The sequence below is a fragment of the Cebidichthys violaceus genome, unplaced genomic scaffold (genome assembly GCF_023349555.1).
Source record: "Cebidichthys violaceus isolate CVI_PGR_0920_01 unplaced genomic scaffold, fCebVio1.0.p SCAF_21, whole genome shotgun sequence".
Lineage (NCBI taxonomy): Eukaryota > Metazoa > Chordata > Actinopteri > Perciformes > Stichaeidae > Cebidichthys > Cebidichthys violaceus.
Genome location: NW_027176384.1, coordinates 6,186,343 through 6,258,431, shown reverse-complemented (window position 1 = coordinate 6,258,431; position 72,089 = coordinate 6,186,343). Strand labels below are relative to the sequence as shown.

At 44.6% G+C, this 72,089-nt stretch overlaps 3 protein-coding genes across 3 annotated transcripts; 1 reads left to right on the top strand and 2 right to left on the bottom strand.

Moving 5' to 3' along the window:
- The first annotated feature begins 28,090 nt into the window (after positions 1–28,090).
- On the top strand, positions 28,091–31,068 carry nopchap1 (NOP protein chaperone 1). The gene is made up of 4 exons (XM_068716754.1): positions 28,091–28,194; positions 28,962–29,036; positions 29,652–29,785; positions 29,908–31,068. The coding sequence occupies exons 1-4, from the start codon at positions 28,134–28,136 to the stop codon at positions 30,094–30,096; spliced, it is 459 nt and encodes a 152-aa protein (XP_068572855.1). The 5' UTR covers positions 28,091–28,133; the 3' UTR covers positions 30,097–31,068.
- Positions 31,069–36,760: 5,692 nt separating this feature from the next.
- On the bottom strand, positions 36,761–59,089 carry aldh1l2 (aldehyde dehydrogenase 1 family, member L2). Its single transcript, XM_068717063.1, has 23 exons — positions 58,840–59,089; positions 57,564–57,708; positions 55,213–55,447; positions 51,049–51,214; positions 50,788–50,889; positions 49,475–49,564; positions 48,641–48,775; positions 48,325–48,450; positions 48,096–48,187; positions 47,069–47,216; positions 46,804–46,923; positions 46,559–46,686; positions 45,474–45,624; positions 45,328–45,398; positions 45,136–45,241; positions 44,907–44,994; positions 43,211–43,304; positions 43,022–43,121; positions 42,289–42,387; positions 41,642–41,807; positions 41,046–41,151; positions 40,766–40,965; positions 36,761–39,367 (listed from the first exon to the last, which is right to left on the bottom strand). Exons 1-23 carry the CDS (start codon positions 58,885–58,887, stop codon positions 39,312–39,314), a joined length of 2,772 nt encoding a protein of 923 aa, XP_068573164.1. The 5' UTR covers positions 58,888–59,089; the 3' UTR covers positions 36,761–39,311.
- Positions 59,090–60,784: 1,695 nt separating this feature from the next.
- samm50l (sorting and assembly machinery component 50 homolog, like) lies at positions 60,785–71,388 on the bottom strand. Its single transcript, XM_068717062.1, has 15 exons — positions 71,230–71,388; positions 70,222–70,335; positions 69,908–70,009; positions 69,713–69,800; positions 68,896–69,002; positions 67,922–68,052; positions 67,738–67,825; positions 67,185–67,313; positions 66,906–66,977; positions 66,332–66,418; positions 66,079–66,149; positions 63,588–63,655; positions 62,441–62,587; positions 62,133–62,274; positions 60,785–61,518 (listed from the first exon to the last, which is right to left on the bottom strand). Exons 1-15 carry the CDS (start codon positions 71,248–71,250, stop codon positions 61,473–61,475), a joined length of 1,413 nt encoding a protein of 470 aa, XP_068573163.1. The 5' UTR covers positions 71,251–71,388; the 3' UTR covers positions 60,785–61,472.
- Between the last annotated feature and the right edge of the window lie 701 nt (positions 71,389–72,089).

The window sequence follows — 72,089 nt, the reverse complement described above, 5'->3', positions numbered from 1 at the left end:
CGTGCGGTCACCAACGCGGGTGCGACAAGTAATACAGCCACCATCGAGGGATCTACGTGACGTGTGGTTGATTCAGCATTTTTATATTAATGTTTTATGTTTAAATATCTTTTATTGTTACTATAAAGACACCTGTACGCCTTGGAAGAAGGTCTCTCTTGTGTTCATCTTCACAAGAAATACTTTCTAACAAAAATATTTCTTTGTACTGTTTCTTGCCCAATAGAGAGTTATGTCATAACAGCATTTTTAATTTATTCTTTTATGTTTAAATATCTCTTGTTGTCACTGTAAAGACATCTGTAAGCTTTGAAAGAAGGTCTCTCTTGTGTTCATCTTCCCAAGAAATACTTTCTAACAAAAATTATTTTGAGGAGTTGTTCTTGCTCTTGTTCTTGACGTGCGGTCACCAACGCGGGTGCGACAAGTGATACAGTCACCATCGAGGGATCTACGTGACATGCGGTCACCAACACGGGTGCGACAAGTGATACAGTCACCATCGAGGGATCTACGTGACGTGCGGTCACCAACGCGGGTGCGACAAGTGATACAGTCACCATCGAGGGATCTACGTTACGTGCGGTCACCAACGCGGGTGCGACAAGTGATACAGCCACCATCGAGGGATCTACGTGACGTGCGGTCACCAACGCGGGTGCGACAAGTGATACAGTCACCATCGAGGGATCTACGTGACGTGTGGTCGATTCAGCATTTTTATATTAATGTTTTATGTTTAAATATATTTTATTGTTACTATAAAGACACCTGTACGCCTTGGAAGAAGGTCTCTCTTGTGTTCATCTTCCCAAGAAATACTTTCTAACAAAACTTATTTTGTGGAGTTGTTCTTGCTCTTGTTCTTGACGTGCGGTCACCAACGCGGGTGCAACAAGTGATACAGTCACCATCGAGGGATCTACGTGACGTGCGGTCACCAATGCGGTTGCGACAAGTGATACAGTCACCATCGAGGATTCTACGTGACGTGCGGTCACCAATGCGGGTGCGATAAGTGATACAGCCACCATCGAGGGATCTACGTGACGTGTGGTCACCAACGCGGGTGCGACAAGTGATACAGTCACCATCGAGGGATCTACGTGACGTGGGATCACCAACGCGGATGCGACAAGTGATACAGTCACCATCGAGGGATCTACGTGACGTGCGGTCACCAACGCGGGTGCGACAAGTGATACAGTCACCATCGAGGGATCTACGTGACGTGCGGTCACCAACGCGGGTGCGACAAGTGATACAGTCACCATCGAGAGATCTACGTGACGTGCGGTCACCAACGCGGGTGCAACAAGTTATACCGTCACCATCGAGGGATTTACGTGACGTGCGGTCGATTCAGCATTTTTATATTAATGTCTTATATTTAAATATCTGTTATTGTTACTGTAAAGACACCTGTACGCCTTGGAAGCAGGTCTCTCTTGTGTTTATCTTCCCAAGAAATACTTTCTAACAAAAATTATTTTGTGGAGTTGTTCTTGCTCTTGTTCTTGACGTGCGGTCACCAACGCGGGTGCAACAAGTGATACAGTCACCATCGAGGGATCTACGTGACGTGCGGTCACCAATGCGGTTGCGACAAGTGATACAGTCACCATCGAGGATTCTACGTGACGTGCGGTCACCAATGCGGGTGCGACAAGTGATACAGCCACCATCGAGGGATCTACGTGACGTGCGGTCACCAACGCGGGTGCGATAAGTGATACAGTCACCATCGAGGGATCTACGTGACGTGCGGTCACCAGCGCGGGTGCGACAAGTGATACAGTCACCATCGAGGGATCTACGTGACGTGCGGTCACCAACGCGGGTGCGACAAGTGATACAGTCACCATCGAGGGATCTACGTGACGTGTGGTCGATTCAGCATTTTTATATTAATGTTTTATGTTTAAATATATTTTATTGTTACTATAAAGACACCTGTACGCCTTGGAAGAAGGTCTCTCTTGTGTTCATCTTCCCAAGAAATACTTTCTAACAAAACTTATTTTGTGGAGTTGTTCTTGCTCTTGTTCTTGGCGTGCGGTCACCAACGCGGGTGCGACAAGTGATACAGTCACCATCGAGGGATCTACGTGACGTGCGGTCACCAACGCGGGTGCGACAAGTGACACAGTCACCATCGAGGGATCTACGTGACGTGAGGTCGCCAACCCGGTTGCCACGAGTTATTCCGTCACCATCGAGGGATTTACGTGACGTGCGGTCGATTTAGCATTTTTATATTAATGTTTTATATTTAAATATATGTTATTCTTACTGTAAAGACACCTGTACTCCTTGGAAGAAGGTCTCTCTTGTGTTCACCTTCACAAGAAATACTTTCTAACAAAAATATTTCTTTGTACTGTTTCTTGCCCAATAGAGAGTTATGTCATAACAGCATTTTTAATTTATTCTTTTATGTTTAAATATCTCTTGTTGTCACTGTAAAGACATCTGTAAGCTTTGAAAGAAGGTCTTTCTTGTGTTCATCTTCCCAAGAAATATGTTGTAAAAAAATTATTTTGTGGAGTTGTTCTTGCTCTTGTTCTTGGCGTGCGGTCACCAACGCGGGTGCGACAAGTGATGAAGTCACCATCGAGGGATCTACGTGACGTGCGGTCACCAGCGCGGGTGCGACAAGTGATACAGTCACCATCGAGGGATCTACGTGACGTGCGGTCACCAACGCGGGTGCGACAAGTGATACAGTCACCATCGAGGGATCTACGTGACGTGTGGTCGATTCAGCATTTTTATATTAATGTTTTATGTTTAAATATATTTTATTGTTACTATAAAGACACCTGTACGCCTTGGAAGAAGGTCTCTCTTGTGTTCATCTTCCCAAGAAATACTTTCTAACAAAACTTATTTTGTGGAGTTGTTCTTGCTCTTGTTCTTGACGTGCGGTCACCAACGCGGGTGCAACAAGTGATACAGTCACCATCGAGGGATCTACGTGATGTGCGGTCACCAATGCGGGTGCGACAAGTGATACAGTCACCATCGAGGGATCTACGTGACGTACGGTCACCAACGCGGGTGCGACAAGTGATACAGTCACCATCGAGGGATCTACGTAACGTGGGATCACCAACGCGGATGCGACAAGTGATACAGTCACCATCGAGGGATCTACGTGACGTGCGGTCACCAACGCGGGTGCGACAAGTGATACAGTCACCATCGAGGGATCTACGTGACGTGTGGTCGATTCAGCATTTTTATATTAATGTTTTATGTTTAAATATATTTTATTGTTACTATAAAGACACCTGTACGCCTTGGAAGAAGGTCTCTCTTGTGTTCATCTTCCCAAGAAATACTTTCTAACAAAACTTATTTTGTGGAGTTGTTCTTGCTCTTGTTCTTGACGTGCGGTCACCAACGCGGGTGCAACAAGTGATACAGTCACCATCGAGGGATCTACGTGACGTGCGGTCACCAATGCGGTTGCGACAAGTGATACAGTCACCATCGAGGATTCTACGTGACGTGCGGTCACCAATGCGGGTGCGACAAGTGATACAGCCACCATCGAGGGATCTACGTGACGTGCGGTCACCAACGCGGGTGCGATAAGTGATACAGTCACCATCGAGGGATCTACGTGACGTGCGGTCACCAATGCGGTTGCGACAAGTGATACAGTCACCATCGAGGATTCTACGTGACGTGCGGTCACCAATGCGGGTGCGACAAGTGATACAGCCACCATCGAGGGATCTACGTGACGTGCGGTCACCAACGCGGGTGCGATAAGTGATACAGTCACCATCGAGGGATCTACGTGACGTGCGCTCATTAACGCGGGTGCGACAAGTGATACAGTCACCATCGAGGGATCTACGTGACGTGCGGTCACCAACGCGGGTGCGACAAGTGATACAGTCACCATCGAGGGCTCTACGTGACGCGCGGCCACCAACGCGGGTGCGACAAGTGATACAGTCACCGTCGAGGGATCTACGTTACGTGCGGTCACCAACGCGGGTGCGACAAGTGATACAGTCACCATCGAGGGATCTACGTGACGTACGGTCACCAACGCGGGTGCGACAAGTGATACAGTCACCATCGAGGGATCTACGTGACGTGGGATCACCAACGCGGATGCGACAAGTGATACAGTCACCATCGAGGGATCTACGTGACGTGCGGTCACCAACGCGGGTGCGACAAGTGATACAGTCACCATCGAGGGATCTACGTGACGTGCGGTCACCAACGCGGGTGCGACAAGTGATACAGTCACCATCGAGAGATCTACGTGACGTGCGGTCACCAACGCGGGTGCGACAAGTGATACAGTCACCATCGAGGGATCTACGTGACGTGGGGTCACCAACGCGGGTGCGACAAGTTATACCGTCACCATCGAGTGATTTACGTGACGTGCGGTCGATTCAGCATTTTTATATTAATATTTTATATTTAAATATATGTTATTGTTACTGTAAAGACACGTGTACGCCTTGGAATAAGGTCTCTCTTGTGTTAATCTTCACAAGAAATACTTTCTAACAAAAATATTTCTTTGTACTGTTTCTTGCCCAATAGAGAGTTATGTCATAACAGCATTTTTAATTTATTCTTTTATGTTTAAATATCTCTTGTTGTCACTGTAAAGACACCTGTAAGCTTTAAAAGAAGGTCTCTCTTGTGCTCATCTTCCCAAGAAATACTTTGTAAAAAAATTATTTTGTGGAGTTGTTCTTGCTCTTGTTCTTGGCGTGCGGTCACCAGCGCGGGTGCGACAAGTGATACAGTCACCATCGAGGGATCTACGTGACGTGCAATCACCAACGCGGGTGCGACAAGTGATACAGTCACCATCGAGGGATATACGTGACGTGCGGTCACCAACACGGGTGCAACAAGTTATACCGTCACCTTCGAGGGATTTACGTGACGTGCGGTCGATTCAGCATTTTTATATTAATGTCTTATATTTAAATATCTGTTATTGTTACTGTAAAGACACCTGTAAGCTTTAAAAGAAGGTCTCTCTTGTGCTCATCTTCCCAAGAAATACTTTGTAAAAAAATTATTTTGTGGAGTTGTTCTTGCTCTTGTTCTTGGCGTGCGGTCACCAGCGCGGGTGCGACAAGTGATACAGTCACCATCGAGGGATCTACGTGACGTGCAGTCACCAACGCGGTTGCGACAAGTGATACAGTCACCATCGAGCGATCTACGTGACGTGCGGTCACCAACGCGGGTGCGACAAGTGATACAGTCACCATCGAGGGATATACGTGACGTGCGGTCACCAACACGGGTGCAACAAGTTATACCGTCACCATCGAGGGATTTACGTGACGTGCGGTCGATTCAGCATTTTTATATTAATGTCTTATATTTAAATATCTGTTATTGTTACTGTAAAGACACCTGTACGCCTTGGAAGCAGGTCTCTCTTGTGTTTATCTTCCCAAGAAATACTTTCTAACAAAAATTATTTTGTGGAGTTGTTCTTGCTCTTGTTCTTGACGTGCGGTCACCAACGCGGGTGCGACAAATGATACAGTCACCATTGAGGGATCTACGTGACGTGCGGTCACCAACGCGGGTGCGACAAGTGATACAGTCACCATCGAGGAATCTACATGACGTGCGGTCACCATCGCGGGTGCGACAAGTGATACAGTCACCATCGAGGGATCTACGTGACGTGCGGTCACCAACGCGGGTGCGACAAGTGATACAGTCACCATCGAGGGATCTACGTGACGTGCGGTCACCAACGCGGGTGCGACAAGTGATACAGTCACCATCAAGGGATCTACGTGACTTGCGGTCACCAACGCGGGTGCAACAAGTTATACCGTCACCATCGAGTGATTTACGTGACGTGCGGTCGATTCAGCATTTTTATATTAATATTTTATATTTAAATATATGTTATTGTTACTGTAAAGACAGGTGTACGCCTTGGAATAAGGTCTCTCTTGTGTTAATCTTCACAAGAAATACTTTCTAACAAAAATATTTCTTTGTACTGTTTCTTGCCCAATAGAGAGTTATGTCATAACAGCATTTTTAATTTATTCTTTTATGTTTAAATATCTCTTGTTGTCACTGTAAAGACACCTGTAAGCTTTAAAAGAAGGTCTCTCTTGTGCTCATCTTCCCAAGAAATACTTTGTAAAAAAATTATTTTCTGGAGTTGTTCTTGCTCTTGTTCTTGGCGTGCGGTCACCAGCGCGGGTGCGACAAGTGATACAGTCACCATCGAGGGATCTACGTGACGTGCAGTCACCAACGCGGTTGCGACAAGTGATACAGTCACCATCGAGCGATCTACGTGACGTGCGGTCACCAACGCGGGTGCGACAAGTGATACAGTCACCATCGAGGGATATACGTGACGTGCGGTCACCAACACGGGTGCAACAAGTTATACCGTCACCATCGAAGGATTTACGTGACGTGCGGTCGATTCAGCATTTTTATATTAATGTCTTATATTTAAATATCTGTTATTGTTACTGTAAAGACACCTGTAAGCTTTAAAAGAAGGTCTCTCTTGTGCTCATCTTCCCAAGAAATACTTTGTAAAAAAATTATTTTGTGGAGTTGTTCTTGCTCTTGTTCTTGACGTGCGGTCACCAACGCGGGTGCGACAAATGATACAGTCACCATTGAGGGATCTACGTGACGTGCGGTCACCAACGCGGGTGCGACAAGTGATACAGTCACCATCGAGGAATCTACATGACGTGCGGTCACCATCGCGGGTGCGACAAGTGATACAGTCACCATCGAGGGATCTACGTGACGTGCGGTCACCAACGCGGGTGCGACAAGTGATACAGTCACCATCGAGGGATCTACGTGACGTGGGGTCACCAACGCGGATACGACAAGTGATACAGTCACCATCAAAGGATCCACGTGACGTGCGGTCACCAACGCGGGTGCAACAAGTTATACCGTCACCATCGAGCGATTTACGTGACGTGCGGTCGATTCAGCATTTTTATATTAATGTTTTATATTTAAATATCTGTTACTGTTACTGTAAAGACACTAGTACGCCTTGGAATAAGGTCTCTCTTGTGTTAATCTTCACAAGAAATACTTTCTAACAAAAATATTTCTTTGTACTGTTTCTTGCCCAATAGAGAGTTATGTCATAACAGCATTTTTAATTTATGCTTTTATGTTTAAATATCTGTTGTTTTCACTATAAAGACACCTGTAAACCTTGGAAGAAGGTCTCTCTTGTGTTCATCTTCCCAAGAAATACTTTCTAACAAAAATTATTTTGTGGAGTTGTTCTTGTTCTTGTTCTTTACGTGCGGTCACCAACGCGGGTGCGACAAGTGATACAGTCACCATCGAGGGATCTACGTGACGTGCGGTCACCAACGCGGGTGCGACAAGTGATACAGTCACCATCGAGGGATCTACGTGACGTGCGGTCGCCAACGCGGTTGCCACGAGTTATTCCGTCACCATCGAGGGATTTACGTGACGTGCGGTCGATTTAGCATTTTTATATTAATGTTTTATATTTAAATATATGTTATTCTTACTGTAAAGACACCTGTACTCCTTGGAAGAAGGTCTCTCTTGTGTTCACCTTCACAAGAAATACTTTCTAACAAAAATATTTCTTTGTACTGTTTCTTGCCCAATAGAGAGTTATGTCATAACAGCATTTTTAATTTATTCTTTTATGTTTAAATATCTCTTGTTGTCACTGTAAAGACATCTGTAAGCTTTGAAAGAAGGTCTTTCTTGTGTTCATCTTCCCAAGAAATACGTTGTAAAAAAATTATTTTGTGGAGTTGTTCTTGCTCTTGTTCTTGGCGTGCGGTCACCAACGCGGGTGCGACAAGTGATAAAGTCACCATCGAGGGATCTACGTGACGTGCGGTCACCAGCGCGGGTGCGACAAGTGATACAGTCACCATCGAGGGATCTACGTGACGTGCGGTCACCAACGCGGGTGCGACAAGTGATACAGTCACCATCGAGGGATCTACGTGACGTGTGGTCGATTCAGCATTTTTATATTAATGTTTTATGTTTAAATATATTTTATTGTTACTATAAAGACACCTGTACGCCTTGGAAGAAGGTCTCTCTTGTGTTCATCTTCCCAAGAAATACTTTCTAACAAAACTTATTTTGTGGAGTTGTTCTTGCTCTTGTTCTTGGCGTGCGGTCACCAACGCGGGTGCGACAAGTGATACAGTCACCATCGAGGGATCTACGTGACGTGCGGTCACCAACGCGGGTGCGACAAGTGACACAGTCACCATCGAGGGATCTACGTGACGTGAGGTCGCCAACGCGGTTGCCACGAGTTATTCCGTCACCATCGAGGGATTTACGTGACGTGCGGTCGATTTAGCATTTTTATATTAATGTTTTATATTTAAATATATGTTATTCTTACTGTAAAGACACCTGTACTCCTTGGAAGAAGGTCTGTCTTGTGTTCACCTTCACAAGAAATACTTTCTAACAAAAATATTTCTTTGTACTGTTTCTTGCCCAATAGAGAGTTATGTCATAACAGCATTTTTAATTTATTCTTTTATGTTTAAATATCTCTTGTTGTCACTGTAAAGACATCTGTAAGCTTTGAAAGAAGGTCTTTCTTGTGTTCATCTTCCCAAGAAATATGTTGTAAAAAAATTATTTTGTGGAGTTGTTCTTGCTCTTGTTCTTGGCGTGCGGTCACCAACGCGGGTGCGACAAGTGATAAAGTCACCATCGAGGGATCTACGTGACGTGCGGTCACCAGCGCGGGTGCGACAAGTGATACAGTCACCATCGAGGGATCTACGTGACGTGCGGTCACCAACGCGGGTGCGACAAGTGATACAGTCACCATCGAGGGATCTACGTGACGTGTGGTCGATTCAGCATTTTTATATTAATGTTTTATGTTTAAATATATTTTATTGTTACCATAAAGACACCTGTACGCCTTGGAAGAAGGTCTCTCTTGTGTTCATCTTCCCAAGAAATACTTTCTAACAAAACTTATTTTGTGGAGTTGTTCTTGCTCTTGTTCTTGACGTGCGGTCACCAACGCGGGTGCAACAAGTGATACAGTCACCATCGAGGGATCTACGTGACGTGCGGTCACCAATGCGGGTGCGACAAGTGATACAGTCACCATCGAGGGATCTACGTGACGTACGGTCACCAACGCGGGTGCGACAAGTGATACAGTCACCATCGAGGGATCTACGTAAAGTGGGATCACCAACGCGGATGCGACAAGTGATACAGTCACCATCGAGGGATCTACGTGACGTGCGGTCACCAACGCAGGTGCGACAAGTGATACAGTCACCATCGAGGGATCTACGTGACGTGTGGTCGATTCAGCATTTTTATATTAATGTTTTATGTTTAAATATATTTTATTGTTACTATAAAGACACCTGTACGCCTTGGAAGAAGGTCTCTCTTGTGTTCATCTTCCCAAGAAATACTTTCTAACAAAACTTATTTTGTGGAGTTGTTCTTGCTCTTGTTCTTGACGTGCGGTCACCAACGCGGGTGCAACAAGTGATACAGTCACCATCGAGGGATCTACGTGACGTGCGGTCACCAATGCGGTTGCGACAAGTGATACAGTCACCATCGAGGATTCTACGTGACGTGCGGTCACCAATGCAGGTGCGACAAGTGATACAGCCACCATCGAGGGATCTACGTGACGTGCGGTCACCAACGCGGGTGCGATAAGTGATACAGTCACCATCGAGGGATCTACGTGACGTGCGGTCACCAATGCGGTTGCGACAAGTGATACAGTCACCATCGAGGATTCTACGTGACGTGCGGTCACCAATGCGGGTGCGACAAGTGATACAGCCACCATCGAGGGATCTACGTGACGTGCGGTCACCAACGCGGGTGCGATAAGTGATACAGTCACCATCGAGGGATCTACGTGACGTGCGCTCATTAACGCGGGTGCGACAAGTGATACAGTCACCATCGAGGGATCTACGTGACGTGCGGTCACCAACGCGGGTGCGACAAGTGATACAGTCACCATCGAGGGATCTACGTGACGTGCGGTCACCAACGCGGGTGCGACAAGTGATACAGTCACCATCGAGGGCTCTACGTGACGCGCGGCCACCAACGCGGGTGCGACAAGTGATACAGTCACCGTCGAGGGATCTACGTTACGTGCGGTCACCAACGCGGGTGCGACAAGTGATACAGTCACCGTCGAGGATTCTACGTGACGTGCGGTCACCAATGCGGGTGCGACAAGTGATACAGCCACCATCGAGGGATCTACGTGACGTGCGGTCACCAACGCGGGTGCGATAAGTGATACAGTCACCATCGAGGGATCTACGTGACGTGCGGTCACCAATGCGGTTGCGACAAGTGATACAGTCACCATCGAGGATTCTACGTGACGTGCGGTCACCAATGCGGGTGCGACAAGTGATACAGCCACCATCGAGGGATCTACGTGACGTGCGGTCACCAACGCGGGTGCGATAAGTGATACAGTCACCATCGAGGGATCTACGTGACGTGCGCTCATTAACGCGGGTGCGACAAGTGATACAGTCACCATCGAGGGATCTACGTGACGTGCGGTCACCAACGCGGGTGCGACAAGTGATACAGTCACCATCGAGGGCTCTACGTGACGCGCGGCCACCAACGCGGGTGCGACAAGTGATACAGTCACCATCGAGGGCTCTACGTGACGCGCGGCCACCAACGCGGGTGCGACAAGTGATACAGTCACCGTCGAGGGATCTACGTTACGTGCGGTCACCAACGCGGGTGCGACAAGTGATACAGTCACCGTCGAGGGATCTACGTGACGTACGGTCACCAACGCGGGTGCGACAAGTGATACAGTCACCATCGAGGGATCTACGTGACGTGGGATCACCAACGCGGATGCGACAAGTGATACAGTCACCATCGAGGGATCTACGTGACGTGCGGTCACCAACGCGGGTGCGACAAGTGATACAGTCACCATCGAGGGATCTACGTGACGTGCGGTCACCAACGCGGGTGCGACAAGTGATACAGTCACCATCGAGAGATCTACGTGACGTGCGGTCACCAACGCGGGTGCGACAAGTGATACAGTCACCATCGAGGGATCTACGTGACGTGGGGTCACCAACGCGGGTGCGACAAGTTATACCGTCACCATCGAGTGATTTACGTGACGTGCGGTCGATTCAGCATTTTTATATTAATATTTTATATTTAAATATATGTTATTGTTACTGTAAAGACACGTGTACGCCTTGGAATAAGGTCTCTCTTGTGTTAATCTTCACAAGAAATACTTTCTAACAAAAATATTTCTTTGTACTGTTTCTTGCCCAATAGAGAGTTATGTCATAACAGCATTTTTAATTTATTCTTTTATGTTTAAATATCTCTTGTTGTCACTGTAAAGACACCTGTAAGCTTTAAAAGAAGGTCTCTCTTGTGCTCATCTTCCCAAGAAATACTTTGTAAAAAAATTATTTTGTGGAGTTGTTCTTGCTCTTGTTCTTGGCGTGCGGTCACCAGCGCGGGTGCGACAAGTGATACAGTCACCATCGAGGGATCTACGTGACGTGCAATCACCAACGCGGGTGCGACAAGTGATACAGTCACCATCGAGGGATATACGTGACGTGCGGTCACCAACACGGGTGCAACAAGTTATACCGTCACCTTCGAGGGATTTACGTGACGTGCGGTCGATTCAGCATTTTTATATTAATGTCTTATATTTAAATATCTGTTATTGTTACTGTAAAGACACCTGTAAGCTTTAAAAGAAGGTCTCTCTTGTGCTCATCTTCCCAAGAAATACTTTGTAAAAAAATTATTTTGTGGAGTTGTTCTTGCTCTTGTTCTTGGCGTGCGGTCACCAGCGCGGGTGCGACAAGTGATACAGTCACCATCGAGGGATCTACGTGACGTGCAGTCACCAACGCGGTTGCGACAAGTGATACAGTCACCATCGAGCTATCTACGTGACGTGCGGTCACCAACGCGGGTGCGACAAGTGATACAGTCACCATCGAGGGATATACGTGACGTGCGGTCACCAACACGGGTGCAACAAGTTATACCGTCACCATCGAGGGATTTACGTGACGTGCGGTCGATTCAGCATTTTTATATTAATGTCTTATATTTAAATATCTGTTATTGTTACTGTAAAGACACCTGTACGCCTTGGAAGCAGGTCTCTCTTGTGTTTATCTTCCCAAGAAATACTTTCTAACAAAAATTATTTTGTGGAGTTGTTCTTGCTCTTGTTCTTGACGTGCGGTCACCAACGCGGGTGCGACAAATGATACAGTCACCATTGAGGGATCTACGTGACGTGCGGTCACCAACGCGGGTGCGACAAGTGATACAGTCACCATCGAGGAATCTACATGACGTGCGGTCACCATCGCGGGTGCGACAAGTGATACAGTCACCATCGAGGGATCTACGTGACGTGCGGTCACCAACGCGGGTGCGACAAGTGATACAGTCACCATCGAGGGATCTACGTGACGTGGGGTCACCAACGCGGATACGACAAGTGATACAGTCACCATCAAAGGATCCACGTGACGTGCGGTCACCAACGCGGGTGCAACAAGTTATACCGTCACCATCGAGGGATTTACGTGACGTGCGGTCGATTCACCATTTTTATATTAATGTTTTATATTTAAATATCTGTTACTGTTACTGTAAAGACACTAGTACGCCTTGGAATAAGGTCTCTCTTGTGTTCACCTTCACAAGAAATACTTTCTAACAAAAATATTTCTTTGTACTGTTTCTTGCCCAATAGAGAGTTATGTCATAACAGCATTTTTAATTTATTCTTTTATGTTTAAATATCTCTTGTTGTCACTGTAAAGACATCTGTAAGCTTTGAAAGAAGGTCTTTCTTGTGTTCATCTTCCCAAGAAATATGTTGTAAAAAAATTATTTTGTGGAGTTGTTCTTGCTCTTGTTCTTGGCGTGCGGTCACCAACGCGGGTGCGACAAGTGATAAAGTCACCATCGAGGGATCTACGTGACGTGCGGTCACCAGCGCGGGTGCGACAAGTGATACAGTCACCATCGAGGGATCTACGTGACGTGCGGTCACCAACGCGGGTGCGACAAGTGATACAGTCACCATCGAGGGATCTACGTGACGTGTGGTCGATTCAGCATTTTTATATTAATGTTTTATGTTTAAATATATTTTATTGTTACTATAAAGACACCTGTACGCCTTGGAAGAAGGTCTCTCTTGTGTTCATCTTCCCAAGAAATACTTTCTAACAAAACTTATTTTGTGGAGTTGTTCTTGCTCTTGTTCTTGACGTGCGGTCACCAACGCGGGTGCAACAAGTGATACAGTCACCATCGAGGGATCTACGTGACGTGCGGTCACCAATGCGGGTGCGACAAGTGATACAGTCACCATCGAGGGATCTACGTGACGTACGGTCACCAACGCGGGTGCGACAAGTGATACAGTCACCATCGAGGGATCTACGTGACGTACGGTCACCAACGCGGGTGCGACAAGTGATACAGTCACCATCGAGGGATCTACGTGACGTGCGGTCACCAATGCGGTTGCGACAAGTGATACAGTCACCATCGAGGGATCTACGTGACGTGCGGTCACCAATGCGGGTGCGACAAGTGATACAGCCACCATCGAGGGATCTACGTGACGTGCGGTCACCAACGCGGGTGCGATAAGTGATACAGTCACCATCGAGGGATCTACGTGACGTGCGCTCATTAACGCGGGTGCGACAAGTGATACAGTCACCATCGAGGGATCTACGTGACGTGCGGTCACCAACGCGGGTGCGACAAGTGATACAGTCACCATCGAGGGCTCTACGTGACGCGCGGCCACCAACGCGGGTGCGACAAGTGATACAGTCACCGTCGAGGGATCTACGTTACGTGCGGTCACCAACGCGGGTGCGACAAGTGATACAGTCACCATCGAGGGATCTACGTGACGTACGGTCACCAACGCGGGTGCGACAAGTGATACAGTCACCATCGAGGGATCTACGTGACGTGGGATCACCAACGCGGATGCGACAAGTGATACAGTCACCATCGAGGGATCTACGTGACGTGCGGTCACCAACGCGGGTGCGACAAGTGATACAGTCACCATCGAGGGATCTACGTGACGTGCGGTCACCAACGCGGGTGCGACAAGTGATACAGTCACCATCGAGAGATCTACGTGACGTGCGGTCACCAACGCGGGTGCGACAAGTGATACAGTCACCATCGAGGGATCTACGTGACGTGGGGTCACCAACGCGGGTGCGACAAGTTATACCGTCACCATCGAGTGATTTACGTGACGTGCGGTCGATTCAGCATTTTTATATTAATATTTTATATTTAAATATATGTTATTGTTACTGTAAAGACACGTGTACGCCTTGGAATAAGGTCTCTCTTGTGTTAATCTTCACAAGAAATACTTTCTAACAAAAATATTTCTTTGTACTGTTTCTTGCCCAATAGAGAGTTATGTCATAACAGCATTTTTAATTTATTCTTTTATGTTTAAATATCTCTTGTTGTCACTGTAAAGACACCTGTAAGCTTTAAAAGAAGGTCTCTCTTGTGCTCATCTTCCCAAGAAATACTTTGTAAAAAAATTATTTTGTGGAGTTGTTCTTGCTCTTGTTCTTGGCGTGCGGTCACCAGCGCGGGTGCGACAAGTGATACAGTCACCATCGAGGGATCTACGTGACGTGCAATCACCAACGCGGGTGCGACAAGTGATACAGTCACCATCGAGGGATATACGTGACGTGCGGTCACCAACACGGGTGCAACAAGTTATACCGTCACCTTCGAGGGATTTACGTGACGTGCGGTCGATTCAGCATTTTTATATTAATGTCTTATATTTAAATATCTGTTATTGTTACTGTAAAGACACCTGTAAGCTTTAAAAGAAGGTCTCTCTTGTGCTCATCTTCCCAAGAAATACTTTGTAAAAAAATTATTTTGTGGAGTTGTTCTTGCTCTTGTTCTTGGCGTGCGGTCACCAGCGCGGGTGCGACAAGTGATACAGTCACCATCGAGGGATCTACGTGACGTGCAGTCACCAACGCGGTTGCGACAAGTGATACAGTCACCATCGAGCGATCTACGTGACGTGCGGTCACCAACGCGGGTGCGACAAGTGATACAGTCACCATCGAGGGATATACGTGACGTGCGGTCACCAACACGGGTGCAACAAGTTATACCGTCACCATCGAGGGATTTACGTGACGTGCGGTCGATTCAGCATTTTTATATTAATGTCTTATATTTAAATATCTGTTATTGTTACTGTAAAGACACCTGTACGCCTTGGAAGCAGGTCTCTCTTGTGTTTATCTTCCCAAGAAATACTTTCTAACAAAAATTATTTTGTGGAGTTGTTCTTGCTCTTGTTCTTGACGTGCGGTCACCAACGCGGGTGCGACAAATGATACAGTCACCATCGAGGGATCTACGTGACGTGCGGTCACCAACGCGGGTGCGACAAGTGATACAGTCACCATCGAGGAATCTACATGACGTGCGGTCACCATCGCGGGTGCGACAAGTGATACAGTCACCATCGAGGGATCTACGTGACGTGCGGTCACCAACGCGGGTGCGACAAGTGATACAGTCACCATCGAGGGATCTACGTGACGTGGGGTCACCAACGCGGATACGACAAGTGATACAGTCACCATCAAAGGATCCACGTGACGTGCGGTCACCAACGCGGGTGCAACAAGTTATACCGTCACCATCGAGGGATTTACGTGACGTGCGGTCGATTCAGCATTTTTATATTAATGTTTTATATTTAAATATCTGTTACTGTTACTGTAAAGACACTAGTACGCCTTGGAATAAGGTCTCTCTTGTGTTAATCTTCACAAGAAATACTTTCTAACAAAAATATTTCTTTGTACTGTTTCTTGCCCAATAGAGAGTTATGTCATAACAGCATTTTTAATTTATGCTTTTATGTTTAAATATCTCTTGTTGTCACTGTAAAGACACCTGTAAGCTTTAAAAGAAGGTCTCCCTTGTGTTCATCTTCCCAAGAAATACTTTGTAAAAAAATTATTTTGTGGAGTTGTTCTTGCTCTTGTTCTTGGCGTGCGGTCACCAACGTGGGTGCGACAAGTGATACAGTCACCATCGAGGGATCTATGTGACGTGAGGTCGCCAACGCGGTTGCCACGAGTTATTCCGTCACCATCGAGGGATTTACGTGACGTGCGGTCGATTCAGCATTTTTATATTAATGTTTTATATTTAAATATCTGTTACTGTTACTGTAAAGACACTAGTACGCCTTGGAATAAGGTCTCTCTTGTGTTCACCTTCACAAGAAATACTTTCTAACAAAAATATTTCTTTGTACTGTTTCTTGCCCAATAGAGAGTTATGTCATAACAGCATTTTTAATTTATTCTTTTATGTTTAAATATCTCTTGTTGTCACTGTAAAGACATCTGTAAGCTTTGAAAGAAGGTCTTTCTTGTGTTCATCTTCCCAAGAAATATGTTGTAAAAAAATTATTTTGTGGAGTTGTTCTTGCTCTTGTTCTTGGCGTGCGGTCACCAACGCGGGTGCGACAAGTGATAAAGTCACCATCGAGGGATCTACGTGACGTGCGGTCACCAGCGCGGGTGCGACAAGTGATACAGTCACCATCGAGGGATCTACGTGACGTGCGGTCACCAACGCGGGTGCGACAAGTGATACAGTCACCATCGAGGGATCTACGTGACGTGTGGTCGATTCAGCATTTTTATATTAATGTTTTATGTTTAAATATATTTTATTGTTACTATAAAGACACCTGTACGCCTTGGAAGAAGGTCTCTCTTGTGTTCATCTTCCCAAGAAATACTTTCTAACAAAACTTATTTTGTGGAGTTGTTCTTGCTCTTGTTCTTGACGTGCGGTCACCAACGCGGGTGCAACAAGTGATACAGTCACCATCGAGGGATCTACGTGATGTGCGGTCACCAATGCGGGTGCGACAAGTGATACAGTCACCATCGAGGGATCTACGTGACGTACGGTCACCAACGCGGGTGCGACAAGTGATACAGTCACCATCGAGGGATCTACGTGACGTACGGTCACCAACGCGGGTGCGACAAGTGATACAGTCACCATCGAGGAATCTACATGACGTGCGGTCACCATCGCGGGTGCGACAAGTGATACAGTCACCATCGAGGGATCTACGTGACGTGCGGTCACCAATGCGGGTGCGACAAGTGATACAGCCACCATCGAAGGATCTACGTGACGTGCGGTCACCAATGCGGTTGCGACAAGTGATACAGTCACCATCGAGGGATCTACGTGACGTGCGGTCACCAATGCGGGTGCGACAAGTGATACAGCCACCATCGAGGGATCTACGTGACGTGCGGTCACCAACGCGGGTGCGACAATTGATACAGTCACCATCAAGGGATCTACGTGACTTGCGGTCACCAACGCGGGTGCAACAAGTTATACCGTCACCATCGAGTGATTTACGTGACGTGCGGTCGATTCAGCATTTTTATATTAATATTTTATATTTAAATATATGTTATTGTTACTGTAAAGACAGGTGTACGCCTTGGAATAAGGTCTCTCTTGTGTTAATCTTCACAAGAAATACTTTCTAACAAAAATATTTCTTTGTACTGTTTCTTGCCCAATAGAGAGTTATGTCATAACAGCATTTTTAATTTATTCTTTTATGTTTAAATATCTCTTGTTGTCACTGTAAAGACACCTGTAAGCTTTAAAAGAAGGTCTCTCTTGTGCTCATCTTCCCAAGAAATACTTTGTAAAAAAATTATTTTCTGGAGTTGTTCTTGCTCTTGTTCTTGGCGTGCGGTCACCAGCGCGGGTGCGACAAGTGATACAGTCACCATCGAGGGATCTACGTGACGTGCAGTCACCAACGCGGTTGCGACAAGTGATACAGTCACCATCGAGCGATCTACGTGACGTGCGGTCACCAACGCGGGTGCGACAAGTGATACAGTCACCATCGAGGGATATACGTGACGTGCGGTCACCAACACGGGTGCAACAAGTTATACCGTCACCATCGAAGGATTTACGTGACGTGCGGTCGATTCAGCATTTTTATATTAATGTCTTATATTTAAATATCTGTTATTGTTACTGTAAAGACACCTGTAAGCTTTAAAAGAAGGTCTCTCTTGTGCTCATCTTCCCAAGAAATACTTTGTAAAAAAATTATTTTGTGGAGTTGTTCTTGCTCTTGTTCTTGACGTGCGGTCACCAACGCGGGTGCGACAAATGATACAGTCACCATTGAGGGATCTACGTGACGTGCGGTCACCAACGCGGGTGCGACAAGTGATACAGTCACCATCGAGGAATCTACATGACGTGCGGTCACCATCGCGGGTGCGACAAGTGATACAGTCACCATCGAGGGATCTACGTGACGTGCGGTCACCAACGCGGGTGCGACAAGTGATACAGTCACCATCGAGGGATCTACGTGACGTGGGGTCACCAACGCGGATACGACAAGTGATACAGTCACCATCAAAGGATCCACGTGACGTGCGGTCACCAACGCGGGTGCAACAAGTTATACCGTCACCATCGAGGGATTTACGTGACGTGCGGTCGATTCAGCATTTTTATATTAATGTTTTATATTTAAATATCTGTTACTGTTACTGTAAAGACAGGTGTACGCCTTGGAATAAGGTCTCTCTTGTGTTAATCTTCACAAGAAATACTTTCTAACAAAAATATTTCTTTGTACTGTTTCTTGCCCAATAGAGAGTTATGTCATAACAGCATTTTTAATTTATTCTTTTATGTTTAAATATCTCTTGTTGTCACTGTAAAGACACCTGTAAGCTTTAAAAGAAGGTCTCTCTTGTGCTCATCTTCCCAAGAAATACTTTGTAAAAAAATTATTTTCTGGAGTTGTTCTTGCTCTTGTTCTTGGCGTGCGGTCACCAGCGCGGGTGCGACAAGTGATACAGTCACCATCGAGGGATCTACGTGACGTGCAGTCACCAACGCGGTTGCGACAAGTGATACAGTCACCATCGAGCGATCTACGTGACGTGCGGTCACCAACGCGGGTGCGACAAGTGATACAGTCACCATCGAGGGATATACGTGACGTGCGGTCACCAACACGGGTGCAACAAGTTATACCGTCACCATCGAAGGATTTACGTGACGTGCGGTCGATTCAGCATTTTTATATTAATGTCTTATATTTAAATATCTGTTATTGTTACTGTAAAGACACCTGTAAGCTTTAAAAGAAGGTCTCTCTTGTGCTCATCTTCCCAAGAAATACTTTGTAAAAAAATTATTTTGTGGAGTTGTTCTTGCTCTTGTTCTTGACGTGCGGTCACCAACGCGGGTGCGACAAATGATACAGTCACCATTGAGGGATCTACGTGACGTGCGGTCACCAACGCGGGTGCGACAAGTGATACAGTCACCATCGAGGAATCTACATGACGTGCGGTCACCATCGCGGGTGCGACAAGTGATACAGTCACCATCGAGGGATCTACGTGACGTGCGGTCACCAACGCGGGTGCGACAAGTGATACAGTCACCATCGAGGGATCTATGTGACGTGGGGTCACCAACGCGGACACGACAAGTGATACAGTCACCATCAAAGGATCCACGTGACGTGCGGTCACCAACGCGGGTGCAACAAGTTATACCGTCACCATCGAGGGATTTACGTGACGTGCGGTCGATTCAGCATTTTTATATTAATGTTTTATATTTAAATATCTGTTACTGTTACTGTAAAGACACTAGTACGCCTTGGAATAAGGTCTCTCTTGTGTTAATCTTCACAAGAAATACTTTCTAACAAAAATATTTCTTTGTACTGTTTCTTACCCAATAGAGAGTTATGTCATAACAGCATTTTTAATTTATGCTTTTATGTTTAAATATCTCTTGTTGTCAATGTAAAGACACCTGTAAGCTTTAAAAGAAGGTCTCCCTTGTGTTCATCTTCCCAAGAAATACTTTGTAAAAAAATTATTTTGTGGAGTTGTTCTTGCTCTTGTTCTTGGCGTGCGGTCACCAACGTGGGTGCGACAAGTGATACAGTCACCATCGAGGGATCTACGTGACGTGCGGTCACCAGCGCGGGTGCGACAAGTGATACAGTCACCATCGAGGGATCTACGTGACGTGCAGTCACCAACGCGGGTGCGACAAGTGATACAGTCACCATCGAGGGATCTACGTGACGTGCGGTCACCAACGCAGGTGCGACAAGTGATACAGTCACCATCGAGGGATTTACGTGACGTGCGGTCACCAACGCGGGTGCGACAAGTGATACAGTCACCATCGAGGGATTTACGCAATGTGCGGTCACCAACGCGGGTGCGACAAGTGATATAGCCACCATCGAGGGATGTACGTGACGTGGGGTCACCAACGCGGGTGCGACAAGTGATACAGTCACCATCAAGGGATCTACGTGACGTGCGGTCACCAACGCGGGTGCGACTAGTGATACAGCCTCCATCGAGGGATCTACGTGACGTGCGGTCACCAACGCGGGTGCGACAAGTGATACAGTCACCATCGAGGGATCTACGCAACGTGCGGTCACCAACGCAAGTGCGACAAGTGATATAGCCACCATCGAGGGATCTACGTGACGTGGGGTCACCAACGCGGGTGCGACAAGTGATACAGTCACCATCGAGGGATCTACGCAACGTGCGGTCACCAACGCAAGTGCGACAAGTGATATAGCCACCATCGAGGGATCTACGTGACGTGGGGTCACCAACGCGGGTGCGACAAGTGATACAGTCACCATCGAGGGATTTACGTGACGTGCGGTCACCAACGCAGGTGCGACAAGTGATACAGTCACCATCGAGGGATCTACGTGACGTGCAGTCACCAACGAGGGTGCGACAAGTGATACTGTCACTATCGAGGGATCTACGTGATGTGGGGTCACCAACGCGGGTGCGACAAGTGATACAGTCACCATCAAGGGATCTACGTGACGTGCGGTCACCAACGCGGGTGCGACTAGTGATACAGCCTCCATCGAGGGATCTACGCGACGTGCGGTCACCAACGCGGGTGCGACAAGTGATACAGTCACCATCGAGGGATCTACGCAACGTGCGGTCACCAACGCGGGTGCGACAAGTGATATAGCCACCATCGAGGGATCTACGTGACGTGGGGTCACCAACGCGGGTGCGACAAGTGATACAGTCACCATCGAGGGATCTACGTGACGTGCGGTCACCAACGCGGGTGCGCCAAGTGATACAGTCACCATCGAGGGATCTACGTGACGTGCGGTCACCAACGCGGGTGCGACAAGTGATACAGTCACCATCGAGGGATTTACGTGACGTGCGGTCACCAACGCAGGTGCGACAAGTGATACAGTCACCATCGAGGGATTTACGCAATGTGCGGTCACCAACGCGGGTGCGACAAGTGATATAGCCACCATCGAGGGATGTACGTGACGTGGGGTCACCAACGCGGGTGCGACAAGTGATATAGCCACCATCGAGGGATCTACGTGACGTGGGGTCACCAACGCGGGTGCGACAAGTGATACAGTCACCATCGAGGGATCTACGTGACGTGCGGTCACCAACGCGGGTGCGCCAAGTGATACAGTCACCATCGAGGGATCTACGTGACGTGCGGTCACCAACGCGGGTGCGACAAGTGATACAGTCACCATCGAGGGATTTACGTGACGTGCGGTCACCAACGCCGGTGCGACAAGTGATACAGTCACCATCGAGGGATTTACGCAATGTGCGGTCACCAACGCGGGTGCGACAAGTGATATAGCCACCATCGAGGGATGTACGTGACGTGGGGTCACCAACGCGGGTGCGACAAGTGATACAGTCACCATCAAGGGATTTACGTGACGTGCGGTCACCAACTCGGGTGCGACTAGTGATACAGCCTCCATCGAGGGATCTACGTGACGTGCGGTCACCAACGCGGGTGCGACAAGTGATACAGTCACCATCGAGGGATCTACGCAACGTGCGGTCACCAACGCGGGTGCGACATGTGATATAGCCACCATCGAGGGATCTACGTGACGTGGGGTCACCAACGCGGGTGCGACAAGTGATACAGTCACCATCAAGGGATCTACGTGACGTGCGGTCACCAACGCGGGTGCGACAAGTGATACAGTCACCATCGAGGGATCTACGTGACGTGCGGTCACCAACGCAGGTGCGACAAGTGATACAGTCACCATCGAGGGATTTACGTGACGTGCGGTGACGTGCGGTCACCAACGCGGGTGCGACAAGTGATATAGCCACCATCGAGGGATCTACGTGACGTGGGGTCACCAACGCGGGTGCGACAAGTGATACAGTCACCATCGTGACGTGCGGTCACCAACGCGGGTGCGACTAGTGATACAGCCTCCATCGAGGGATCTACGTGACGTGCGGTCACCAACGCGGGTGCAACAAGTGATACAGTCACCATCGAGGGATCTACGTGACGTGCGGTCACCAACGCGGGTGCGACAAGTGATACAGTCACCATCGAGGGATCTACGTGACGTGCGGTCACCAACGCGGGTGCGACAAGTGATACAGCCACCATCGAGGGATCTACGTGACGTGCGGTCACCAACGCGGGTGCGACTAGTGATACAGCCTCCATCGAGGGATCTACGTGACGTGCGGTCACCAACGCGGGTGCGACAAGTGATACAGTCACCATCGAGGGATTTACGTGACGTGCGGTCACCAACGCGGGTGCGACAAGTGATACAGTCACCATCGAGGGATTTACGCAACGTGCGGTCACCAACGCGGGTGCGACAAGTGATATAGCCACCATCGAGGGATGTACGTGACGTGGGGTCACCAACGCGGGTGCGACAAGTGATACAGTCACCATCAAGGGATTTACGTGACGTGCGGTCACCAACGCGGGTGCGACTAGTGATACAGCCTCCATCGAGGGATCTACGTGACGTGCGGTCACCAACGCGGGTGCGACAAGTGATACAGTCACCATCGAGGGATCTACGCAACGTGCGGTCACCAACGCGGGTGCGACTAGTTATACAGCCTCCATCGAGGGATCTACGTGACGTGCGGTCACCAACGCGGGTGCGACAAGTGATACAGTCACCATCGAGGGATCTACGCAACGTGCGGTCACCAACGCAAGTGCGACTAGTGATACAGCCTCCATCGAGGGATCTACGTGACGTGCGGTCACCAACGCGGGTGCGACAAGTGATACAGTCACCATCAAGGGATCTACGTGACGTGCGGTCACCAACGCGGGTGCGACTAGTGATACAGCCTCCATCGAGGGATCTACGTGACGTGCGGTCACCAACGCGGGTGCGACAAGTGATACAGTCACCATCGAGGGATCTACGCAACGTGCGGTCACCAACGCGGGTGCGACAAGTGATATAGCCACCATCGAGGGATCTACGTGACGTGGGGTCACCAACGCGGGTGCGACAAGTGATACAGTCACCATCGAGGGATCTACGTGACGTGGGGTCACCAACGCGGGTGCGACAAGTGATACAGTCACCATCGAGGGATCTACGTGACGTGCGGTCACCAACGCGGGTGCGACAAGTGATACAGTCACCATCGAGGGATCTACGTGACGTGCGGTCACCAACGCGGGTGCGACAAGTGATACAGTCACCATCGAGGGATCTACGTGACGTGCCGTCACCAACGCGGGTGCGACAAGTGATACAGTCACCATCGAGGGATCTACGTGACGTGCAGTCACCAACGAGGGTGCGACAAGTGATACAGTCACCATCGAGGGATTTACGTGACGTGCGGTCACCAACGCAGGTGCGACAAGTGATACAGTCACCATCGAGGGATTTACGCAACGTGCGGTCACCAACGCGGGTGCGACAAGTGATATAGCCACCATCGAGGGATGTACGTGACGTGGGGTCACCAACGCGGGTGCGACAAGTGATACAGTCACCATCAAGGGATTTACGTGACGTGCGGTCACCAACGCGGGTGCGACTAGTGATACAGCCTCCATCGAGGGATCTACGTGACGTGCGGTCACCAACGCGGGTGCGACAAGTGATACAGTCACCATCGAGGGATCTACGCAACGTGCGGTCACCAACGCGGGTGCGACTAGTTATACAGCCTCCATCGAGGGATCTACGTGACGTGCGGTCACCAACGCGGGTGCGACAAGTGATACAGTCACCATCGAGGGATCTACGCAACGTGCGGTCACCAACGCGGGTGCGACTAGTGATACAGCCTCCATCGAGGGATCTACGTGACGTGCGGTCACCAACACGGGTGCGACAAGTGATACAGTCACCATCGAGGGATCTACGCAACGTGCGGTCACCAACGCGGGTGCGACAAGTGATATAGCCACCATCGAGGGATGTACGTGACGTGGGGTCACCAACGCGGGTGCGACAAGTGATACAGTCACCATCAAGGGATCTACGTGACGTGCGGTCACCAACGCGGGTGCGACTAGTGATACAGCCTCCATCGAGGGATCTACGTGACGTGCGGTCACCAACGCGGGTGCGACAAGTGATACAGTCACCATCGAGGGATCTACGCAACGTGCGGTCACCAACGCGGGTGCGACAAGTGATATAGCCACCATCGAGGGATCTACGTGACGTGGGGTCACCAACGCGGGTGCGACAAGTGATACAGTCACCATCGAGGGATCTACGTGACGTGCGGTCACCAACGCGGGTGCGACAAGTGATACAGTCACCATCGAGGGATCTACGTGACGTGCGGTCACCAACGCGGGTGCGACAAGTGATACAGTCACCATCGAGGGATCTACGTGACGTGCCGTCACCAACGCGGGTGCGACAAGTGATACAGTCACCATCGAGGGATCTACGTGACGTGCAGTCACCAACGAGGGTGCGACAAGTGATACTGTCACTATCGAGGGATCTACGTGATGTGGGGTCACCAACGCGGATGCGACAAGTGATACAGTCACCATCGAGAGATCTACGTGACGTGCGGTCACCAACGCGGGTGCGACAAGTGATACAGTCACCATATTTTTGCAATATTGTGTGATTTATGAATAATCTAAAGAGTGGAATGTAATGGTAAAAATATGCATAAACAACTGTGTCTTTTGCTTTGAACCTGAAACTGGAAATAAATGTATCTTATTAATTTTTAATATTCATGATGAAGTGTCTTCAATGTCATAAGGCTTTCCTTACTAAATTTGAGACTGATCTTGTCAACTGGCTAGGAGGAGTAAATAAAAGTTGAAAATGTGACATTTCCTTTTGCCAGTAGGTGGTGGTATGAGTTTTTGAACATTTTGGCATTGATATATGCTCATTCTTGAATTAGCATCATGCATATGTAATTTTTTGCAGATTGAATAATGTACCTTGGAGTTATAACAACTTTATTGTTCATGCCGAATGAGGCAAAATGGCCGCCACGTCAAGGTTCTTCCATGAAAACTCACCAATTTGATAGCTTTTCATTACAAAGGCCTGAAGCGCATCCTGACCAAAATTGAGGTTGATCCCATGAATTCTTTTGGAGGAGTTCATTAAAGTACAAATGCTGAAAACTGCAAAAAGTGACAAAAAAGCACAACATGGCGGGTTTACTGTAGTGCCCCCTAGTGGTTGAATTAAATAAAAATGTCAGGGTATGTTACAGGATGCAATGTGCACATAAGCTGCAAATTTGGTGATTTTAGGACAAATGGTTGAGAAGTTGTGTATTTTGATATATAAACCACACCCCTAAGAAGTTTATTGGTCCATATCTTGTAAATGCAAAGAGATATCAAAAAGCTTTTGATAACTTTTGATGATGTAGATCCAATAATGATTCAGAGCAAATTCGGTATCAATCAAAATCAGCATGTAAGAGAAGTTTGCAAAAATGTGTTTTTCACAAAATTCTAAATTGCGGAAAATCTAAGAAGGCGGAGTTTAAGTATCTGAGAGGCTTCTTTGTAGATCTAGAGGAGGTGGACATGCGTGTTGAATTTCAAGTAAATCGGACATACTGGCTGAGGGGCGTCGCCGGTCCAAATTCTAGGGGGAGCTAGAGAGCCATTTATTTACACACAAATATGCAACCTATATCTATATATATATATATTCACCAGGCCTGACAAGTGTGCAAAATTTGGTGAGTTTCCGAGTATGGCAAGTCTCCAAAATATGCGCCCAATGTACTATGTGTATTTGAATTTCAATAGGGCCTTCGTGGCCTGACGTCGGTTGCTCGGGCCCTAATTAAATTATATGTATAAATGTTCAGAAGCTCATACGCACCTTTTTCATCTAAAGAAAGACAAAAATAGTGAAACAAGTACTCGAATTATTGAATAAGTAATACTTGACGAACAAACACACAATAACATATACTGTATATATTGGAGCCTATGTCATTTGAACATAATACCTGCCCTGCCAGACGCAAAGGCTACATGCACGGGGTGTCGACAGCTCAGCCAGACACGAGGGCCACCTGGGGCGTTGCCGGGCCCACCAGAGGGGATCGGAAGATGGGGGCACTCAATGTGGCGGTTCAAAGCCCTAAAGAATTCACCGTCTGGGGAAAAAAAACGTATAAAAATATCACATTCTGCACTTCCCTAAAACAGGATTCAACAGGAGACTTTCAGGCCTGATTCATTATATTTTAAGGTGTAAGCTGCATGTACAAATCATCCCACTCATCGTCTCCATCACCTCTGTGAGGCTCGGGCACATCGTCCAAACCCACAACGTCGATTTCTTCTTCGTGGTCTTCCTCTCCCCACCAGAAGTGGAGTGAAGTGGATTCAGAGCCCAGAAAACACCATTGTTTCCATATCCTATGTGAGGCTCACACATCTGAAACACAGCATCATTATCCAAACCAACAACATCTATCTCTTCTCTTACCTGTACCTGGTCAGCGGGAGGGAGAGGAGGGAGAGGAAGGAGAGGAGGGTTGTCGACGACCCTGTTATCTTCAGGAATTGCAGGCAATTCACCTGAGAGGGAGGGGAAATGTATGAAAAGGTCACATTCTGCACTTTATAGTCAGATTAAAAGCTGAATGAATCCCATATATGTGGCTAACTGTGAATACTGCACTGCAGCAGGTGCATCACAAGCACCTTGTAGAAAAGCCACCAACACAAAAGGTGCTACTACCACATTTAAAAGTAAAATATTGTGCATTCACACTAGAATAAGGATCACACCACTTTTTCTATTGAAGCAACGTTGTGATCTACAAGTTCTTTGTTAAACAATTATCTGTGAGACTAGCAGAGAGTGTAAACATGAGTCAAACAGAAACGTTTTACACCGTCTGCATAGATGTCACAGTCTTCAACGCTTACAATAAACTGTGTTCGATTATGAGATGATAGCCTGATAATCAGACTTCATAACAGTGGTGACAGAATTACTCATATCTGTTATTTAAATAAATATAGCAATACTACAATTCAAAATGATGATACTTACTTTAATAGATATAGCAATACCACTATTTGATCACATGATCACACATTATATGAATGGATTATTACTACTGACGTATGTATTAATATATCTAGTCGACAAAATGTGCAATGTATCCAGTGACTACAGCTGTCAGATAAATGTAGTGGAGTAAGAAGTACAATATGTGTCTGATAAATGTGATGGACAATAAATAAAAAGGCATGAAATGGAAACACTCAAGTAAAGTTAAAGTACCTCTAAATTATACATCACTGTTTGATTGCCATCTGTGTTCATTTCATTCATAATGTTATTGATTAATCATGCGCAACTGACGACCCATCCTTCTCCAAAATAACCAAAAAAAAACGTCTGTACTTCCGTAGCATTAGACCGCTTGTTTAATACTGGTTCACAGTTTGGCGAAGGCTTCCGAAGCACCAGAGGGCGCTATGTAAATCGTTGTTTCAATATAGTCCCCTTACCCGTTACCCGGATGTTAATCTCACAGGTAACACATGTTGATGGAAACACTCGTCTTGTCGCCTCTAAAATGGAATTAAATATCAAGAAAACGAGTTCGCAGGCTTTGCTGTCCTGCGGGAACGGAGAAGGTTTGAATGCTTTTATTGGCAGACGTAGTGTTCGAAGAAAAATGCTTTTAAACAAGAAGAAAAATGCAGTTAAAATGAGAAAATGAGTGTTTATAGCTACGATACCTTCAAAAGTCAGCTAATGTTAGCTTACATTTCAACCCACAGCACCCTAATTCAATTATTGTGACGTAATGAACATGTTTAGTTTAACTCAATAGTATTTCATATTTGTTTACCAGCGCTGGAAATGACAAACTAAATATCCCCACAGATCTGAAGTCATGTTTACTAGATACACAGGAAAAGTGCTAATGTTGGAAATAAGCACATTTTCATAAACATAGAATATCAGACATTTTTGTGGCTTGCAAAATGTTTGAATATGATTCACAGCAATGTGAATATGTAATATATACAGTATATTATTAATGTCAGAGAAAGAAAGAAAGATTTCCTATAGTTATATATAAGACACTAGGATGGATATGGGTAAAGCATCATCTAGATATTCATATGGATCTTTTCTTTTGTCAGCATGATCAGCCTGAATAGTGATATTCCACTGTTATTTATTACATGAGACAGAATTCTACACCACTCAACCTAAGCACTGTTGTGAAAGTACTTTGGAACATCAGGAGACACATAACTGTCAGGGAATGTCACTCAGCGCGTCCTTTCCTCAGCGCTTTGTACCACATTTTGTATTTGGACTTTCCTCTTCTTCACAGCAGAGAAAGGCGTTCTATTGTGACTGATGTGAGCCTCGTTTGTCTTGCTGCTAGGTCTCAGTGAGAAGCTTCTACTCAAGCCGAAGGCCGGCAGATCCCTGCAGACAGAGAGAGTCCCGAGGAGCAGCGGTGAGACTCAACGTCACTTCCCTGCATGCCGTTTTGCCATGAGTTACAAGGTTTTTCTTTGGGGGTTGCATAGCAAAATTTAGATTGTAGTCCCAATTTGCTACATAGAAAATGACAAACAACAATATCACTGACGCTCAGTAGATGGGGGGGGGGGGGGGGGGGGGGGGGGTTAAGCTGCTCACTTGCTCCACCTCAGCTCCATTGATGTAGACAGTGGTCTTTAGTCGCATTTGACAGGTGTTTGGTTGCATCTCTCACCCTGTAAAACACAGCCTATTCAGCATATTTGTTGTGTAACATAGGGCTGTTGAATCGGAGGAAATGTTCATTTCTTAACGACGCCGATGTTTCATTTTACCCGCAATACCGATATCGTGCATTCCTTCTTGTGGTGTCAGATTGTGCGCCGTTATCTCCTTTTGTAAGGCGTCACAAACGGGCGGACGTGGACCAAACAGTGCTGCTCTAACCCTGCTAACAAACTTTTCACGTGTTTGTGCATAAATGTAACACCTTTTATATATAAAAAAAAAAAAAAAAAAGATAGCTGTATACGTGTGGACTAGCCCTAATAACCCCTTTTGAGCCAGAAGTGTGATGTGTTTTTTTCAGTGTTGGAGCGGCTGCAGAGCTTCCTGCCTCAGATGGCCGAGGCCAATGAGAAGCTGAAGCAGCAGATGGACGACGCTCCCGCCGGAAGCTTTGACATAGAGAGCGTGGGGGGGGGCGAGAGTGTCATAGAGATGGTGAGCATCAGTCCGCCTCCCTCTGGCGGACCACAAAACTCCAGATTTGAAAGTTGAATGTCCTCACATCATTTGTGGTAGGATTAGATCGAGCCATGCGGTGTCTCCCTCTTGTCCTTTAGGACGTGGCGCTGGTGGAGCTCAGCGGGTCCGACGGCGACTCCGAAGATGAAGAGGAGACTTCGGACTCCGAGGAGGAATCTGACTCCGGTGAGGGGAGCGAGGTCACGGAGCAGAACCTTGTATTACCCGGAGACAAAGGCAAGAAGAAGAAAGCCAACATCCAGGTCCTCCATCAGCAGGGAGAGTAGAAAGAGTGGCCACACAGACCTTTGGTTGCGTGTTGAGTTTCTTTGGCCTCTTGAGATGATGTGGACTAAACTGACCCGACCATCCGCCTCGGGCATGGAGGGATATTACCTCACAGACACAGAGAACTGGAAGCTCCTTTGTGGAGCCATACGATCATCTGTATATATTTTGTACATTTAAAGGGTTTTCAAAAGTGCCTTTGGAGCCAGAGCAGATACTGTGATTACCTCATCCAGTCTGGCCATCAACTGACCTCTCCTGGAACTTGATGTGTTCAGGCACAAACGCTGTGGATCACCTCATCCTGGCGACCATAACAGCTGTGCACATACCCTGCTACGTTCACATGTATTGATCCTCCAACGTGTTAGCTCTCTGAAATAATCATGTTGTCTGGTTCACTTGGTTTGATGGGTCACAACATTTTAGTTAAAGTTCTCTCTTTTGTTCTTTATGTTGTAAACTATATTAGGTATATACACATGATGGCTCCTCTTTAAACAATGCATTCAAATCACAATTCTATCAATATTTTGCTACTGGTGCCTCTTTGAAATGTATTAAAATTATTTGATATAAAAAAAAAAAGGTGTCGTTTTGGGGTCAACTTGTAAAGTCTTATTAGGGATCCAGATAACCGATTAAGCTACACTTCACAAAACCTCAGAGAGCTTTAAAATCTGTACACACAACATCCTCTGTCCCGGGACCCTCGCATAGGAACAGGAAGAACTCCCCTGAAAAATACCTTTAAGGGGGAGAAAAGAGGAAGAGACCTCAGAGAGAGCAACAGAGGAGGATCCTCTATCAGGATGGACAGAAGTGTGATAGATGTCATGTGTACAGAATGAACAACATAACAGAGTTACAACACATTCAATGCATATGACAGAAATGATTCATATGAGAGTAGTAAGCAGAATAATGACCTCAAGGCTGCAAATGAACACGTTTCCTCTCTAACTCATCAATTAAAGGAGTAAAATATATATTGCCTTTAAAAAGTTTGGAGTCACCTGTTTTTTTTCCCCTTCTTTCCTTCAATAATGACTATTTTATCAGAGACAAAAAGACTAGAATTCAGACACCAAATGTATTATTTACATTTGAAATAGTTTTGGCTCCAAAATAAGCAGAATTCAATGATTAAATCTGGTTGATGATCCACAGTGTTACATGTTGGAACCATTTCCCTCAAAAAACAATTCCATTTTGAAATTGTTTTCCAGTTGAGTTTTAAACTGTTTTTATTTAGTCCAGAGTATGTTCAGCTGATCCAATGCCAATAATCCTGACCCTACATTAACCTTCTATTTATATTGGGAAGTTAAAGAAGAAGCAACACACTTGAAACCAACACTTGACACTGAAAAAGAAACCTGTTTCTATTTCAATCTGCAAACACTTTGATACTAAACCTTCAGTTTATTTTATTTGTTCAATTGTCATCACTGTGATCTAACGCAGTTGCAGGTGAAGGGCTTCCTCAGAATCCGGGCCACGGCAGACAACATCCTGATGATGGCTGGGCACTCCTGTTTCTTTTAGCACAGGGGTGTCGATGCATTATCCAAGCGGGCAACTTCACAGTGGGACGATGTGTCGACTTCACAGGCTGGAGTTTGTTTTCTGCTTCTTCTTTTGAAATACCTCCTCACTTTATCAACAAAGCTGAGGGGCTTCTGTGCAGCCTCTGTTGAGAGATCGTTGAAACGTATGAAAGTATAACTATTATAACCTGTAACCTTTTTGATTCAAAGTATAACCATTAAACTTATATACTGTTTTATTTCTTGATAGAGGTGATTAAACCTATAAACTGCTTTCATTCATAATAGAAGTGATTAACCATATAAACTGCATAGACGCCTTATATAAAATAGTCACTCAAAAAGTATCCTTCCTTTTCTTAACAGGGCCAAACCAGTTACAACCAGTTACATTCTGTGTCTGACTTAGAAACAGGAGGACTCATGTGAGTGACGCATGAACCTGAAGGAGGTACTAGCCTCAGAGAGGAGCATAAAAGCAGCAGAAAAACTGAGTGAGATTGGGCTTTTTTCCCCAACTAGAGAATGGGATAGACTTCTTGAATAGACAAGAAGACCCATTTGCTGTCTTACCCACTTATAGGAGGACAGAAGACCCTTCTGCTATCAGAGAGGGAAGCATGAGGAAGAGGAAAGATGGACCCCCAAAAACGCAGGAATGTCAGAGAGCTGACTGTGAGAGCCTGCAAAAAACATGCAGGAAGACAGCGGAGCAGAGCAGAGAGAAGAGAAGAGGAGCAGGAGATACCAGGAGAGACCTGGATTATACAGCATCGCAAATCAGTGAAAACTGATTAGAGGAAAGACCCCTTCAGAGTAGGAGTGTTACAATTAGTTGACTTGAGATTGTAGTATGTGATTGTTATGTGAGAAACACAGCCTTACCATTTGTAAGTGTCTGAAGCCAAATAAAGTATTGTGGTTCTTTAAAACAATTTAACCCTCTTCCCCTGTCCGTAAACGGTGTGATAAGATGTGACGACTGAAACATGCAGAGCTTAAGGTAAATTCCCTGGGTGAAGACTTGGCAGTGTTAGTCATAAAATGGTGAGAAGTTCACAACAGGCAATAGTAAAGTATAGACGAAGTACATAATTATTACATACAGGGTGCTAGGGTTGCATCCCATTAAGACCGCCTAGGGCTTTGCCGTAAAAAACTCTTAAGAAGACAATAATTCTGAAATCCTAACGATTTAGCTACGGGGTGAGATAAAAGACCGACGACATTGTCCCGACACCTGAGAGAGAGGAACCTAATCCTAATCAGGAGGGACAGCTGACGGAGTGACCACCGTGTTAGGTGTGAACGACTTCCCCGCTTAGACACTGGGCAGGCACCGCTCACGCTACACCTCCTGCTGCTGCCCTTTTAATTCCCTGGCTGGAGCCACTTCAGGGGACTCAATTTGGTCCAGCAGGTTATCAGTAACCACAGAGAAACGGGTCTTCTCTCCCTGCGGGAACTCCTTTTCGCTCTCGAATGGAGTCACCGAGGTCAAACAAATGCTTTGTATTGAGCTCTGGTGCTCCGTCAGAGAGCCTTTGGCTGGCTCACGTTTGAGGCTCTGGGCCAGACACGTCTCCAGTAATCTTGACAACATGGTAAACCATGTCAGTCGGAGATTCCAACGATTCCTCTGCTTGTCGAGAAGAGGTCGGCTGCGTGATATCAGCCAGTTGGCGGTTGACCTCCTTGGCCACTTCTTCTGCAACCAGCTGCAGCAGTTGGTTGGTGTTGTCAGACCTCTCCGCTGCGACATCTAACATTTCTCCAAGACAGAGGTGCAGTGAATCTCCAAGGCTGGCTTATACATCGTCCTCTGTCACAGTGTGGAAGTTCCGCTCTTGATGTGGAGATTCAATCCTGCTCCTAAAAAGAGAAACAGTCGTACTTTAGTCAACTGATCTGCTCTGGGCAATGACATTTAGACAGTGATGTCGCCCTCTGAACATTTCTCAGAACTTGGACCTACCAAACTCAACCCTGATAACTGATTGTATTCAGCAACACTCAAATCTGGTAAGAAAGAAGCAATACTGATCAATACCTGTATTTTGTGTTGACTCTAGTGGAGTCCACATACAGTAAAGGTGTTTTAGAAGAACATGCAAGTGAATACCACAGTTGCTGTTGTGCAATCACACAGACCATACGTACATCTGTGAATATCAGGAGCCTATGGTACAAATACAGCTGTTGAACAATGGAACATTTAACTGTTGGGAATTTTAATGTCTTACCTCAATATCCATGTTGAGCAATGCGTTATCTTTGAAAAATGCAATCAAGTACTTTAACTTCTCCGTAGTTTACTCACTGCTCCTGCTGTTAATAAGGTGACTGTAAAATGTAGAACACTGAACTGTGCATTGTGTATTAATTCCATTCTTCACTTAGCCACTTTTAAATATCAGCATTTGAAGCAAAATTTGCGTATTAGGCACTGATATTTTTTACGCCTGCACGTAAAGTTTATTGCTACAGTGAGAATAAATAATAGTAATAATAATAATAATGATGATGATGATAATGGTAAAGTGTAAATCTTTGCTGTAATCACTGATCCACACTCATCCGAACAGACTATGACACATTCAGAGTATTGTGTGATTGAAATATTAAACTTGGCTCCAGGATTTTATGTTTCATCACCTGCTGTAGCCAGGGGTCAAAAGTGAGGTTTCCTCACCTGACCAGAAGCATTTCAAAATTCATATTTCACTGGTGTTGCGTAATACCAGTCCGGGGATTTATTTCAAAAGCCTCTTCTGTGATCAAATTTACTCAAATTTACTGTTTCTTCTACAGTGAGAAGAAACCTACAGTTAAGAGGTCGTTTTGTTTTAAACTTCACATTGACCTTCATGTATATCCTGGAATATTCTGCTGAGTGGGCTGGATGTGTGCTCCTCATTTGAACAACTTCTTAGTCATACAAGTCATACCATGAGGAATTCACATGTTTTTTTTAACTGTGTGCAAACATTACATTTTATGATAACACTCACATTCATATGTAATACACAATAGTTTATGAGTGGTGGTCCTGGTTGTCAGGATTTATGTTGTGTTTTTTTACGGCACTTTAATTGAGAGATTTGAAATTTTTAACTTTTTATAGCGTTTTCTTATGGCGTTTTTCCTTATGGTAATAAGCCCCTCCTTCTGGTTTGCATAGCCAGTAAGCCCAATGTTTCTGTAACCAATCGGTCCAGAGTAAAGCCAGACCAGACCAAAGCAAAATGCAGCAGTGTTATCGATGCCACGTTATATACATTTCTGAATAAGTCTGAGAACCATATTAAATTAATAGGTTGTATTAATAAGTTGCATTAAATCAGTGACGTGCGGTGAGGTTCGTGGCTGGTGAGGCACTGACACTACATAAGTCAGATTTACAAATATATGAACCCAATAGCGAAGCTTAAATCACCATTCAATTGGCAGCTTGCACATTGACTACTGGTTGTTTCTCATATCAGCATTATTTACACACACATAGGTAAGGTACATATTTGATTCCACCGGGAGCGTGTGCGCCGCGATCTGCCCCACCGATCTGCCCCGCGATCTGCGCCGCGATATGCCCCACCGGGAGCGTTTCAGAAGCGGATCGCTCGCGGGCACCGACCGCAAACATCTTGAGATTCCGCGAATATCTGTGTAACAACTAAAAACACGTGTAAAAACACGGATGTATAAAGACAACAACAAACACATAAAAGGTTACTTTACCTGTCCGACGTTGAATTGCTGTTGATTTGTTCATATTTCCTTGTTTTTTAGACATTTTTAAGCTTGAATATATAATCTTACATTCTTTTGGTCAAAGCAAAATATAAGAAGAAGAAAAGTGTAGAAGAGCAACGACAGAATAAGCATAAACCCGACCCGTGGGCTCTCGCACGCCCTCTTCTTTGAGGCAGAGTAGTGTTTGCCTCCCCTCTGTGCTTTTTCACTGCGGTTTAATGTCAGATCAGCAACACTAAATATGTTCTACACATACGTGAAATACATTACCTATTCTATGGAAAGAAAGGACATATAATAAAAGTGTCTACAAATATTACAGTGGTGACAAACGATGAGAAAGCAAAAGGCACGCGCTCAACCCAGTTTGTGAGGGATTGCGCAATCTGAGGTGAGGCACAGCTCTTCGCTGCCTCACCTCACGTGCCTCTGTTTGAACAGGACATGCGCTAATTCAGCGATTTTGATTATAAAAATGCTTGAAATGATTGGAATCATACCGAAATTACATTTATAGCACAGATCAGTAGAGAAATATGAATGTTTATTTTATTTTAGAATTATTTGTTTTTTACTCGTCATGATGACAGGTGACCGCACGTCCCTGCATTAAATACATTGTTGGTGTTCTATATGTGGAGTAGCCTAACCCTTTCCACAAAATGGCATGTTGATTGGATTTGTCAGAATATGACTTACAGTATTTATTTTATCCTCTGAAAGGACAAAAATGTAAGACCTTTGTAAACTAAATTTCAATTGTAATTTTTTTTTTTTTACAGATTTGGCCTTATTTGAGAATATTAAATTCATTGTTTTTTTAATTCCTTGAAGACCCCGCGGGTACAAGGCTATCGAATAAAAAGTTCAATACATAAATAATAAAACACACCTTTACTCTGGTCAATAGACTCAGTGTTTTTTCTACTGCAGCCTCACTTGGTCTGGTATGACCAGTAGCATAGGCTGGCTAACGTCAGCTAATGTTAGCTTTACATAGATTTAGCCGTGTAGCTAGCATTACTTTTACTACTACTACTACTACTACTACTCTTCTCTACTTCTGCTACTATTAGACTCCATTTTGGTACCATTATCGTGTAATATGGCTATAAAGCCAACTATGAAGCTCACTGACATGTGATAAAATGCTAACTCATTTACATCCCTGTTGTCTATACAACGTCTTGTGCAGGAAGTATTTATCTTGTATCAAATGTGAGGACTGTTGGATATTGCATCTACTTTCAACATACTTCCAGGAACACACTCTAAATAAAGATGGTAGCACCACTTCTGGAAAGAGCAGGATCACTCTTTCCTCCCACCATGTTTTCAGAGTCACAGCAGCATTACACAGTCAAATTCAAATCAAAGTTTATTCACCGTCGTATGACATTACTGGCTGAAGTCATACTGTGTATTGAAGCGACAGCTCCCACCTCTTTTCACAAAGGTTGAGAAAAACAAACACTTGCTTCTTAGCCCTTGCTGCCTCTACTAATAATTTGGGACAGATAGAAAACTCATTTCACAACTTCCTCACAGTAGTGATGCTTATTACGTGGCTTTGTTAAATACTCCATTCCGATTGGTCGAAATGTAGGGCCTTTAACGGTCTGTTATTTCTGTATAGCAGACCAATGGTGTGAATAACAGACCGTTGTAATGGACGCAGTTCTGATCCAAGTACACAGCGAGAGGACTATTTATTTTTAGTGGAAGCAATACAATTATTTTTAAAAGCAATAAAATATTTTTTAAATCCATATGTTTGAGTTAAATTATTGATTTCTTTAATAAGCAGCCGTGTAATAAGCTCGCTTTACACAATCCCTTACATAAAAAAAACATCTAGCTGGTGTGTCTTTAACAAATATAATATAGCGTTTGAACATACAGTCTTCCTCTGTCTGACAAAAATATATCAAATCATTTTCCCTCCATTGTTAAAAAATATTTACAAAAAAAGGTCCAATTTACCAAAGGGAAGAGACTGAATGTCTAAAGTGATGAGGGAGCAGACAGCAGCGAGGACATGATGTAAACATCTTGAGTGTGTGTGGTGGGAGAACAAAATGAAAATGGCTCACCATAGCTCGATGTAGTGGCAATAAAATACTTATGAACAATATTCCATTCTGACCCAAAGTTCAGACTTCAAATACAGGAGAGCCACTCCTAAGACAATCTGAAACATGCCTGAGACAGTGAATCACAGTCATCATGTGGTGATGCTGAGGTTTGAGAAGCGTCTGTCATACAACCTTTGTAATTAAACTATTTGCATTTACCATTGCTATGTGTTTGTCTTTTGAACAAGATCTCCTCACGACATAACTTGAGAATGTGATGCTATGAAGCAGCAAAAATCTCAAGTACTGGATGTCACAGCTGCCAAACACTTCAATAAAAATGATAAATAGTCATACAAAATGAAATATAACAGTGACTAAATGTTAACTAATGGATTACTTGTCGTAACCAAGTTTCAAGTCTCTGAATGATGATTTGTAATCAGAAGTAAAATCTACCTAACGAGGAAGAAATCATTCTAAAAGTACGGTTCTTCAACTTGCATTTGGCTGTCGTGAAGTCAGTCCTCATTAAGACTTTAACCAATCAATAAAGAATAAAACAGTGTCAACAATCCCTTTTTTCTACAGCTACCAGTTTTTTTTATGCAAGTGTGAAAGTTCATTCTTTACCTTAAAAACAATAGTCTAACAAAATAATATTAGACAGTAACACCCCCTGAGAACCTCCAGAGGTTTAACTTCTCCCCTTGATGCAGTGATGTAGAGCTGCACTGAACCGCTGATGAAAACTATCAACACAGTCTCACTGCAGTTTGCGAAATAGTCACGAAATGCAATCTATTGGTTTCGGGACTCGAATTGTGTCATTCAGAACAACTTTTTCTTTTCGGGACGACATTTCGTTAAAAACTAAAGTTAGGTTTAAGCAACAAAACCACTTAGTTAGGTTTTGGAAAAACATCATGGTTGAAAAAAACGACAGAGTTAGGTTTAGACAACAAAATCACAACCATAAAACCACAACGCCGTGTCCAACACCTGTCTCACGGTTAAAAACCTTTCAGTGAAAAAACCTGGTAAGATTATTTTCACAAACTGCTTTGATATGGATTAACAATTCAAATGTAACTCTAGCTTTTTGGCCCGAATCCTGTTTTCCCATCAGGTCAACGATCAATCTCGATTACCAACAGCTTTACGTATTTATATTTTGTTTGCTAACCAAATGAAGCTCTCCAGTATAGTCATGTTAGGCAGGGCACGGTCTACTCCAAAACCCAACCCATGGGCAGCTAAACACAAACTTCAACATTCACATTCATGTGCAGATGAGTTATATCCATAAACTAAGAACTTTGTCTATTTTCTGGTACGAAACACAACAGACTAAAAGCTGTTCAAGAGTGAAAAGAAATATGAAAGGAATGATGAAGGCAGATTACAAGTGGATGAGAAAGGACTGATTTCAGATGATTTTCTAATTTTTAACGGATCTGCTTAACGTGATTGATGACGGGAAAACAGGTTTAAGATTGAAAATGGCGTTTTAACGTAAAACACACTCTTATGGAACTGAAACCTTGAAAATAGAACCAGCTCGACTCCCATCAGGTGTCCAACTCAGGGTTCTATGTAAGATACCCAGACGGGTGTAAACCACACGTGTCCCTTTGTCCATGATGTGATTTTTTGCACGGAAAGCCAAGAAAAGACAGGCACGTAGTCCAAACTGTGGCTCTCATTCATACAGTACACACACACACACACACACACACACACACACACACAGTCCAGAAGCAATGCTGAATGAAGCTGGATGCTTGAGTCCCTTTCTGTTCAGATGTGGGTCAGAGTTTGTTGGGAGTCTGTGCCTCAGTACTCTACAGTCACTGCTTTGGTCTTGAGATATTCCAGGAGAGCATCCTCTCCTGTGGACCACACCAAAAACAAAACAAGCATCACTGGATTGAGTTGTGAACACTTTAACCAAACAGAGATTTTCTTTGACTGAGTTTTAAGAAGCCCCAAAGAGGTTGAAGTATCCTGCATTCCACAAAGCCAGAAATAGTGAGGAGAATGTATCGTACTCGAAACATGTTTTCTTCATAAGCCTTTTCATCCTGCGTCTCCTTAGGGGGAGCCACTGGTCTACGCTGTGATTAAACCCATTCCTCTCTTTGATCAAGTTAACACCAAATTGCTGATGTGCGTGTTGAAAAATATGGAAGGCCATTCGGCCTTATGCTGAAAAAAATAAAAATCATGTATGGGGCCGAGACGCGTCGCTAGAAACGGGTTGCCCACAAAACCATTGGTTTCCTACAAAACAACAATGCCTGGCGCGTGCTACTTTCTTGTGCTGGTTTTTAGACACTCACAAAAGTAAAAAAATCTACTTTTCAGCGCCAGGTGCAGAGTCGTACCGCTCGTCAATGTCACAATTGATTAAGGCAGCCAATCAAATCAAGCAAGAGGCGGGCTTTACTACTTTACCACTGACTTCCTGTTTAAATGCAGGTAGATGTGTGTGGAACGGACATTGATATTAGTGTTAGTTAATCACGATAAACTATATAATTTCCCCCTCCTCCTCATTCAACAACAGAGCAACAGCAAGAGCTCAATGTTTCTACTGAATCTTTTTTTTTTTTTTCTTGGCTCATCAGCTGTTTTGTCTGACTGGCTTTGCCATCGGGTATTTTTGAAGCAGCCACACCTGTTGCTATGCGTGTTGGTGTGATCGGCCCCCAAGTCATTATAATGAGAACGTTTCTCCAAATATTGACTTAGTATCTGAAAAAAATCCCTTAGTATCTCAAACCAATGACTTTGTATCTCAAAATAATTACCTGTTAATTTAAATTGCTGTCATTATGTAGCGATACTAAGTAATTATTTTGAGATGCCAAGTAATTATTTGATGCCAAGTCATTATTTTCAGATACTAAGTCATTATATAGAGATACCAAGTCACTATCTTGAGAAAGTTTCTTATTATGGTGCGATACTAAGTCCTTATGTAGCGATACCAAGTCATTATTCTGAGATACTAAGTCATTATATTGAGTTACAAAGTCATTATTTTGAGAAATTAAGTCTGACTAAAATTACTTACAGGCCCTTTTTTCCTCATCAAATTGTCAGAAATGGGCTACCATATTATAATTACATAACAAATTCCTCCATAGGTTGAGTTGTAATTACAACTAGTGATCTGGCCTTCATGTGTAAAATTACACCCCCCCCCCCTTTATTCCAGTCACTATATCAATGACACAAATGTTCAACTAAAGTAAAAAATAAATAAAAATTGTGTCTCTACTCACCGAGGTCTTTGCCAAAGCCAGACTGTTTGAAGCCCCCAAAAGGTGAAGCCACATCGGTCTTATTGTAGGTGTTGATGAATACCGTTCCGGCGTCAAGTCGCTCGCTCACGTACATGGCCTTGTTGATGTCGCGTGTGAACACGCCTGAGGCCAGGCCGTACTCTGTGTCATTGGCTCTCTGCAGCACGCCGTCCACGTCGCTGTGGTTCGCAGGAGGAACATAGAATACCGGTTAGCATCTCGAATAGCACTGCAGCCAGATACCTTTTTGATGACTCACCCATCTTTGAATTTGGACACCACCATGACAGGGCCGAAGGACTCCTCTTTGGCGATGAACATGTGGTCCTCCACATTAGTGAACACCGTGGGCTCCATGAAAAAACCTGAAGGGAAATGACCATATCAATGATTAGCTAACGCTAACAATGATGCTAAAGCTTCTACAGAGAAGACCAGACAAAGCTGCTGAAATGAGAAACAGCTGACTTGAAAAGAGCTTTTATCAAAAGCTATAAAGGATACATTTTCTAACTTCCCTCTTTAGACTGAGCAACATAACTGGTAATGTTTTAGCGCAAATGCACCAATATCTCCCTGAAGTTGTATAAAAAAGTAAATAGCTAGCTTGCTAGGTAGCTTAGCTCGCTCGCCAAGAGATAATGGTCATCTAAATATTAGCATGTAGCTATTAAAACTGTTAAAAATCCAAACTATCCTTCATCCTAAATTTTGAAAGCAGACACGCCACAGTTAATACAGATCAACACACACCCCTGTGCCCTGTGTGTAAAGGTGACCTGAGCGGACTGACAATGAGTCCCATTAGCTACAGACATTGTGCTGTTGCACTCAGCGAGTCTCTCTGTGTTCTACCTGGCCTGTCCACCTGCTTCCCTCCGTACACCAGCGTCGCTCCCTCCTTCAGCCCGACCTCGCAGTACTCCAGCAGCTTGTCCAGGTGGGCTTTGTGGTTCTGTGGGCCGTGGTCCGTGGAGCGATCCAGTGGGTCTCCAATCTTCATCTTCTTGAGCTCTTCCACCTTAGAGGTTGGAAAGGAGGCAGAGATTAATGATGCAGTTCCTTCCACTCAAAATTACACTATCAAATTGCATTATGGGAAGTGCAGGAGTCAGTCCCCTAACTATAGTAAAGTCTCCTTTTAGTGTGCTATATAGAGACCTGCAGGGATGACGTATTTTTATAGGCCTACGGGGAAGTTGGCATCGCACTGGTTCCCTCAACAAAAAGCCTTAGAATATGTCAGTAAATATCCCACTCAAGAATTTTGAAGTTTTTTTCTATGTCGTAGAACAAAACTTTAAAATCACTTAAGCTTGTGTAAACGAAATGCATTATTTCAGGCATCTAACCAAAAATCCATTAAATATAAACCCACAGACTTTAAGACGAGGGAACCGGAAGTGCAAAAAATGTGGACTCATTTCTGTGTTTTAGGACTCGTTCCTGCACCACTCTTATTCTTCTAGAGAAAGGCTTTGTCAGCGTTTTGGCTCACGCACCACTCGGCTGATGAACTCATCGTGAACGGACTCCTCCACAAACAGACGTCCGGCAGCGATGCAGTTCTCCCCCTTGTTGAAATATACGGAGCTCATGCCCTGTGGAGCAGCAAGCAGACACACGATCACAGACACACGATCACAGACACACACACACACACACACACACACACACACACACACACACACACACACACACACACGATGAGAAGATGATGCACTTTATTCTCTTGTGCATTAACTAGAGCTTTCTTTAAGTATTAAAATGCATTAAATGAAGGTATAATTATTATTTATTTATAATAATCACACTAAAATATATTCTTATTAAAGAATGTTTGATCATGACCAAGCTTTCAGTCATCACTATGGGCAGACATTGCATATGGCTTTAACTTATGAATATTTTCATTATTGATTAATGGGTTATTTTGTTGTTATTTTATTCCTTCGATGAATAAATTACTGTCTAAAAAGAAATTGTGAAAAATGTTCATCAGAATCTCCCTGAACCCAAGGTCAAATGTGTTGTTTTGTTCGAAAAACACTCCTGCACCTAAACTTATTCAATTGAAATCATAGAAAACAGCAAGTCCCCACATTTGAGAACCTGGAACCACGAAATGTTAATAAATAATACCAGGTTTGGAGGTGAACCTTCTATCAATCAAAAAAATGTATTCATTGGTGTAAAAACCAGCCTGACCACAGCCCCTCCCTCGCTCTCTCTCACCATGCGAACAGCCTTGTCCATGTCGCAGTCACCGAAGATGATGAGAGGCGACTTCCCCCCCAGCTCCAGAGAAACCTTCTTCAGGTTGCTGAGCGCACAGCTGCAACAGGAAGTCACAAGATAAAAGAAGAAGCATGAAGTTTCACCAGACAGTTAAGTCAACCGAGCAATGACTTCGCCAGCTGATACCTCTTCATGATCTGTTTGCCGATGGGTGTGGAGCCAGTGAAGCCCAGCTTGCGGACGTCCGGGTGGTCGGACAGACGTTGTCCCACCATACCACCTGGAGGACGGAACAGGTTACGTGTCACAGTGGAATATTCCTTTTGTCAACGGATACCACAAAAACTAAAGTGCTCGGTTATTTCCTAAAACAGCTGGTCCCTGTAGTTTTCATCAAACGTTACTCAAACAGGAGGAAACCGTGCATTTGTTGGGGACTATTTTCAGTGGCGGATTAATCGAAATTTGGTGCTCTAGTGCAGTGGTTCTCAACTGGTCTGGCTGCGGGACCCACCATCACCCCTTAATGACAAGCCGCGACCCAAATGTTCAACTTCTCAAATGTTCAACTTCTCAAATGTATTTAATGAAAAGATGGTTTGAACCTGAGCTGAAACTGTCCTCTGCAGTCGTAGTAGTAGGGAGCTCTCTTGTGCAGAGAAATTGTTCCCGTCAGTCCTCGTCCCACATGTTTCACGTAAACAAGTAAAACTGATTTGTTTGTTATGTCTGTAGATTCGTCCATTTGTAATGCAAAATGACCACTTGCCTTAATTCGAGCTGTGGTCTGTTGTTGGATGTCATCCGACATGTCTTCAGTCACCTACTTATAGTGTCATTTGACAGAGGTATAGTTTTCAGTTTATCCGCTGCGGATTGATCCAACAAATTCCGCTTCAGTTTTGACGGCTTCATGCTTTCTTGTGCCAGAACCTCGCTGCACAAAACACTCTGAGGATTTTGTCCTCTTTTGTCCTCAATGTAAGAAAATCCATATCTCATGTAGTCGGTGTCCTACTTGCGTTTCACTCAATTAGCATATGAAAACAAACTTTGTGGGTGTTCTTCTATACTGTGAAATGGTGGGTGTGTATTAGCATTACAAGGCATTAACGCCAAATACTGTTAAGGACTGTGACTAACTCCGCTGCATAAAAAATCCCCTTCAAAATAAAAGCACAAGATTTTATTTAATTTTTTTCTTCAGGCAAAGGTCCGCGACCCACTGAAAATGGGTCCGTGACCCACCAGTTGAGAATCACTGCTCTAGTGAGGCAGCAGCGTGGTGTATGTGGGATTGAGTCAAAATAAACTACAGTGTATTGGTGATGTAGGTACATGTCATCCCATTCAACAGTGTGGCTTTTATCTTTTTGAGTCTCTTGAAACAATTACAACAGACTGAGAAGGGAATATCACACCTGTTACCAGGGGTTCTCCTTTGCATTGAAGTGTGTAGGATTTGGCAGCATCTAGCGGTGAGGTTGCAGATTGCAACCAACTGATATTTCTTCTGTGTGCAGAGCGTTCCGGAGAACTACGGCAGGCCTACGCGAAACATGAAAGTGTTTGGTTTGTCTGTTTTGGGCTACTGTAGAAACACGGCAGTGCAAGGGCGCATTCTAAGCTAAGGGCTAATTCTAAGCTCATTCTAAGCTAATGAAAATACAATAATTTATTTGTTTCAGGTGATCATACATCAAGTAAGTATCAGATTATATTCCATTTCTGCCAACCCTCCTGAACCCTACACACTGTTCCTTTAACAAGCGACCGATGTCGGGTACCACTGAATATTATCACCTCATGACCTCAAGGACAAAAATCACAAATGGTAAGAACACAAAACAGACTACGTGGATCCTGTATGTGTGTTCATTACCTGAGCCTGGCAAAATGTTTATGACTCCTTTCGGAATGCCAGCTTTCACCGACAGCTCGGCAAACTTCAGCGCCGTCAACGGAGTGACCTGTAAATATTGGGGGATAATGCATGAGACACTCACCTGGTCCATTCAGCTTTTATCAGCACATTTATCTCGAACCTGGTGAATATTCACTTATTTTAGCACTAATATGCGAGTTAAAGTGTGTGTGCGTGGTGATCTCACCTGCGCGGGTTTGAGAACGAGCGTGTTCCCTGCTGCGAGGCAGGCGGCGCTCTTCCACGCCAGCATCATGAGAGGATAGTTCCACGGGATGATGATGGCACACACACTGAAGTAAAGATAAGACACACAGTAAGCAACACACAATCAGCGACAATGTTGTAGGAAGCACTCGGTAAGACCCAGAGCTTTTACCCCAGAGGCTCTCTCTTGGTGAAGGTCAGATTGCGATTGGGCCTGGCCTGGTTGATGGGGATCGTCTTGCCCTGCAACAGAGAAACCTCTGGTGTCACAATCTGTTAAAACTGCAGCGTGTGTGTGTGTTCGAACGTTAAACCCACGTGGATCTTGTCGCACCAGCCGGCAAAGTATCGGAAGGTCTGGATGGACATGCCCACATGGGTCTTGAGCGCCAGCGTGTACACAGCTCCTGAGTCAACGGACTCAATGGTGGCCAGCTCCTCCTGGTGTTCCTCCATCAGGTCTGCCAGTCTGGGGGGGGGGGGCAGAGAGAGAAGGACTAATTCTCAGAGAATGTTTAGAAGTCCATTACTGAACAAGTTCATGCCGCCTCTATTTGCTCTTGACACAGGCTCACAAAGTTTAAAGTGGTACATCAGCTTCACTTTTTTTTATCCTGATTTGGATCTTAATTGGAACAGATGTAAATTACAAATAAGCTCCTTTATTCAAACTTTCTGGACATTTACAGAGATATTTCTGGAATACAGGCTACCTCTCCTAGCTTTTGATTCTCAAGTAGTTAGATGCCCAACTCTGCTGTAGTGGGAAAAAAAGAACCACCACCATCACATATTCAGTGGATTGGAGAATTTATGCAGTCTCTCCACCTAGAAAAGATAAAGTTTACTCTTGGAGGCTCAACTGAAAGGTTCTATAATTTATGGCAGCCATTTTTATTTGATGTAAACATGCAGACTTAAGTGGCATTCCTTCCCAGACCATAAAAGGTCTAGATTTGATCATCATGGATTGAAACAATCTCTTTCTGTCTGTCGTCTGACATAACGCTGTAGATGCAATGTTTTTGTGCACAATCTTGTGTTATATTGAAAATCTATGAATAAAGTTGTGATAAAAGGTTATATAGCCATTCAAATCCAGTATGTTCCAATTACTTTTACTCACTCATGTGACATTGGACAACATACTGAAGCATTCCGATGACCATAACATCTTATATAGCCTGTGATATGACCTTACTGCTTTAAGCAACATTTGGCTGTATGTTAATGAGGTCTCCATGTACGTAGCCAAAAACTAGTGGACTCCATAATGAAACCAAAAAAATAGGAAATTCTCCTTTTTGGTTCTTGATTTTTACACAAAGCAGAACACGAGCATGTCATTTACAGAGCAGCGCTTTTTGCAGTCCCACTGCAGTCCACTAGGTGGAGGTACTCACTTGTAAAGCAGACTCCCTCTGTCTCTAGGGTTCATCCTGCCCCAGGGTCCGCTATAATAAGCTTCTTTGGCAGCTGCCACCGCCCGGTCCACATCCCCCACCGAGGCATAGGACACCTTGCAGATCACCTTGCAGATCACAAGGATGCAATGGTTACACACGGTCTAATGATTAATGCAAGAACTAAACCTTCCGTGTGTGTGTGTGTGTGTGTGTGTGTGTGTATTCATATGACAGTGACTCACTGATCCGTCAGTAGGGTTGATGGTGTCGTAGACCTTGCCATTTTCTGCATCCTCAAACTTTCCGTTGATGAAACACTGGTTTGGCATCTTCACTGTCATGTTGTTTATTTCTTTTGTTGCCTGGATAAAACAGTAGCAGTGCAACAATCACAACCCACAATCACCTACCTATTTGGAAATCAAACGGAAAGGATGTCACCCCACTTTGGTTAAAAATCAGCACGCTCAGTTTGGGCTCACTGAGACATAAAATTGGGGGACTCACATAGTCGATGACCAGCTCCTCCTCCTGGTCCTCCCCTCTCAGCTTGCGGACAAACATCTGGATGAAGTCCCGGAAGGTGGTAGCCATGTACACGTCCTCGCTCTGCAGCTGGACGCCGGCGCACTTCTGCTTCACCTCCTCCACCAGCCTGTACACAACAGACAGCAGCGCTCCATCAGGGCTAACTGTACTGTTCAGTACCTACACAGTAGTTTCTTTAGGATCGTAAAAGGGTTTATAAGAATTCATAGGTTTACGTACATCTTTTATTTCTTATGACTTTGTATTATTATTTGCGTATAAATTCAGGTGTCAGGTGTGTTCAGTCGCTGTCGGTTCACAGCTAATCTCACACGACCCATCATCCTGATATTTTATGTGCACATTTATGATCGTATGCTCAAGGACCTCTTGTGGTTGCAGAGGCTCACAATTAAAAAAAAATGTATTTGTTGTTTTATGGCATCTTTGAATGCTGACTGCTCACTCCAAGAGTTCAACAACTGCTTAGGTAGCAACAAGCTTTTTTCTGCAATCTGCTAGGCTAAAAACAAGCCTTACCTGGTCGGTTGAAGGCCGCTTTCTGGCCTTTGTTGTGTCTCAAAAACTGAAATGTTTGAACTGGGGCCATTGCATATCCGATATGTTATGATCCACTGAAGATAGGCATGATACGAAAAGAATAAATCCCTGTTTTCATTATCACCGCCGCCATGTAATTTCGGCCACAAAAGGTGCTTGCTATCCCACAATATATGTACCTTGTGTTTGGAGATTTTTTATTTTTTTCAACCCCTTTTTACAGGTGAATTTTTTTTTAAAGGAATTTAGAAAGATTATCCTGGCAAAACCGTTTTTTTTTCTCAAAAAAATAAATCACCAGCATTGTTCTTTCGCACTGCCCTCTCAGGGCTTCCATAGTTTGGGGATTTACTTGACTAAAAGATGCAACTTGAAGCACTACTTCCAACTCTGGTCCAAAGTAACAGGTCAATCATTTCTGACCCATGGCTGCCTCCTCCCTCACCTGACCACATCCATGGAGGCGGCTCCGCACTTGAAGAAGTCTGTGGTGTCCTCAATGGCTGGGATATTGCTGAGGATGCCTTTCCAGATGTTCTGTGATAAATGAAAGCATTCTCAGTCAGCCACACTCTCTTGGGTCAGCTTAAACAAAAAAAAGAAATATTCAAGAGAAGCAGAAGCTCGCGCGTGGGCCACGATCAGCTGAACACAGTCCGCCACCAGTAACTTGCCCTGATCTCCTCCGCCATCTTCTTTTCATCATCGGTCAGCTCCACGCTGGAGCTTTCTCCAGAGGAGAAGTACTTCGAGGCAGGGATCATCTTCCCGTCTTCGAACTGCAGGTTCTTCACCAGGAGCTGGGGGCCAAACACAGAATGGATCACATACACAACACACGCTGTATTTGACTCATCTCCAGTTGTGTTTGAATCACCTAGCAGTCTTTCACTGTATCTGGAGTGCATCTGAACCAACAGCCAACAGAGGCATGAGGACTGACCCCCAACGCTACCTCTGTTTGTTTTGTAGTACGACAGAGACACTCACGGCTTTCCCGTCGCTTCCGTACAGCACAAGGCCATTCTTGGTGACCAGGCCGGGCTGGGACGCCCCCTCAATCTCCAGGGGCTGACCGGCAGGTACAGACCCCCCCAGCATAGACGAGCCGTACAGGGTCACAGACTAAGGAAGAACAAACAGAGGAGGAATTCAATCAGATATTTTATTAACTCGCAATGGTCACATTTGAATATGGTGCTACCAGTTCAGCAAGCTAAGACTAGATACACCTAATTTAATACATTTTTTGTAACATCCTCTTCATTGTATGTGGGACTGTCCTCTGCTGAGGTTCTTTAAGTGTTTTCTCTAGCTGACCTTTTAAAGGAATAGTTCGACAGACTGGGAAATTTGCTTTCTCGCTAACAGTTTAGAGATCGATTCCACACTAAATACGAACCAAGCACCAGTTAGCTTAGCATAGCACAACGGCTGGAAACAAGGGCGAGACAGCTAGCCTGGCTCCATCATAAAAGTAACGACATCCGCCTACCAGCACCTCTAAAGCTCACTTTAGTATAAAAAAAGTTAACTTTCAAATGTCAGTGCTATGAAAAGTAAGATACATTTTATTATTATTATTATTATAATATTAAGAGTTAAAAAAGAAAAATGCCTGGTTTAATGACACCATTCTCTGAAACCACAACATATGTGAGCCCACATTTCAACTCCTCCAGGACTTGACAAAAATGTTTAAGCTACTGAACATCTGCCTCATGCCAAAAATACCAGGATCTATATCACCCCTGCAAACACACAGAGTGTGTGTGTGTGTGTGTGTGTGTTTTCTTTGCTTGTTTGTGTTCCAGGAAAACGCACCTGACCATCAACGAAGGTCCAGGCACCGGGGACTTTGTCATGGCCGCGGATCCAGTTGTGGATGGCCTCGGCCGGTTGGGCCAGGTTGACCTGCGGGGACAGAGAGAGACATGCTGAGGGGTCGGATTCATTTCCAGACCGGGTCCCCCCCATTTCTGAGAATGAGAGGGAAGCCCAGCAGCTGGTCGCCGCTCGCTGAGCGACACGCGGTAAAACGATGCTGGTAAAGAAAACCTTCTGCACTAAGAATAGCACATCTAGATTACCTGCCAGCAAACGTGGCTCCAAGTGGCAAATCAGAGAGCAGCTAAGATTCATACAGATACTATAAATGGGACCAAAATGACTTAACTGGGAAAAATTCATTTTTGGGCTTTCAGATTCAACACCCGCAAATATTAGAACAAAATATTTTTTTGGAATACAGAGCCTTTATTATGGAAATAATCCCCTTTTCCATCAGGCTTCAGGAAACTAGATCTGAAGAAATTTGTCAGAAGTGGAAAATGAACTCGCCCTTCATTTAAATATTCATTCAATGTTCATTTAAATGTTTATTTCTTTACATTTTTTTCTGTATCTCAAATGAAAAACACCCTTTTATTATGTCTTTGTGTTCTATAATTATTGTAAAAGATGAAAAAAAAATGGATCATTCTGTAAAAGTATCTATCCAAAGATAAATGTGTGAACTGCTGCTGTAATGTGATCCTAAATAAAGGGAAAAGTAGAATAAAATAAAACCCTTCTTATATAAAGAGCGACTTGCGGTTACCACTCCCACCCCCCCTTACAGCCTTGACAGATCCTTGCTACAGAGTCTCTCTTATCTTTCCCCCTGACCGTCTAAACCAGATGCACTTCAGCTGTGTTTATGCACCAGTCACCAGTAACACCAGTCAGCTCAACACGAGAGCCTCTACGTTTTCTATCAATCGTTGCTAATAAATAAAAAAGAGAGAGAGAGAGAGATAAAAAGGTTTGACGAGAGATTTGTTAGCGTCTTAGCTCATTAAATCCTGGTGGAACCACATCTGAAACAGAACCAGCTTTTGAAAGCCCATCCCCACATTCAGAAGCGTCTTTTTTACTGGACAACATTGAAAGCAGCGACAGCGAATCAAGTCGCGAATAAAAGAAATTCACAGATGTTTTGGTGTACGTTATTTATTTCCTGTAGGGCGGTTCACTTTTGCCTGGCAAAGGCCAGACTGGTGTTCCAGACTGAACGAATGAAAATGGCCTATTTAAAGAACTCAAATCAAAATCACGTATCCAACTGTGGGGCAGCTGTCTGAAGTAAGATCACTCACCTTGGAGTTGGACTTCTTCTGAATGCCCTCGTAGCTTGCTCCTTCCTCTGTCTGGGGAATCCGAGGGGCCTTCCCGTCAGCTATGAGCTGCACCGACTGCACCTGCACCAGGAAACTTGTTTTAATATGTTGTTGAGGGATTACTCAAGTTGAAAATAAGGGTTCTATATAAATGTATGCTGATAATAGACTCTTGATTTCAATCCTCATGTTTTCAAAGGGAGTATTTCATCTGAAAGATATTGAATTCCAGGTAATTACCATGGCCTTGATGCCCTCTGGGAAGAGGAAGCGGTTGTAGAGGGTGTCCACGGTGTCGTTGGGCTCCACAGCACACTCCCTCTGCAGCAGGATGGGTCCGGTGTCCAGGCCATCGTCAGCCCAGAACACTGAGAATCCAGCTTTCTTATCACCGTGGATCAGGGTCCTGGTGACACACAGAACAATAACCCAACCTTGGAGCTGTGCCATAACAGTCTGAGATATAGGATGTAAAGTGGACCATAAACTTGACCAAATGGAACAGAATAAGATAAAGAAAAGATAAAAGCTATGAGAAACCGAGGCAGTCAGACTGTTGATAGGACTGTGAAACAATCAAGCCGTCTGTCGTCGGTTCTCACGGGGCAATTGAACATATTCACACATTTTCTTAAGGCTCATGGCAAGTGAGTTTAGAATATATTCGTTTTTCCAGAGCCTGTAAATGGTGTTAGCCCTGTTACAGACAAGTGACCTGTCCAGGGTGCACCCGGCTCTCACCCAATGCATGTTGGGATAAGCTCCAGGCCCGTCACATCCGTGAAATTAATAAAGTTTAGAAACTGGATGAATGGAGCCTTGAATTAAACATATCTACAACACAATTAAGTTTTCACTATTTTAAATATGAAATGCAGACTCATTTCCGCTAGGAGATTATGTATTCGGTCATGTGCGTGCATCTCTTTGTCTGTCTGTCTGTCTGTCTGTCTGTCCAAGGCTAATCGCATACTACTGAACCATCAGCCTTATGTTTTTTGTGCTCATTTATGACTCTTTTGGTTGCAGTGATTCACACTTTTTGAAAGACATATTTTATTGACTGTTTTATACTGTCACTGGCTGCTGACTCCTCACTACTCATGTGATCAATAACAGCTTCAGTTTGGACAGCTATTAAACTATCGCTTAGCAAAACTGACTCACTGAACCAAGCGCTGACTACAATGGAGAGCATCTTCTTATGGTGGAAGCAGGGGAGCAAGTAAGCTGTTAGCAACCACCGGGCAGTTAACAGAGTCCTGCTGTGCGTTTGGCTAACCGAGCTAACAGCTAACGAAACTAAACACACAGCAGGACTAACAGTTTCAGTTCAGAGGAAGCGTTAAAAAGTCAATATGAAGCGTTACACAGTGAACTGCAGTTTAGCTGCAAACGTGTAACTGAAAGATGCGTACTGATATGCTTGCGGTGAACAATTGTGGTTTGCATTAATTAATCAAACATTACAGCAGTGGTCGTTGCAGACACGTGGCAGAGATTTGCACTATTCTAAGTGCACTTTTGAAAAAACTGAGACTACTCTGTAGTCAAACTGTCTAATGTTCAATGAGAGGCTAACAGTCTTAAATGAACATTTTACACCTAAAGGAATAGTTTGGTGTACGCTCATTCACTTTCTTGCCAAGAGTTATGATTAGATCAACATTACTCTCATGTCTGTCCGTTAAATGAAGAACCAATTAAAGATATTGGATGATTAGCCTAGCTTAGTATAAATACTTGAAGCAGGGCCTTTCTCTGTCCAAAACAAAAAAAACATACCCACCTAGCTCATTATCTAACAAGATTGTCTAATTCGTACAAAAATTTAAATATCGTCTCACTCTGGTAAAGAAAAAAGTACATTTCCCAAACAATTCCTTCTGACTTAAATTACTTTTTTTTTTAGCAGCTTGTAGTAATATCACCACTGTCAAACAGTGGTATATGGGGCATACATGGAAAAGTAGTGTTTAAACGATTGAAAGATAGTGGAACCCATTTATTTACCCAGAGTGATACGGGAACAGAGTGATAGTAAGGGCGGAAAACAAACTGACTTGGAAGAGGGAGCGATAACAAAACCAGCTTGCTCAGAGTTTAGGGTCAAACAGAACTGGTTTCAACAGCTACACAGTCAGATAGCACACACCCTCCTCTACCTTTAATCTGTCCTGGAACACAGAGGGGACGTAGGGCCTGTGAACTATGCATTTTTAGCCTTTTAGAATGGCAGAGGAAGCTAGCTTGTGTGGTGATGGTTACAGCCTAAAATGTAGTTAGTGGAGAAGTAGAGAAGAGTCCTACAGCCAACATATTTACTCAGTGATACAAGTTACAATTACCCAACACAATATCTATCCAAAGTTAGCTCAAATTAGCCAACAAAGCTAATAAATGAAACATTTCATTTGTATGAGAATAAAATGTGTTATTTGGCCTTTAATTGTTTTCCTTTTGTAATTTCATTCACATTTCAATCCGTTTTTGTTTTTGTGTTCTTTTATCTCCCGTTGTGACATTGCACATATTACAACACATGAACCAGCACTAACCTGTATGAACCTGCACGGAATGTGACATATCAATAAGGCTTGTTTGATTGATGAACTGTACATGCAAGCACAGTTTGGCAGTGGTAAGAATGTTTTGGTAACAGTTCTGTTATGTTGTACATGGTGGCTGCTTTATATTGTATATGGCAAATATAAAAAAAAACAATACATTGTAATTTATTGGCTTCCTATTACATGTCCTTGTTTATTGTCAATGTTTTACCTGCTTAAGCATGGCACAAACAGTGATGTTCTATTTAAAGCAATCAGTAGTGGTTACAGGTGTCTGTGTTGTGGGAGAGACACAAACATTCAGAGTTAAGTTATCATTCAGGATGTAACTACCAGCCTAGGGAGGCTGAGAAAGATCTGCCCAACCTGTGAGCACAGCTGATCCTTTTCATTTGTCCCTGGTTGGAACACTATTGGATGGACTAGTTTGAGTTTTATTATTGCAGACTCTAAACCCTGCTATTATTTTACCAAATTAAACACATCTGGGGCATTCAGTCAGACTTTAATCACTTTCTGACCTCACCCCTTTTGATTTGAATGAATTTGTTTGTAAATCCTAATTTACGCTTTTTTAATTGTTTGAATATGTTATAGGGTGGACACTTCTTTGAATCACCTGAAGTTTTCATGTTGTGGAAAAACCTGATAGATTTTTTAAGGATACTCCAGGTAGTGTGTTTAGGCTGCGGCGGTGAGAACATTATGGGATGCCCAAAAATAAAAAGGCCCTGTGGCAAAAAGCTGAAACCAAATCTACTTTTGTCCAAAAAAAAAAAGAAACTTCACACTGTGGTTTGCGAACGTAACAGGCGATCATTGTGCCACTCAAATCAAAGTGGCCAATGAAATGAGTGTCACTCAAATTGGCATCGCCAATTAACCACACCGCCGCACAACTGCGGCGGTGCTAATCACCGCAACATGTGACTTGGTCTGAATTCAGCCAAAGGCAGGAGTTTGTATTTTGGCTAAAAACTATTTGTCGTTAAATAAATGTGATGGATAAAACCATTGATTTCATAATAGGAACACGCCTGGAGCTGCAGTAAAGTCCAGTTATTCTCTCCTGCTACTTGTATTGAATTTAAGGTCAACAGATATAAAGCAGTAGTGTGTTCACGTGAACGGAGCGTGTTAACAGCATTTAACGGTGGAAGTCATGGCTAGCGGAGGAACTACAGAAGCCCCCGGCTTCATTTAAGTTGCAAGTTTGGGAGCATTTTGACTTCCATGTAACTTATAATGAAGGGATGAGGGTGGTGGACAAAACCGTTACGGTATGTAGGCGTTGTTCAACCAGAAAGACATACGACAACGGCAGTACATTCGACATATCCACACATGAAGAGCCACCATCCCAGTCTGTCAGCGAGGGGGGCCAAGCCTCAACAACAAGGTATCACCGCGGCATTTGTTTTCATGTAAGACTATAGCCCAAATTTCTTTGCTTAAATGTACTCAAAGTTCTTCAATTAATAAATGGAAAGCAAAGTCATATTTGTCTCCTCCCCTTTTCTTTGCTGATCCGAAAAATTATCCAATCCGTGACTCAAGAACCGTGGTACGATCCGAACCGTGAGGTTTGTGATCCGTTGCACCCCTAGGATTTACAGTGTCTTGTAAGCAGATGTGGGCTGTCCACAGTGATACGCATGACACAATAATAAAATGGTCATTCATTCATTCTGTTAATGTGCTGCCACTACCACACAAAATGAACAAAGTACGTCTCCTTGATTGACTTCTACAGGTGTCTCTCTCACAGGCTGTCCTCTGCAGTCGTCAGTTAATACATAAAGTCTGTGGATTCCCTCCCTCCCCTCCTCCTCACCAGTTGATGGCCGAAGCTCCTCTGTGCAGGGGCAGGATGGAGGGGTGGTAGATGATAGAGCCGTGCTTGGGGTCATCGATGACGTTCATGGGGATGAACTGGGAGCAGAAGGGCATGACGTTGAGCTCAGCGCCCACCGCCTTGTAGGCTTCCACAACCTCCGGGATGGGCTTCCCCTTGAGCCTCCACCGTGGGAACTTGAATACTGGTGTCCCGTCCTTCTCCGCCACCGCCGCTAAAAGAGAAGAGGTGAGTATACTGATACCGTTTAGAAAGCAGAAATTAAGTGGATTGGGGAAGTTGGGGTTCATGGTTGGACTCTTAAAGGGACCCTTTTTTGCCATGTTTGTTTCTAGGTGACTAATGGGGACAACAATTTTTCTATAATTGGTCCAGTATCGAGTGAAAGCCAGGTGGAAACCTCCGGTTCTGACAAGTGAAGCCGATGCGGACCATCAGGGGCGACTCCCCCGGTTGCAAAAAGAATGTCTGATTGTATAGAAGTCTGTGGAAATGTTTTTATATTTATTACCTCAGTAAACATTGTAAACATGAGTTTATGGTCTCAATCTCTAGTTTCAAGTCTTCTTCAATACAGCATGATGTTCATTTAGTAAATTATGGTCCATTTAGAGTCAAACAGACCATAAAGCAGGGTATGCTTTAGGGCGGGGCTACTGTGATCGACAGGTCGCTACCGTATTTTTAAAGGAAACCTGACATTGGGTTATTAAAGAATGGTGACCATAATATCCACTACATTGCATCATTTGTAATGGAGACACTACTTCTAATTAACCTAAAATGTCTTTGGCATTGCTGTGCTGCAACATTTGTACATATTTTAAATAATAAGCTAATGTGAAACAAAATATCAGCCCAGCTGACTTACTGGTCTAGCTCTAGCCCATACTTCAGGTCATTTCAATCGTTATATAACTGCTCGAACTTTCAATGCATTTCTAGTTAAGGACCTTTTCTGGAACTCTGAAATGTGAGATATGAATGGAGACTATTAATAGACAGTTTATGTGCTACAGAATAAACTTCCCTGAGCGTACTCTGGATACTAACTGCCTACATTGCAAAAATCTTAAATAAACGCTAAATGTGCATTTTGAATATAGAGTATTGACCTCCCTCCACTTGTTGAGGAGGCAGGAATCAGAACCGGAAATAGTAGAATACTGGAGAATAAAGGAGGACAGGCAGGGTTAGGTCAAGAGGCAGCTGATAGCTGACGGGGATGCTGCTTCCTGGAAAGATTGCATCATACGGTAATAATGATCGTAGACGTTTCCCCTCAGCGCTGCGTCTCGAGGGGCCACACGGGGCCTCTCTCCACACACACACACACACACACACACACACACACACACACACACACACACACACACACACACACACACACACACACACACACACACACAATGGAGCCACTATCCCGCAGCTAACGCGGGATAAAGGCACGCCTTTGTCCAGGAGCATCCACCTCAGCCACAGCACAGGGCCTGTGATGACCCATAGGGGACCCGGACCACCAGGGGCCGTCACATCCAAGATTCTCGGGCTTATGATTTTTGCACCAACCCATTACAGAACTTTTACTCTGTTGGATTATTTTTGTTATTTCTCATTGTCTAATAATAAGTGTTATTTTATATTACCACACCTTACGAACATCAACTTAATAAGGGGGTAATAGTCAACGTTATCTCCCCTAAGAGGCCTAAATAAAAATCAATGAACGCTGACTGCTTTAGCTAAAGAAGCCAACGTTGTCAAACGCTACTTTATCAAAACAAAATACTCAGAGCTTTGGTTAAAATCATTGAATGAATCATTCTGTCATGTCTCGTCTTGCTCCTTAGGTTATGTTGACTTTTTCTGAACTCTGCCATATTTTCTTTACTACACCTAACCCTGCTCTCTGGGTCGTGCTTTCGGGTCCTGTTTCTCCATGTGGGTCTACCAGTCGTGAGGTTATCGTTGACCACGTGTTCATGACGTCAGAGCAAGTCAGGATCAAGTCAGACACAAATCAATCACCGGTGATTGATTCTGATCAGGCCTGACTCATCTCGAACGAGCCTAGTGTCTGTGCAGCGGGGGAAGTAAAGACGCGATGGACTTAGAGAGGACCAGAGATGGCCAGAGTCCAGACTGCAGTTTGTTCCACACTGTTGGCTGTGAGACGCCAACATTTATTCCCTTTCTACTCATAAAACCTGGTATTTTTATGTTGTTTCCTGCAGTTGCTTTGGGTTTTCAAATTCCCTAGAAAGCACCACATTTTCCCTGATTTATTTAGTGCGACTAGAGGTGGAATGACACCAACCGAGGTAACTCACCAAGGGGGTCGGCCTTGCCGTCCTTGTCGGGGACCGTGAACACGCCCACCACCTTGTGACCCTGCTTCCTCAGGTTGCTGTACACCTCCTGGCCGAACAGGCTCTGGCCTATTATTGCGAGCTTAAGCTTATTCTGGTAGGAATTCTGAAAGGAGAGCAAACACAGACGCATTAGTTTGGGCTTTAGCTAGTGTAAATCTGCTTGCAATAGACAATATTTTGAAAGAATAAATTCTGTACGCTGTTAGAAGATATACTGACTTTTAGTCCCATATAGAGAGACACGGTCCCCCCCGACCTAACGGTGTGCCCATGGGGTAAAAACTGTTTATGATCTTGTTTGAATCGTGCCATCAACTACACATCTGATGTTTGTCAATGTAAAAGCTGGGAAAGTGAGAGTACATCCCTTGTACTTTTCTACGACAAACTGCAACTTTCTTGAAGTGCAAAATTCTCTTTTACATTGACAAACATAATGTGTTTGTCAATGTCCCCCCCCCCCCCCACACACACACTCATTCTTCGGTTACAGTCGGCTCTGAGAAAGGCTATTGGCCGACAGAGAGCCCAGCCCAGATCCAGAGGGGGGAGATTGAAGCGCACCCCTCCCACCTGCAGCACATGTGTTCTTGAAGGGACGTTTCGGGTTTCCCCCGCTCATCTGAACGGTCCTGTCAGGTGTCGAGCCGCTCGAGGCGCCGCCTCGGACTGTTACATTACATGTCAGCACGTGCTTCGTTATGCATTCATTCGTGATGCATTCAAAGTCACGTATTCCAAGCAAGGTAGCAAACGACACGCTGCTGGGGAATGACTGTGTCCCGATAACAACGAATGAATGGGCTGATTGTCAACGTCCCGCTCTCCCGGGCAGCCCTGCGGGCTCGTCACTAAGCCGCTGACTGACGGTGTACAGTGTGGTGTACAGTGTGGAGCTCACATGCTGATGCAACTCCTCCACATCGTGTACAGTAGCTACCGGGAGAGAGGGGCGGAGATAGAGGCGGGCGAGCCGGCGGTAACGTGGCAAATTGGCACTGATACGACACCGTTAAATTAATTTGCATCATTTGTTGAAAAATAGGGTCGCAGGGTGACCCGTGAAGACCTCGACATGAACTGTGACTCACTGATCAGTAATCAGGTTCGAGCCCGGTTCAGCCCTCATGTCACCGCCGACCTGGCATGCCTTCACTATTAACAGTATTTTAGTTTTTTTTATCTATCAAAAGCTCTATTCATTATCTACTGCGGCAAAATAAACGTTACTCACGGATGAGGTGGAGAATTTCCTTAAGACTTGACTCGCCGTCCACAACATAATGGCGGTGTTTTGAATATATATATATTTAAAAAATATAAAAAATGAATCCAAAAATGCTGCAGGATTTGTCCGACCTGCTGCTGAGGTATGTGCGCTGCTAGACACACACACGCGCACCCACCCACACACACACACACCTGCCTCAATGCGTGTGACTATGTGACTATGAGTTAGAGTGGCAATGGTTCAGCTCGAGACAGCCAGCTTACACTCGACAGCGGCAGCAGACACCGACTACGTGCTGCTTGGTACCGTACGTGCGCGGTCACGCGGCGCTTGCTTGCTTGCTTACTACCGCTACGACCGCGCGGTCACGCGTGAGACTTCAGAAGCATTGTCAAGGCCGTGCTGACTGGAGCGGTGGTTGATATATGGTACTGGCAAAACGCAAACAAATTGACTTTATTGGTTATGTATTCATATTGTTGGCTAGATTATTTTACTTGAATAAGCCAAATTAACTTAATATGTGGTGTAATCCTTTTTCATTAACCTTGCCAATTAAAAAGACGTATTTAACTTGAAAAAAATATAAAAGTCAATTATATTATTAATAAAAAACGTCATAAGCAAGACAGAAGCATCTTAAGCAAGGCTTACATACAATATTACCAGTATTCATGTTTCGGGCAAACCTAGAACGCATTTAGTTAGCCATTAGCAATTGTTTGCTAATAGCTAAACCAAGTTGCTCACATGCTAATGACTATAAGTGTAAGATAAAAACTTGTCCAAGGGATTTAAGATCGTTTTTATTTTGTTGAAATGTTTATCATTAAATATCTTTATTGTATTCTGAACTGATTCATTACTTAATGTATACATTATTAAAAGTGTGTTCTTCCCTGCTGGCTGTTGCCTAATAAATGGGGGAAATCAACCTGCAACCTTTATGTAGCTGTTTGATGGCCAGTGCAAAAAAACCCAACTAAAGCCTTGTGGGTAAGATGTTACGTATAAACCAATTATCATACTCAATGCACAAAGTTAAGGGGTGAAAAATAAAAAGGGGCACCAGCTGCACGCGGTGGTGCAACAGTGCACAAAAGGTTTTCTATGGAACTGCATCGTGTTTTCTCCCATATGAGGGCACCCATTAATGCACTGCATCCTGTTTTCTCCAATGTAAGAGACAAAGTATGCTGGCACAGTAGCATCATTCTTTATTTTGCATTTCTAAAGATCAATGATTGATTTGATCTCAGATACTACACTGAAAAAGGTTTACAAGGTGTTCTTTTGCACCACCGACAGTCTCCACCTAAACATTAGGTAATTTTATTCCAGTTTCAGCAGCATGCCTTGCCAGCATTCACCTGCTGCACACCTGCCAACACTCCCACACAGAACAAGCTCTGATCAAACAAACATCTGGCATCATCCACACTCAACTGCCCTGCACAGGTTCCTGCAGAGCAAAGGTTCAAACAGTCAAGGCAAAACCCGTGAGGACGGGCAGTGACCCCCACTCACCGACATGTCAGCTGGAAAGAGGTTTCCTTCAGGTTAGACGGTTCCCTGTACACCTGGTAACTGCTTGGCAAACACTGTTGCATTTATTCCACCGATTGGATGTCCCTTTATCCCATAAAAGTAATAAACTATTCATAAATCCAATTATAAGGCTACTGTGTGATTGCAAAACTGCTTTGCTGATGTGACAAAATAAAGTTCTTAACTTTTATAACAGATGAAAGGTATGTGGTCTAAACTGTCACGTAACTAATCAAGGTCAGTCCTAAAATGGCCTTGATAAAGAAATATACATGACGTTAAAAGGCAAGAAACAATGAGCACTAACGAATGAAGCACAAGATCCAGATGCGATACCTGCATTTTGTCCTTCTCCCCACCTGATTAGTGAATGTGTATTTGAGAAAGCACAAAGACAAACCAAGGGAGCAGCTGAGATTTATTTGTGAATAGCTTCAACAACATCAAAAAAAGAGGACTAACGGTAAGAGCACTGGTGGTGGATGTTGCTCAGGAGGGTGGGGTTCCCAACCTCGAGAGGTCAACCCGCCGTTCTTCACATCAGGCAACTGCTTTGGCATGAAGGTTTGGATTTCCTTCCAACACCGCTGCTTTGATTAAAGAGTGCCTTTATCGGTATGATCCCTCCCATCACGACAGGAGAGTGCGTGGTGTCAAAACTAAAACACTAACAAGTCGTTCTCCTAGATCAGAAGTTTTCCTGGAAGGCAAACGGGGAACATGCCCGAAATCTCTTTAACATTTTGGAAAATAATTTACTTTGTGTCACCTCAGGAAACACAGTGGGTGAAATCACCGATAGATGACTTTTTTTCCCAGACAAGGTATCAGCGCTGCAAAATTCAAACAAACTGTTTGTACTGCACAAAAGTTTCACTAGTTTTATGGCCCAGCGCTGGCACTTCGTTGTTCAAAAGCCTCGACTGGTGCATGTCAATAGGTTTGGGGGGGTGTCAGGCACGTCTCTCGAGGACAAGGGACCCATGCTAGTGTTACACACTCTACAACAAGTTACAGGTGACAAACAACAAGACCCTTTATCATGTCACAGCCTCTGCTGGAGCACGGAGGGCAGTGGAGTGATAAGGTCACAGGAAGCGAATCCCTGCGCCGAACTGGACACCGTCACATATCCTACGAGAGGAGAGAGAGAAGTGAGGACTGTTATCCTGAGACAAGTCCTTTTATCACACTGTGCTTTGTGTAGCATAGTTACAATTTATTAATTGAAAGGAGCACTCAAAATCGATGCAGCAAAACCAGAAATATATATTTTGTCATTCAATGCATTCTTCCTTCCTGTCAATACCTGGTGCATACATTCCCCACAGATTGCATCAGGCCCCACTCCCTCTGTAGATATGAAGGGCTCACTCTAAGCTAACGACAATAATCCCTAGTTTCACGCTGATTACACACTATTGAAAACATAGTTATGAATATTATATTATATCTCTGCCAATAATTCCCTCTAAATGTTAACCACTGTTCCTTTAAGTGACATCCCTTGAGGACGTTTATCAGACTTCAAAAAGCTTGAACGAGACGAGTCTACTTCCCAGTAAAGTTTTCAGTTCGTGCGCGCGAGTGTGTGCGCGCACGCACACACACACACACACACACACACACACACACACACACACACACACACACACACACACACACACACACACACACACACACACACACACACACACACACACACACACACACACACACACACAGCTCGTCAGTGAGCGCTGGTCTACCTATCTCCGCTCTGGACTCCCATGGGAACGCAGTAGTTGAGCTCCAGTCTGGCGATGTTGCCGAGCCGCAGCACGATGCCCGCTCCATACGACCAGCGGATACATTCAGCCAGCTTCTGAAGGTGCGCCCGGGGGCCGTCGCCTGCACACATAACCACATGTCAAAGCCCACCTGGGAGGTGTGACACACTGAAATCATTTACCATTTCTATTTGATGGCTCAGAATTATAAAAGAAAGAATGCTGCCGTTCAGTCAGCTGTTGTGGCCGGTCCTGAATGCATCTAGGCCCGTTTTCAGTCCACCCACCATAGTTGAGGTTGCAGAGGTTGCCCGCGTTAAGGAAGAAGTGCGTTCTGAAAAGGTCTCCGAAGCCGCCCTTGCCCGGTCTGAAGGGCAGGGGAGTGTAGAGGTGCAGGCCGCCCGCCCAGTACGCCTCTCCACCCAGATAGTCACCTGGAGCACAGACTGAGCGTTAAACCAAGATACGTTGCTGTACTACACTACTTCATTCATAGTAAATTCAGCTGCAGCTCCTTATTTACTTGCTTCTTTTTTTGTGGAGAGACTGATATGATGTGCAACAAATGATTCCAGCTGGAATCAAACCTGGGTTTGAGGTTACATGGTATAATCAGGGGATAGTTCTGAAGTTTTTTAGTGGGGCTGTCAGACAGACGTTTCTGACGGGGACATGAAGCCGTTATCTATGCCTTCTTCAAAGCCACAAGACTCCTTTTACAGAAACAGCAATTTTACCTCACAGAACACGGGAGTTGCTGGACTACTGCCGCCTCGATTGGTTAGTTGCTTTGTGTTATTGTGGGATTTTGGTGAATCTGAAATAACCCTTTAAAACACTAAAGTCACAAAAGACACAAACAAACTAACCGATCCATGCCGCAGTAGACCAGCAACTCCTGTGTTCTGTGAGATGAAATTACTGTTTTTGTGAAAGGAGTCTTGTGCCGATGAAGAAAGCAGAGCTAACGGCTTCAGTTCCCCGCCAGAAAGGGCTGTCTGACAGGAAGGAAAATATTCAAAAAAATGCTAAATACAACATACATTTAAACTGATATGGATTCTTTTATGTGTCTATAATACATCCAGAGCAGTACCTTGCTTTGCTGCTACCTGTCTGTTTCTCCAAACTCCATCTACTGTAGTAATACACTGACTATGGAGAAGTAGCTCATACAAACCCCACTTCTAAACATCCAGACTGTCCTTTTAACCACCGTGTCACCAGGTTTGATAAGATGTTCTCTTTTTGCAAGAGCTTCTTGTCTTTGTTTTATAGTCTGGGACAGTGAGTGAGATGCTCCCTTTTTACAATTAAATGAACGATGAATGAATGGTCATTTCTCCAAAATCCATATCTTAAATACAACTAACATTCTAAAGCAATTTCGTCAGGTCAAGTTTTCCATGACCGACCGTCTGAACAGCTTTGTACCTTCACTCTGCGGCCCGATGCTGTACATCCCAAACCCTCGCACACTGGTGGGACCTCCGAGGTAGAACCTGGTCAAAACACACAACTATCATGAGCTCGGTGCATCACATCACTCAGTGCAGTGTGCAGTCAAAATCACATGTCTGCCATTTAAAAAAAAAGGGGCATTAATAGCACAAAGTTAAAGCAAAAACACTACTCAAACAAACAAAAAGGGAACGTTTGGGGGACAAATGACAACACATTGAAGGAATGGGTCAATTTCCATGTGAAGCTTCTTAAAAATAACCAGCCTGAGATAGTAGCCTGTGACGTCATCCACTCAGCGACAAGCAGGCTGCAGACACAACACCCGGATGCACTCTTTATCGCTGGTGACTTTAATCATGCCCCTCTGTCCTCCACTCCACATTCAACCAATATGTTACATGCCACACAAGAGACAATAAAACACTGGATCTATTTTATGCCAACACCAAGGAGGCATACACCTCATCACCTCTCCCTCCCCTGGGAAGATCTGATCACAACCTGGTGCACCTCCTGCCTGTGTAGAAACCTCGTGCACAGACAGCCAGCAGTCACTCGCAGAGTCAAAAGGTGGTGTGAGGAGGTGGATGAGGCTCTGAAGCTTTTCAGTGAAGCCCATGGGGAGGACATCGACAGGCTCACACACTGTATAACAGACGTGTGGAGAATGCCGTACCCACCAGGACTGTACGATGTAACTGTAACAGCAAACCCTGGATTACCCCTGAGATAAAGGCCCTCCTCAAGGAAAAGTAGGGGGCATTCAGATCAGGTAACAAGGAGAAGGAAGCTGAGGAGGAGGATCAGGGAAGGGAAAAACAGATATAGGATAAAAATGGAGGATCAGTTGCAGCAGAAGAACATCAGTGGGATCTGGAAGGGCCTTAAAACCATGTCTGGCCACAGGGAACCCAACTCCCAGCCTGTGGGGGACCAAACGTGGGTGAATGATCATTCAACAGATCTGATCAGTCATCCTCCCCTCCCCCTCGCCAGTCCTCCCTGCTGCTGCACCCCCTGTATAATGCCCTTCCACAACATTCAGCTCCCTTCCACCCTCCACATACACTGCACTTCCTGTCCAGCGCCCCACCCCCCACAACCAACCTCCAGCACACAGCCCCCACCCCTCAACTTGTCCCTGACAATAAACCAGGTGAAGTAAGAACTGAAGAAGAGCAGGGAGAGGAAGGCCGTGGGTCCGGATGGCGTCAGTTCAAGACTTCTCAAGACCTGTGCAGACCAGCTGTGTGAGATAGTGGAGCACATCTTCAACCTGAGCCTGAAGCTGGGGAGAGTGCCACATCCTGTGTGGTACTAATGCCAAAGACCCCGCACCCCAAGGATCTCAACAGCTACAGGCCGGTGGTACTGACATCGCACCTGATGAAGATTCTGAAGAGGCTGGTCCATGTCCATCTCCACCCCCTAGTGAGACCATCAATGGACCCACTTCAGTTCGCCTACCAGCCTGGCATCGGGGTGGAGGTCATCTACCTGCTACACAGATGCCTCTCTCACTTGGAAAAGGCTGGAAGTACTGTGAGAATCATGTTTTTGAATTTCTCCATTGCCTTCAACACTATCCAGTTTTGCCTCTGAGGGACAAGCTGGAGCAGACCGGGGTGGACCACCACCTCACAGCATGGATCCTGGACTACGTCACCAACCGTCCACAGTATGAAGTGGATAACGGAGTGAGTCTGACTTAGTGAAGCACTCCTGAGGACCTTCTTCGACTCTGTGGTGGCATCAGCCATTTTTTATGGAGTGGTCTGCTGAGGCAGCAGCATCTTGACTGCTGACAGGAAAAGACTGAACAGACTGGTGAAGAAGGCCAGCAGTGCTGGGGTGTCCACTGGATCCAGTGGAAGTGGTGGGAGAGAGGAGCAAGATGGTTAAGCTATCATCCCTGATGGACAACACCTCCTCCCCCATACAGGACACACTGGCAGCTCTGTGCACCGGCTGCTTCACCCCCAGTGTGTGAAGGAGCTCCTTCCTTCCTGCCGCTGTTAGGCTGCACAACCAGCACTGCTCCCAGTAGACCACGCATACCGTTTAAAAACCCGGCAAATTACTCATTCATTCATGTGCAATACCAATATCAATGTACGTATGTGCAATACAAATACTGCAATAATGTGTATCCAACCACTCAATCTGATTATATAGTATTTTTAGCTTGTGTGTTTTTTACTTTACTGTTTCACTATTTATTGTACTCGTTTTGTCTTTATTTCTTTTTTATTTGTTTTTCTACTGATGTCTCTTGTTGCTCTGTCTACTTTGCTGCTGTAATCCTGCAAATATCCCCACTATGGGACAAATAAAGGATTATCTTATTTTATCTTATTATAATTAGTAAGCTCATAATTAATTAAGAACCCCAAATAATGTGTTCTCAGTGGAAGTGATATGTTGAGGGCTGATGTGACAGAGCCAGATGACACCTCTGTACCTGTCAGCGATGCAGGACGGCTGTCGTCCGATGGGACAAAGCATCCCGCCCCACAGAGACGCAGACACGACCTGAGAGGACACAAAGAGTTTATATATACACAAAACCTAAAAAGATAAAAACTATTCAGCGCAACAGAACTACTTTAGTGCTGCTTTATCGCCCACTGGTGGTTCTTTGATGCAACTACAAACAAAACCACCAGCTAAAAAGCTTCGTTAAACAGGTCTGGAGTGACTTGTTTCTATCTCACCGAGTCCCAGAAGAGTCGTCTGTTGAGCTGAAGCTCAAAATCCTCCTTCAGGAAGCTGGCGTCTCCTCCTGTGTACCCAGCCAGTTCCTGCCGGCAGACAGATAAAACATCTTTGTTGGTGCAGAAGCAACTCAGAAATACAACTTCTGCTGGTGCCAAAAAATCCCAAAATGTCAGCACTAGCTCAACTTTAATGTTTCAAAACTATACCGTGAACTGTGTCGAGTTTCAACACGTCAACGATGATCTGGGAGGACTTTAACATTTGTGTTTCTTTGTCATGTAACACTGAAGAAACAAACACTGAGGTTTTGGTAACAACTAAGACTATTTTAGATGCCATTCAGCCCATAAATGCAGCTGAACTTGTTCTTCATTTGTGGCTTCTTTTTCAGGCATTTTCATCTTTTGTTCAAGTAAAACTTTTCAACTACTAAATTAAGTCCGAAAAACTGAAACTGTTCTTTTGAATTGAGAAAAAAGTTAATTTATTGAATCAGTAACTGAATAAATGGCCTCTTACAGTGACTTCACGGTGTGAAATGTTCTTTGCACCTTATTTGTTCACACTGACCTGGTTGATCCGGAGTAAGGCACCCCGGTTGGGGAAAATGGCGGAATTCCTTGAATCGATTGACACAGTGTGCTGCAAACAAAACAGGAACTCTGTCAAAATTGTGGAGGTTTTATAGCGCTCATTAACGTTCTTTGAAAATGATATACATCACATGAAATATGGAAAAGACAAAAAAAAATCTAAAACAGTAACTTTGGATGTCGTTGGAGCTAGAGAGGAAGGCTCTGAAATGTTCAACTGAAATGTTGGGTGTAGTGGGAGCTAGAAAAGCCATACCGAGAGGGCAGATTTCAGCGAGTGTCCGCTCTCCTCTCGCACGGCGAAGGACGCACTGCGTGCCAGGCAGCCCAGCTCCCGCCACACACCCTCCCACTTCAGCGTGTGGTTGGTCCTCCCCAGAGGAAACTGCAGGAGGACGGGGAGAAGTTTTAGTGAACAGTGCATCCCATTACAAGAAATAAAAGTTGCTTAGAGGACTATAAATGTCAGCATCAAAAAACTGCCATAAAATCATATGTTCATATTATTTTCCACTTTTGCAGATTTAAATCTTTACCTAGCATCAGTCCTGAACAGAAATATAAAATATTCATTAATTTACTGAATTGTAACCCTGTGAATGCCAGTTTGTTTACGTAATGCCACCGTTGTTTTTTTTATGAAAACAAGCAAGATAGATTATTTTCTGAGTACTAAATGCAAAAAGGAATCATAGATTATGATTATACAGCATGTTAATGTGTCTGGGTGACAGTAGTTACACGTTCTTACTGGTCTCTAGGTCATGGTTGCTTACTCTGGATCTAGTTACAAACAAACACTCTCTTACATTCAATTCTGCAGAAGCGCCTCTGTCAGTCTCCTTTAAGGAGCTCCATGGGAACTGACCGGTGACTTTGTACATGTTGAGGGTGAGGCTGAAACAGAGGACACAATCTGAAAACAACTCCATCACTGTGCCGCCACGGCGGTGCAGTCAAGCTAGCGCCTATAAGGAACATTCACCGACGTACTTGCGCTCAAAGTGCCCCGGCTGGGGCTTGAAGAAGGACAGGCCGTAGGACGTCTCCTTGGTCCCGTAAGAGAACTGGAAGGTGAGTTTCTCCGCTCGACCGAACATGTTAGGCAACTTCAGACCCAGCACCTGGAAGACCGGACCGATCCTGTTAGCCCACAGCCACTTTAACTAGTTACCAACAGCTCACTGTGATGACGACATTTGACTTGTGATAGCAGGAAAGGCACAGGTGTAACCAATAACATATTGTTGGAGGCTCCGCTCTACTCAAGTGTTCCAGTAACTAGTGGGCCAGCATGCACATAAAAACAGCTCAATCTGAATTGGAATGCAGCCATTAGTAATGCTATTGGCTACACTTGTCCAAATGTCTGCTGTGAGAAAGGCCGACTATCTTAGTAGGCCTGGACCAAATACTTGGAAAATGAACTAACTCAACATTTGAATGCTGCCCAGTGTTTTTTTGTTTTTGCATGTCTATTCATTGCATTTAAACCTCTGCACAGTTACAGATTAGGGAGCTGTATTAACAGGGCGGTCCAGCAGCAATCTAACAGAACCATAACTTGCATTTATATAACCACAATAACGTGATGACATCATAAAAGATGACAACAGACATCCGAAGCTACATTCGAAAAACCCCCAATAAAGGCTTTAAATGTAAAAATAAAGTGCTAAATATGTGATTCATATCTTTTTCAGCACACCAAGGTGTCATGCAGAGAACACCATAGAAAGCTGTGGTATTGTTGCTATAGTTACAACAATCTAATAAACCTGATTTAAAGAAGTCATTAAAATGTCCACTGGAACTTTAATCTAAGTAGACGGTTTGAACAAAGTACTTTCCATGGCCATGGTATAAAACTGTTTCAAAAACGAAATGATGTGAAACCTCAGTAGACTAGTTAACTATCCTACGCTCTCATGCTCCACCCATAGCGCATAATAAAGTGTTTCTCTCACCATGCTTCCTTCATTGTTGCCAACCATGGTGTTGTAGCTTCCCGTCAGCCTCTTGACCTCCGTCACCTCAAAAGTTACATCCAGTCCGTTGGGCAAAGCATCCGAACCTGGGGAGGGACAACCAATCAGGGTGAAGAACGTTTGTTTTGTTCCTGGGTGTTCACGTCACATGGCCGTCATCCAATAGAAAAACAGCATGCAGTCATGTCTCACAGCAACATTTACCAAAATAAGCATGAGAAGAAATACAGACGGATGTTTAATGAACTGTACCATTCTCTTTCACATTTCAGGTTGGGGCAATAGAAGATGATTTTATTAGGGCTGCTCTGTTATGACAATAGTTATTCACGATTATGTTGTTCAATATTGAGATCATGATTATTTAACACGATTACTCACTGACTTCAGGAACATGGATTTTGAACAATATGTACAGTACATTTCAAAGTGAAATGTATCAATCTGGTGCACTCTGAGAACAAAGTTAAGAGGCTAGATCTATGAAGAACACAATCATAGATATAAATGGTGATGATTCAGCAAAGAAAGTCACAGCTACAAAGCATAGTGAACGAGACGAGGTGGAGCGGGGCGAAAGCTTACCGCTGTTAAGTAAAAGGGGTGCGCTGGATTTATAACAAAAGATCAAAAGATCATTACTGCGAAACAAAATGCGGCACAATAATCACTTTATGTCGATTATCTTGTTTTCATAATCGTTGGAAGCCAAAATCGTGATTTAAAAATAAAGCGTGATTAATTCTTCAGCCTGGCATTCCATTGTGTGGCTTGTTTTTGGGAAAGAATGAGTTACCTTCAGATGTATCGATCAGGACCTCCACCTCTTTGAAGATTCCCAGACGGAGCAGCTTCTGTCTGGCGACGTGAGATTTCTTCATCACCTGTAACCGAGACAGAAACAGAGCTCTGCATAAAACATATCTACTTTAATCTTTATAAAACTCAGGAGTCAGAGTGCTATAACCACGCCACAGTCGGAAATACATACGTCGATGAGGTTTTTCGCGTGAAAAACCTCAGAGATCTCATAGCCGAGCAGGTCCTCTTTAGTTCGTCCAAGACCCTGGACGTTGACATGCTGGACGACCACCTGCGATCAAAGATATTACACTTGGATTACTTTCACATTGCCATCATGTCACAGATACCAACACATTAAAAAAAAATGTGATTGCGCTCTCTTTTTCAGCAAGCAGAGGTGATCAGTTTGGTGTCGTTCTTCCGCTCTTCTGCTGGCTGTAACTGGGAAGTGTAACCTACTACGAGAGCTGCCATGATACGAGCACTACTGCAACTACTCACATCTTTGTTTTCCAGGATCTCCTGCTTGGACTCCTGCTCCGGTTCTGGAGGCTCCACCAGGTCATCAGGGTGGACGCCCAAGTCCCGGCCATGCATCGGGAGAGGATCCAGACTCTACAACAAAGATGAGCACAAGGCTTTAAATGAAACCACCTGCACAATCTAATGCAAAGAGCCCCTTTTTAAATCCTACTCTGTCCACAGGGGAGTGGAGTCATCCAATCACTTAATTTCTGAGTTTGCATTTTGTTCTGTTCATTATCATAAAGTCAGGTAAGGTGGGACTTTACAGTTAATCCTAACACAATCCAAAACAACAACATAACTAAAGAAAGTATGTATGACGCCTTTAAAAAGGGCAGGAAGGTCATTAGGTGGGGGCGTTATGAGAGGACACAGGCCGAGAGTGTCTGATGTCCTACGGGCAGTGAATGTCACTGCGCATTGGCGACTCAGTTCAGACAGAGTTCTGAGCACGAGGGTCGACTTGTTCAATAAGTTGTAGTATAAATAATAAGATAAATACGAATATTGATACTTGATACTTTTGGGGGTATTGTTGGTTATTCTAAGGTGGTGATAGAGGTAAATAGCTCAACTGTAAGTGAGACTGTTACAGACAAGTGGAACCATTTTCTGAATTTGTTATAGTCTTCTGAGATAACGAAACGCCTTCTTGTTTCTTCTCTGTAAATACCGTCTGAAAGCACCAAAGGCCCACTAATTCATCCCCACACTATTTTGAAAACCCTGTCCAGCATGTATTAACAGCATCACGGGCGTTCAAATCAATTAGAGGCATAGCTACACCGTTTAAATACGCAGAGTTTGCCGGTGTACACTAAAGTTCACCCGTCATTGTTCTGCATTGCACGTCTTTTACAATCGGTGTGTGACAGAACATTGAGTACAATGCTGGTGAGTGTGCAGCCTCCAGCACTGCCCATGCAGGGAGGTCATGGTCACAAACCCGCAGAGAGGCTTCAGTCAGGAAGAAATACAGTTTACCTTAGCATGGACGGTGCCCATGTTAACTACCCGCTCCTAAAAGCCTCTTCGGTCGGGGTTAACTGCACTGCACGCGCGAGGAAGATGATAAATGACAGCGGCTACTTTCTCCGGCACCAAACCCCCTTCAAGGGAGACGCCATGACAGTTCACGAGATCCCGTGATGCATTCAAGTACTGTTTTTATTGTACGTTACCCTAACTATGGTACCCTTTAGGCTACCATAGTTTATTTTATCTTTAGCAAAACACAGCAGATGAAATGTCACAAAATGTAAAGGCGGGCAATAACAGGGTGATTGGTAACTACGCAGATGAGGGTACGTGGCGATAATAAGATGAGTTCACTTCTGTCGTTTTAGAGTGATGCTAAAAAACTGCACGCTTCCATGAAGTGGCTCTTCTTCAATAATTACAGTCCTAAGAACCAAGGAACGCACACACCAGCCACAGTTACATGCTGCTACGTTGTTGCAATATAAGAATGTCGTAATGAGCTAGATGTTACAGTGTCGCAAATGAGTCGCACCAGACATCGGCAAAGAATGAGGCTGTTTATACGGTTAAAGCTGATAATGTGTTGCTCTTAAACGCATCACCCTGTATTCTCTCTGTGATTGGACAGAAATAAGAAAGCATTGAAGTGGGCGGGGCGGCACGGGATGAGTCACGTCTAAGGAGCTCATCCAGCAGATGGCGCTGTTTATCTTCTTTACGCCGACTTCACTTCCAACTGAAACTGGCAGCAGCGGGGATGAAAACGCTCGTAAAGTAGATTTAGGAGACGTTTGCTGAGTTCCAAGCCAGCTTCGGTCTGTGTGCTTGTTTGCTGTATGTAAAACTATTAAAGTGGTATGAAT

What these genes read in the sequence shown, in the direction of transcription:
- nopchap1 (XM_068716754.1), top strand. Translation starts at nt 28,134, where the DNA reads ATGGAATTAAATATCAAGAAAACGAGTTCGCAGGCTTTGCTGTCCTGC. An exon ending in GTCCTGCGGGAACGGAGAAG is followed by an intron (nt 28,195 to 28,961) that starts GTTTGAATGCTT and finishes TCTTGCTGCTAG; the next exon opens with GTCTCAGTGAGAAGCTTCTA. An exon ending in GAGAGTCCCGAGGAGCAGCG is followed by an intron (nt 29,037 to 29,651) that starts GTGAGACTCAAC and finishes TGTTTTTTTCAG; the next exon opens with TGTTGGAGCGGCTGCAGAGC.
- aldh1l2 (XM_068717063.1), bottom strand. Translation starts at nt 58,887, where the DNA reads ATGTTGTGGACGGCGAGTCAAGTCTTAAGGAAATTCTCCACCTCATCC. An exon ending in GGACCTTCGTTGATGGTCAG is followed by an intron (nt 48,776 to 49,474) that starts GTGCGTTTTCCT and finishes GTTCTTCCTTAG; the next exon opens with TCTGTGACCCTGTACGGCTC. An exon ending in AGAGGGAGTCTGCTTTACAA is followed by an intron (nt 45,625 to 46,558) that starts GTGAGTACCTCC and finishes CCCCCCCCCCAG; the next exon opens with ACTGGCAGACCTGATGGAGG.
- samm50l (XM_068717062.1), bottom strand. Translation starts at nt 71,250, where the DNA reads ATGGGCACCGTCCATGCTAAG. An exon ending in CCGGGGCACTTTGAGCGCAA is followed by an intron (nt 67,826 to 67,921) that starts GTACGTCGGTGA and finishes CCTCTGTTTCAG; the next exon opens with CCTCACCCTCAACATGTACA. An exon ending in CGCTGAAATCTGCCCTCTCG is followed by an intron (nt 66,978 to 67,184) that starts GTATGGCTTTTC and finishes TTTTGTTTGCAG; the next exon opens with CACACTGTGTCAATCGATTC.